The sequence below is a fragment of the Bidens hawaiensis genome, unplaced genomic scaffold (genome assembly GCF_021521415.1).
Source record: "Bidens hawaiensis isolate Kalapana, Puna unplaced genomic scaffold, B.hawaiensis_p1.1 tig00002181_1, whole genome shotgun sequence".
NCBI lineage: Eukaryota > Viridiplantae > Streptophyta > Magnoliopsida > Asterales > Asteraceae > Bidens > Bidens hawaiensis.
This window is the reverse complement of record NW_027491116.1, coordinates 816,737-888,825: the sequence shown is the minus strand read 5'-3', so window position 1 is coordinate 888,825 and position 72,089 is coordinate 816,737. Positions and strand designations below refer to the sequence as shown.

The window sequence follows — 72,089 nt, the reverse complement described above, 5'->3', positions numbered from 1 at the left end:
CTAAACGCCAAGCGAAACCGACCATTCCTCACACAAAGTCATATGATACTAAGGGTCGGAGAACCTCTGGAGAAATCCTAGCTTGGGCGTGTCTGAAAGACCTGAACTGCGTAGCTGTCAAAAGGGAAAAGGGGGTTGAGTACTATCAACGAATCACAGACTTGAAGACTCTTCCAACTTACGATCTTAATCGTCTTAATTACCTGGACATGCTATACGCAAGCTCATCTCCATTCGCATCGTACTATCAGAGTGTATTACGAAAGGAATACAACTCAAAATGGAGATTGATTACACCGCAAAGGCCAAAGCGTTATACAAGTAAAAAGGAGATCGATCCGATCACCAACAGGCCGAAAGTCATTTTGAAGTACATGCCACCACTTACAATGAAGAAGATTCCGCTACGAAAGATGAAGCAGGACTTCTACAAATCGTTCAGGCATTGGTACTACGACGGAAGACTACATGAAGCAGTTATAGTGCTCAACGACAATGGTAATTGGAGCACAATCCGCATTTTTGATCCTATGTGGCTCACCAACTTGTCAAGGGAGGATGTTTTTACTCTATACAAGACAGAAATTCTTTATGCCCCCGACGACATGGAGCAAGCGCTAAAGTACAGAAATGTCATTAGGATCTGTTTTGCCTATGACATACATGCAGGATCTAACTGGAAGGAACAACAGAAGAAATATACACAGGGAACCAGTGATTAATTGTTATATGTTTTGTTTATTTGGTTTCTTTGTAATTCAAAGTTTTATCTTCTGGTTGTAATTGTTTTTGGAGTGATTTTAATATACTTTGGAATATTGTGCTAGATTATGCTTTACTTTCATGTTTGATAATCTACTACAACTGTGCTTAAATGTTAATCTTATATTCCATTTGACAGCATCTCATGATATGTGGAACCTATGGTAAGTCTGACGGACTGCACCATTGGATCGTGAGATAACTCCATGAAGACAGGAGTTTGGTGGATGCAATGAGGGCACCACTAGCTTTGAGAACAGAGAGGGAGAGATAACTCCAAGGGGGAGTTGCAGTCGAGCAAGAAATCTCGATTGGTTAAAACATAAATAGAACTGGCTCCAAGGGGGAGTTTGTTAGGACATGAAATGTCATATATATGTCCCCAGTTCTATCAGGGTAGGTCGGCGTGAGACTAAAGATAGTGAAACCTAGTTAACGTATTGTAAATGTCAAACGAAAACTGGTTCGATCGAACAAAAGGTTGATTCGATCGAACCAGGCTCATTCGATCGAACAAAGCTTCACTCGATCGAATGAGAGACTCATCCGATCGAATGAGTCTTCGATATATAAACGTTACTTAGGGATTTTCAAGAGAGAGAACACACATAACACACATACACAGCCGACCTGTTCCCCGGAAATCCTCTCTGCCCGTCAACCCCTTCGGTCCTTTCCTCCGCACCTGGTCGTCATATCATCCTAGGAATTGCTACCGTTTGTGTCGTTGATTACCACCGAGTCGCCGTGTTAGTAGGATTCCGCACTCTAACACGTTGCCCCCGAGAATCGTTGGGAAACCGTCTCCCGATCGGTCCTAACAAAAACAAATTTCAAGGGACTATTTTTTTCAAAAAATTTTCTACAACTAAGTAAAATAAACCCCATCCCCACACTTAGAACGAAATCGTCCTCGATTAGTACAAGGAAAAGAAATAAAATAAAGTTAAATAAAACAAAAATTAAAATATAATATACAAGAATAAAACAAAGAACGGGTTACTCCCCTGGTTTGTGTGCAGAATCTTCAATATCTGAGTAGTAACCAAAGGATCGTATAGCATTTCATTTGCGGCCGCAACCTCGGGAGAACCTGTTCTAAAACACCATCGTAGCTACCATGCGCATAATATAACCTGCAAAACTCAAACTCGCTCGCATGTAGCGGCGCATAACACGAAAAACAAAAACATAAAGAAATAAACATATTTTTGTGTTTTTGTTTTTTTATAATTATTTATTTATTTATTTATTTTTATAATAGAACACCCCTTAAATCGACCGACTCGAATGGAGATTGAGTACGAGCGGTTTCATCTTGGAACATCCTGAAATAGACAAAACAAATAAAACAGATAGCTCACACAAATAACAGAAATACAAACTCTACAACTCGGGTAGTCTCCCGAGTGATGCATCCACACGTCTACGTCTCTGAGAGCGAGTCAAGGTAGAATACCTCGACAGTCTGATCAGTCACCGGCTCGCCAATGTAGTGCTTCAGTCTATGACCGTTCACCTTAAACTTCCCGCCTTTATCTTCTATCTCAATCGTGCCATACGGGAAAACATCAGTGACCGTGAACGGTCCCGACCATCGGGATCCCAACTTTCTCGGGAATAACCTCAACCGGGAATTATACAATAAGACCAAATCCCCACACTTGAAATGCTTGTTACCCTTCAACTTTCTATCATGCAGTTCCTTCGTCCGCTCCTTATACCTGAACGACTGGGCGTAGGCGTGATCTCTCAGCTCCTCTAACTCGTGAAACTGGTGGAACCAAGTGGCCTCCACGGCGGACATATTAAGATTGACCCTCTTTAGGCCCACGATGCACGGTGCTCTAACTCAACAGGCAGGTGGCAGGCCTTCCCATAAATCATCTGAAACGGTGTGGAACTGGTCAGAGTTTTGTAGGCTGTACGGAAGGCCCACAACGCATCATCCAACTTGTCGGACCAATCCCGACGATTCGAACCAACCATTTTCTCAAGAATACGTTTGATCCCCCGGTTACTCACTTCTACCTGCCCACTAGTCTGTGGGTGGTAGGCGGTTGCAAGCCGATGGGTGACCCCATAGCGTCGCAACACCTTCTCCATCTGCGCATTGCAGAAGTGAGTACCTGTATCACTGATCAATGCCTTCGGGACACCAAAACGACCAAAAAGGCTCTTGAGAAAATGGAGTACAACTCGGGCATTATTAGTGGGTAAGGCCTTGGCCTCAACCCACTTCGAGACATAATCAACAACCACAAGTATGTACTTGTTCCCACGCAAAGATGGAAACGGTCCCATGAAATTAATGCCCCATACATCAAAAACCTCACAAACCTGAATAGAATTTTGGGGCATTTCATTTCGGGACGAGATGTTGCCGACACGCTGGCAACGATCACAACTCCTCACAAACGCGCGCACATCCTTAAAAATCAAAGGCCAATAAAAACCGCAATCAAATACCTTCTTCGTTGTCAAACTCGCACCGCGATGATCTCTTGTCGGTCCAACATGGCAATGGCTCGGAATCTGCCATCCCTCCTTAACGTCAACACACCTCCTGATCAACTGGTCAGCACCTATACGAAAGAGATACGGGTCGTCCCACAGGTAAAACTTAACATCAGCAAAGAATTTCTTCTTTTGCTGGTAAGATATCTTCGGGTAGTACCCGTCCGCAAGATAGTTCGCAAAGTCGGTGAACCATGGAAAACCCTCATCCTGAGCCGAAACAAAGATGAGACTCTCTGTCGGAAAGTGGTCATTAATCCTGACCCCCGGCTCTCCTAACTCAGCTCCCTCAAGACACGAAAGATGATCGGCCGCCGCATTCTCGGCCCCCTTTTTATCACGGATTTCAATATAAAACTCTTGAAGCAAAAGGATCCATCGGATAAGGCGTGGCTTAGCATCCTGTTTGCTAAAGAGATAACGATAGCAGAATGATCCGTGTACACAATCGTCTTGGACAGAACAAGATAGGACCTGAATTTATCGAATGCGAACACCAAAGTTAAAAGCTCTTTCTCGGTGGTGGTGTAACTCTCCTGTGCACCATTCAGGGTCCGGCTAGCATAGTAAATCAGATGGAAGTGTTTATCCTTCCGCTGTCCAAGAACCGCTCCGACTACGAAGTCGCTCGCGTCACACATCAACTCAAAGTGAAGCGACCAGTCGGGAGCAATCATGATCGGGGCGTTAACAAGTTTGTCTTTTAAAAGATCAAATGCCTCGATACATTGCTCAGAAAACAAAAATGGGGCATCCTTCTCCAGAAGTTTGGTCATGGGTCTCGCGATCTTAGAAAAATCTTTAATGAACTGGCAATAGAACCCAGTGTGACCCAGAAAAATCCGGATGGATCTCACAGAAGTGGGCGGAGGAAGATTAGAAATGGTCTCGACCTTCGCACGGTCGACCTCTATCCCCGCACTCGAAATACGATGCCCCAAAACGATGCCCTCGCGTACCATGAAGTAACACTTCTCCCAGTTAAGGACTAGGTTGGTGTCAACGCATTGGGACAACATCCTCTCAAGGTTGGAGAGACACTGATCGAAAGAGCTCCCAAACACATAAAAATCATCCATGAACACCTCCATGGAGTCCTCGATCATGTCATGAAATATAGCCACCATGCACCTCTGAAATGTGGCTGGAGCGTTACACAGTCCAAACGGCATACGTCTATAGGCAAACGTGACGTATGGGCAGGTAAACGTGGTTTTCTCCTGGTCATCGGGAGCAATAGGAATCTGAAAGTACCCGGAGAAACCATCCAAGAAGCAGTAATACTGCTGACCTGCCAAACGCTTCAGCATCTGATCATTGAAGGGTAAAGGAAAATGGTCTTTCCTCGTGGCATCATTCAGTCTGCGGTAATCAATGCAGACTCTCCAACCAGTCACAGTCCTAGTGGGAATGAGTTCGTTCCTGTCATTGGTGACGACAGTCATGCCACCCTTTTTTGGAACCACTTGGACTGGACTAACCCACGAACTATCAGAAATGGGGAAAATGATCCCCGCATCAAGGAGTTTGATAATCTCCTTCTTCACGACCTCCTGCATGATTAAGCCGCCGCTGCGGCTGAACGACAACCCTAAAATTATCCTCCATGAGGATTTTATGCGTGCAAAACGAAGGGTTGATACCCTTAATGTCGATAATCTTCCATGCAATGGCCTCCTTGTGCTCTCGTAGCACCCTCAACAATCTCTCTCTCTCGACCTCCGTCAAAGCAGATGCAATAATAACCGGCAACCTCCTCTCCTCGTCCAAAAACGCGTACTCCAGATAGGCAGGCAAATCCTTAAGCTCTAAGGAAGGAGGGGGCTCTCGACAGAAGGTCGGTCCATCGGATCGTCTCGTACGATCCCAGCAGACACCTCAGACTCAGGGGGTATGTAACTCGGTGTCATCTTCCGTTGACTGATTGGTCATAGCAACCATCTCAATCTTCGGAATGTCCCTATCAAGAATCTGAGTGTCGGAGGCAGATCCTCCACAGATCTCGCTGAAAAACTCCCCAACATGCTCCATGATGGTATCGATAAAGTATAAGGAGGCATCAGCAGACTTGGGGTGTTTAAGTGACTGTCGAACGTCAAAGGTGACGTTCTCATCCCCAACTCTCAAAATCAACTTACCCTCGCAGACATCGATCAACGCCTGTGCAGTGGCAAGGAATGGTCGGCCAAGAATAAGCGGTACACTATCATCGTCGTTCATGTCCAGAATGACAAAGTCCACCGGGAAGATGAACTTGTCGACACGAACAAGCATGTTCTCAACCACCCCTCGAGGGTATTTCATAGAACGATCAGCAAGCTGGATACTCATCCTGGTAGGCCTCTGTTCGCCTAAACCCAGCTTGCGATACACGGAAAACGGCATGAGATTAATGCTGGCACCAAGATCAGCCAGCGCATGAATAACCGTATCATCACTCAAGATGCAAGGAATTGTGAAACTCCCTGGATCGGCCATCTTCTATGGTAACTTCCTCTATAAGACATCAGAACAGCTATCACTCAAAGGGATGGAAGCTACCTCAGCTAACTTCTCCTTATTCGAGAGAATATTCTTAAGGAACGTCGCGTGTTTAGGCATCTGAGTCAGTGCCTCAAGGAATGGAATATTAAGGTGAAGCTGCTTCAAAAGATCAAGAAATTTAGAATTCTGCTCCTCATCTCTATCTCTGTGGAGTCTCCCGGGGTATGGTACTCTAGGTTTGTAGACTCTCGGTGGCTCGATCGGTAGCTGCTGTCTCTCGGCCTGTGCTGAACTCCCTGGGCTGCTCCTCTGATGCACCTGGGCTGCCGGAGACTCCATCTGAATCTCCTCATCCACTTGCTCCTCTACAACTACTGCATGCTCCTCGACAACTCTCACTCTCGACCTCTCCTGAATCACGGGCTCATCTCGTGCCCCTTCACCGCTCCTCGTCGTCACAGCCTTTGTGAATCCCTTCGGGTTCTACTAGGTGTTACACGGTAGCGTACCCTACGGCCTCTCGTTCAACCAACTTGCTATCTCTACAATCTGCCGCTTGAGACTCTAAATTGACGCTCCCTGATTCCTCATGAACTGCTTGTGCTCGCGAAACTTCTCCTGGGTCTCCTTACGTCGGGAATCTGTAAGCCCCCCTAGGGCGTCGCCGATCGATACGAGATCCGCACGAGGTCTAGCAGTGCGGAATCCTCCTAGACTCGTTTAATGGTGTAGAAGACGAAGAACACAATTACACACAAACACATACACGAACAAACACACGAATGGGATAAACACATCTGCAGATCTTTTATATCATAACCAAACCATGTTACAAAACGAACAAAAACAAAGACACGGCCGACCCGAGGTGAGCTCTACCTCGGGCCGTCCCACACGACTCTGCCTCTCTGTTTCTCTCTAGCTACTTGAACTGAACACACAATACTCTAATTTTCTGGATACTCAAACCTAAACAAGACACATATATATATAGACAAAACAACTTCGCAGGCTTGGGCTTGGGCCAGTAGGCGAAGTTGTTATAACTTCGCCTATGGCGAAGTTGTTCTAACTTCGCCTATGGCAGAAGTTGTTACAACTTCGCCTATGGCGAAGTTGTTAGAACTTCGCCTATGGTGAAGTTGTTCTAACTTCGTACTTCGTTTCCGCTGATCAGAATTGCATAGCGACGGTCACAAAATGCACCAACAGACTCCCCTTTGACCGTTGCTCTCAATTCTAACAAACACAAAAGATCATCTGTTACAAAACATGCACCAACAGACTCCCTCTTAACTGATGATCTTCTGTTTGCTCTTCAACCAGCCGTGTCTGAAACTGTCTTGTAGCTTCACAAATCTACCAATCACCCAGCGTCTTCCATATTAGATCTCCCCTTCAGTGTAAGCTTCTCCGACTATATAGATTGAGGTCTTTGAAATGCATGCATCCCCGTGCCTAATTGATCATCTCAACCAATCACGTGAGTCCTTCTGACTTCACCAACACGTGAAGTTCTTCTAACTTCACCAACACGTGAAGTTGGGCTCCCTCCACAACTTCACCAACACGTCGGCATACGATAAGGTTTAATCTTCAACTACTCAACATCAAGTGATCAATTTCATCACAAAACCACCTTGACAGAATCTAACACACATGACCATTAATTAATCCGAAGCATCTTCAATCACCAGGGATAACGATCAAGAACATAAACACTTTAATTCCTGATTAAATCCAACTTGTTTCAGAATTTTCACTTTAATAAATAAGCATCACGTTTCAGGATCCAATTCTCGAACGCCTTGAAAATAACATAAATAATATGCTCTGACCGCAATCCAGTAATGATGAAAACCTTCAGTTCAATTTGACTTTCTTCAGTTGGTCAACCTCGAACAACAACTATTTCATTGCCCACAAACACCCAAATATGTGTCAATATCCAGTTTCAATCAATATCCTATTCACAACCTCAACTCCATATCCAGAGTTGACACGTATTTGTTCACACGTAAGACCAAGAGATAACAAGTTTCACTCGTTGACGGAACAACGTCTTCGGTCTCACAATAATTGTGTACACCTGGCCATACAGACGAAAACTCCAAACAATTTTTTATTTTTTTTTATTTTTTTTTAATTTTTTTTTTAACTTCGCCTAAAGTCAACTTCGCCTAAAAGTCAACTTCGCCCCTCCTTAACTTCGCATGTCCATAACTTCGCCTGTCCATAACTTCGCCTAAACCCTAAAATTTAAGCGACAACTTCGCCTGAACCCCATAACTTCGCCTGCGGTGGCTGTTCGGCCAAAAACGCATCAGAAACGTGCCAGAAACACCAAAACGCAGATCTCGAACCATAGCATAAGAGCCTAAGGCTCTGATACCACTTGTAAGTCCCCCTAGGGCGTCGCCGATCGATACGAGATCCGCACGAGGTCTAGCAGTGCGGAATCCTCCTAGACTCGTTTAATGGTGTAGAAGACGAAGAACACAATTACACACAAACACATACACGAACAAACACACGAATGGGATAAACACATCTGCAGATCTTTTATATCATAACCAAACCATGTTACAAAACGAACAAAAACACAGACACGGCCGACCCGAGGTGAGCTCTACCACGGGCCGTCCCACACGACTCTGCCTCTCTGTTTCTCTCTAGCTACTTGAACTGAACACACAATACTCTAATTTTCTGGATACTCAAACCTAAACAAGACACATATATATATAGACAAAACAACTTCGCAGGCTTGGGCTTGGGCCAGTAGGCGAAGTTGTTATAACTTCGCCTATGGCGAAGTTGTTCTAACTTCGCCTATGGCAGAAGTTGTTACAACTTCGCCTATGGCAAAGTTGTTAGAACTTCGCCTATGGTGAAGTTGTTCTAACTTCGTACTTCGTTTCCGCTGATCAGAATTGCATAGCGACGGTCACAAAATGCACCAACAGACTCCCCTTTGACCGTTGCTCTCAATTCTAACAAACACAAAAGATCATCTGTTACAAAACATGCACCAACAGAATCCTCTCGTGTTATAAGCCGTGACAACATCTGCGTCTGCTGCGCCATCATCTCCTCCAAAGTGGACTTCTTCTCCCCACTGCTCGCTCCCTCTCCGGCATTCTGGAAAAGACTCTGACGCTGCTAAAAACCGGACTGATTCCCGCTCCTCCAGTTCGAATTCTGATTGCCTCTCCATCCCGAGTTATAAGAATTGAAAGAATTTTTATTTTGGTTTGGATTTCCTATAAAGTCTACGGCCTCCTCCTGCGAACTGACTGGGCACTGAACGGTATCATGCCCTTCTCTGCATATCTCGCATAACCTGCTCTTCGTCTGCAAGTCCTTCACAATCTGCGCTAACGCCTCCACCTGTGCCGTGAGTGCGGTGGTCGTGTCCACCGAATGCATGCCGCGTGAAATAGAATCGACGGTCTTACCACCCTTGGCGGGGGGTCGCTGGTATCCACTCATAGCTAACCCGTTAAACAAAGCGATGCACTCATCCGGGTCCTTCGTCGTCAGCAAATTTCCTCCCGCCGCCGTGTCAAGCATGTTTTGCGTCACGTACGTCACTCCATTGTAGAACTTCTCAACAACCGCCCAATCTTGCAAGCCGTGGTTCGGGTACAACACTAAAAGATTTTTAAAACGCTCCCATGCCTCGTAGAAACTCTCGGTGTCCTCCATCTGAAATGAATGAATCTGGTTACGCAAACGAGCGGCTTTAGCCGGAGGATCGTATTTCTCAAGAAATAGGGTCTGTATGGCAGCCCAAGTAGCTATGGAGCCCTGTGGGAGGGACTCGAGCCACAGACTCGCTTTATCGATGAGCGAGAACGGAAAAACGCGGAGTTTCACGGCATCTTCGGATACCCCGATAAGATGGAAATGTCGCAGATACTCGCGATACGAGTGATATGATGATGCGGGTTTTCGTGAAGTAACCCGTGGAACTGAGCAGAATGAGAAATGGTGTTCAGAATATTCGAAGGAATCTGCCAGTTCGCGTTAACTCCAATGGCGGGTGGTGCGATGCTGGATCTCGCGCCAGCATTGGCCGGTCGGGCCCGGTCTGCAACTGTCCTCCTCGGTGGTGGATTGTCGCCCATGATCCTATCCCTATCATTGGATTCAACAGATGAAGAAGTGGAAGATGGTGAAACGGCGCGACGTCTCTCACGAAACTCTCTCTCTGGCTCGGGAAATGCTTCCGTGTCGGGTGGTCCTTGAGATCGAGTCTGTCGCATAAAACTATAATTAGAAATAAATTTAACTAAACTATAAGCAAAACAAACAAAAATAATTACAAGTAGCACACAAGGTAAGTCCTAACTCGAGTCGCTCTCAAAACGCCTAAAACCGTGTACCCAGCAACGAGGCCAAAAACTTGATGTGCATCGGATATGTCTAAAAGAATGACCCTCACAACTAAGCTTTAATTATAAAAAGAAAATCCTAAAACCACACACAACTGGCAAGTGTACTGATCGCAAGTAGTATAGACCTAGGAAGTCCGAGTATCGAACACGTGGACACGTAAGACGCTAACGATCACTAACCCTAGATAAGACCTACCTAAGAATAATATTTAATTGATTTTTGATTTCTTTTAACTTAATTGAACTAACTAGACTGACTGACAAAAGTTACCTAAACTAGAAAACTTAACGACAAACTAACTGTGTTAACTTCGGATGGAGAAAAAAGTCTACCTAGGTTTGAATCAAACTGTAGGCCTAACAAGCTAATGGATTGAATGACTTCAAGACACCGGTCCCTAAAGATGACACGACTAAGGATCGCTCGGGCTCACTGGATCACCTCTCGGTCTCACTCAATAAACCTAAACTACTCAAAATCGCCTAAAACGACCAAACCGGGAAACAATTGTTAACGTGTTCTAATGTTGACTCACCTCTCGGTCTCACCAACACTCGACCCTAATGGCAATGAATACTACACAACCAAGGATAGAGGAGCAATTCAACTTAAACCAAAATAGATCAACTAGTCGCTCAAAACACCTAAACCTGACAAGAAACGAACTCGCTCTCTCGCAATCCTTATTCTAGCATGCAAAGGCAACGAGACAACCCTAACTTCTTATCACCTCTCGGTCTCTAAGAAGGTGCCTAACCACTTTACTTTAACCTCAAATTCATGCAACAAAACCCTACGGTTGTACCTACCGCAAACACACCCTAAACACAAAGTCTAGAATCAAACAATGCACCGATCAATCAACACAAAACTAATTAACCGACACACGGGGTTCAAGCAATGAATGACCAAAATTTCCAGACCTTAAACACAACCTATTTCATGTCTAAATCAAACTTTATAACAACAATATACGTCTATCAATCAAACAATCCAACAAGCTCATCAAACACTAACAATTATCATCATTCTTAGGTAGAACCGACAAGATTAGCCTCTAATCATATTTGGACAGCAGCAAACACTCAATAAAATCATCATATAACTCATACCAATCATCTTAAAATTCATTCAACAATCAATAACAATCATAAACACTTCAATCTTTAACACAATTGCAAAACTATGTAATCAATTGAACAAGAAATAAAGATGATGAACAATGTGAAAGATGAAAGGATATGGATGATTATGGGCTGCTCCCGGCTGATGTAAACTGATGGAGAATGATCCCGAGCCTTGATTCTTGTGTCTTCTTCCTTCCCTAGCCGTCTCCACCTTGGAACCCTAGCTTTTCTTTTATTTTTTCTTGGCTGCTGGTCCGATCGCAGGTTCTAGGGCTGCTTAGAGTTTTTTTTTATTTTTTATATCTTCATATTTTTGTAAGACTTGGGCTTTTCCAACATGTAATGGGCCGGGCTTTGAGTTTTACTTGAAAACGTATGCGTAAAAAGCTCGTAAACTGCTCGAAAAGTCCGGTTTCTTTCTTTCTTTCACCCCAAACCTACAAGATGAATAAGATTATGTAAAACCTATATAAAACAAGTAACAACACATAAAATATAATATAATACGTAGATAAAAGGTGCGGAAAACACGTGTGTTTTACAACACATCAATATTGTAAATGAAATAATTAATAAGTAAATGGTACGAGTGGCACAGCGGTGTAGCGAGGTAAAGCCCTTGATTCTTAGAGGATCTCCTATAAAAAACCTCAGGAGGGAAAAAACTATCGCACTGCCTCAATTATATTAAGTAAAATTGGTGATTACAAATGTTGGAAGTTGCTATGATCGCTGCTCTAGTTACAAGTGAGTGTGTTCGGGTGTGTGTTCGTGTCTTTTATGCGATCTAGACGACTCCTATTTATAGTTACATGAGTCAATACTGTCAATTACAAGCAATAATGAGCATTAATTGTCCTGACGAGGGTCCTGGAGCAGTTACATATTTGCATATCTTTATCATTAAATGGTGGCTATAATTGCTCCAACGTCCTAATCTTCAATGTTTGACCGGGTCTTCAATTAGGAATTAATTATTGAACGTTACTTGCAAGACCATGTAAAATGTGAAAGGATAATGACGGTTAATAACGTTAAATTACAAAGGATACTGCCATCTGTCTGAGATCCTGATGCACAGCGAGGATCCTTATGATGATCCTGCCTGTCAGGATCCTGATGCGTTGCAAAGATCCTGGAACCATTACAGAATATCATATCTTCATTAATAACTTGTTGTAATAACCCTAAAGTCCTAATATTCATTGATTAAGCGATTCCTCAACATGAAATGAATTGCTAGCTGTTTCTTGCATGATATTCGCTCAATCATCAAGGCGAGTCTTCGGGTAACGGCGCCGAGTCTTTAGCCTTTCCTTGAATCGCCATTAAAAGACTTGTTTCTTGATTTAATTTGATCAATTATGATTAACCCTACAAAAGTAAATAAACATATAGAGTAATATTATCAATGCTAATAATATTTAAATGCTAAATCGTTTTAGGATACCTAGCTTTGTTTAGGATCTTGGTGCATCATGAAAATCCTTGAGGCACCATCGTAAAGATCCTTAAGCTGACTTTGAATTCCGGATCCTTGAAATTTTTCCCACAACACTATGAAGATGAATTTAAAAAAGTTAAGCTTATTGGAGTAGGGGTCGAGCCCAAAAATGGAAGTGTGGATCTTGTAAAGTGTATGGTGGGTTGTAAATCTTGTGGTATTGCGTCTGTGTTTCTTGGGGTTCTTGGTGGGAAAGAATATGGCTCATGCTAGTGGGCGGGATATTATAAATGAAATATTTCAAAAATGGCTTTCGAGATGTAAGGCTAAGATGTTGTCTATATGGGGTAGAGCAACTTTACTTTCATCTGTGTTAGGCTTTTTAGGCACATTAATTATGTCTCTTTTTCTTATGTCAAGTCTTAATAAAAAGATATTGGAATATGTAAGATTGACCTTTTTTTTTGGTGTGGGTGCACGTAAAGATTGAAGAATTCAGTTGGTGAAATAGAAACGGGTGCTGCTTTTTATACACTAAGCTTCAACACCCACTCTATATTCTTTTATTATGAACCCGCTCTCCCACCTTTTCTTTCTTTCTTTCTTTTTTTTACATTGCACCAAATAATTCTTTGATCATGATTCAGTTCTTTCTTTTTTTCAATTTTTTCTTTCTTTCAAAATTTATTGCTTTTTGCAATTTATTTTTGTATTTATTTTTGACTTTTATTTTTTAAATGAAATTTTATGTAGTAAATCTAAAAAGGCGTATGTGTACGTAGATCATTAATATTAATAACATATAAAAGAAATCACATTTTATACAAATAATAACGTTGGTAACTTGAAACAAAACAAAACTTGTGGTCCATGTAGTGCAAAAACTAAGCTTAACACATCATAAATGACTGGTTGAATTTGGCCACCTAGAAGATAGTGAGAGAACGAAGACAATTCAATGTGATTCGTTTATAGTTGCAACAATAAATGCAATTAATGATGTAAACCATTTTTATGGATTTTATTGAAACCTGTTAAAAATCATGATTTAATTTGGGTTAAGGTGACGATGCGTATAGAGGTAGTGGAGCGAGGAATCGTATTATTAATGAATATTTGAATATATTATTCTTATTTTTACTTTTAGAAAAAGGCTGGGGAATGTTGTTTCTACCTTGTTTCGGAAGGAATTTTGGTTAGGAGACCAACTCTAAAGATAAATTTACTCGTTCGATCACGTTAGAGAAGGATAAAATTGTCGTATTAGTAGTTGTCGGGTAAATGGCTTGTGGACATGGTAGTGACGTCATCAAACTAGGCAAGGGGTAGAAGAAGCATAGTTTGAGGAAGTATGCCATAGTGGTATTCAAAATGTTACTTTAAATGACGATTTAGATGAGTGGAGGTGGGAGTTGGGTATGGAAACTGAGCTCTTGGTTAAGTTGGTTTGGAACTTTGTATACTTATGTGTTCTTCCGTAGAATATCACTTCGACCAGGTGGAGTCAGTGGATGCTTAAAAAAAGTAAACATTCTGATTTAGAGAGTGCTTTTGGATCGAATTAGATTAAATCTTTCTATTTGTAGTTTTGAAATCACTTGAATTTTTTGCTCGGTTTGTTCGAAGCATCCTGAAAATACCATCACATCATGGGGATGTGTGAGGTAGATGTGGGTATTTGGAAGAAGGTGGCGACTTGCTCGAGCTGAACCTTCCTTCGTTGATGATGCCCTCATAGATGGCCAATTATATAGATTATACTACTTTTAGTAAGGATGGTGGAAGCTATCATTATGACAATTTGGTGGGTGCTTTGGAGGTATATGAATGATATGATTTTTGGTCCCAAGTCAATGAAATGAGAGCCGGTCTTTGATGATATTGCTAATTACTTTTATATGGTATCGTAGTAGGAACTCTAAAACTAAAATTAGGTGTAGTTGATTGGCTAAGAAAACCGTTATTAGTGACGTTGGTTGGCTAAAAAATAGGTATAGTTGCTAATTACTTTTATATGTTGCTTTCTTTGTTCCCCTTTAGCTACTTGCTAATGGGTGCTTTATAAATATCCTTTGTTTCCTCAAAAAAATCTCTATGTATAGGCGTGTTAGTGTATCTATGTGTATATGTATCTGCATCATGTATGTGTAATAATAATTATTATTACTATTCACAATAACTTTCTTAACAATCTTACTAATCTATTAAGCAACACAATGCTTTCACATATCATTCTAGGTTATCCACCTAGATGCCATGTTTACATGTTTTCTTTCATATTAATGCCAAATCACCACATTCATATTATATAAACCTTAACATTATACATATTGGTTTAATAAAATGTTTATGATTACATCGAAATAGAAGGCAAGTGGGCAACAAGCTGCGCCGCTACCCCTTTTTGAATTTCAAAACTCAATCTTTTAAAAACTACATTTGCAGATCTTGGAGTCATAACATTACTATGCATGACCCGTTGGACACGGGTAAGTAACTCTACAACTTCAGGCGCGAGGAAACCAAAAGTGTCAAAAGCAAAAGGAATAAAAACGTGTTGGTTGTTAAGACGCGCCTTCTCATGTTTGGTCACTTTGCCTGAAGCAGCCTTCAAAGCAACTTTACCGGCTATGAAACCAGTACTCCCAAAGCCCACCAGAGGGCAAACTCCTATCAAATCCACACAAGCATGTTTTCCTCCTATCCATCCAAACACCTAAATGTCAGCCAGTTGAAGAGATGATTTTCCCTCTGACGGGTCAGTCAGGAAATTCACAGGTGCTTCTTTCTTAACATTACAAACCCTAGTATGCATTTTTATTTCGCTCTACCTCTCTTGCGGTTTACACAATAGGCAATTGTGTGGACCTTCTCTTCCATATTTCCGGTAAGTATTTACCATATGCTAATTGTCGATTCTCATGTACTATTCATTAATATCATTTTCATTTCATTTTCTTCACACTTTGTTGTTTGTATTGTTTTAAATTGTAATCTAATTTTTATATAATCTATGCAGGCTTTGATGTTCGGTTTAATTGTAAATATATTAACGTGTTAACATAATCGTTTTTATCGTTTAGTTTAGGAGCTTTGGTACTTCATACGTGTTTATTGTGTTTCAGGTCACGGGTACTTAACGCGCTTAATTTGGACCTGTACGAGCACGGAATGAAGACCCGGGATGTCCAGCATGTGAATCGAGACATTAATATGGACTTGCTGAGTGAAGAGGCCCATCGCATAGCGCGATGGGTATTGAAGGTGGGGCATCGCGCTACGCGATGCCCTATAATTTAACCAGATGTTGACTTTGGTCCATCGCGTAGCGCGATGGACCAGGGGAGGAGACCATCGCGTTACGCGATGGTACCCATAATCGTGAAAGTTAGGGTTTTGAGTTTATATTCGTTTTGACGACCCTAGACGTCATGATACACTATCCAGACGATTTTTAGAGTAGCAAGGAGGAGAACCATTGATTCCAATCATCTCAAGACCCTGTACATGATCCTATCCATCATAACCGAAGCCCGAGAGATGCCGAGACGCGGCTAGATCCTTTGAGTCATACCCGGGATGTATAGTTTGTAATCTTTCAGTTGTTTTCTCATGTACTAGAACGATTGATTGTAATTATGTTGATGTTAATCTATGAGTATTGATGTCTAGTATTATTGTGCACAACGTCAGTTTAGGTTTATTTCGATCGGAACGATTAATGTGCCAGTTGCTATGATAATTGCTTATAGGATTGTTTGACCTGTTAATTGTGAGAAAGCATACGTTTGCCATTAGTTGAGTCAAACTGGCAGGGACCGTTTGATAACCAGTGCCGTGTGTTAGCGAGCCTGGATGCCTAAGGTTTGACCGGTTAGTATGTCTGTAGTTGACACAAGATAGTTTATCTGTTAAGTGCATGAGTTTGCTGTTAGGTTGCTTAATTGGATTCCCGGGTGTGATTTGATTTGTCTGATTGATTGAATACTTGATTACTTGTTTGATTATTATAAAACTCAAATTCAGTTGCTAGTGTGATCAGCACTTTGATAGAATTCACTTCATAATGTTAGGAATCGATTTCACTGCACACTGACCACATACTCCTCGTGGTGGGACACCCATCCTAACTAGTTTAAGGTGATTAGGACACTGATTTAATAGTTTTTGACTAGATAGCGATAGTCTAGCATCAGGTTCTACATCAAATTCCAAGATTCAATGGGCATATTAAAGTTTATAAGATATACGAAAATATGGTTGAAGTTTCTGAGATATACGAAAATACGATTGATTTATGTCGTTATCGGAATTATTCTGTTAATTATTCCGGTTACATCAATTGTTAATTCTTACTAAATTGATTTTTAATAATTATTTATATTTAACATTAGTTGATCTTTAATAATTTCAGTTTCTTGCGGCCCAACTTGGTAAATTAGCTAATTGCCTGGAAGGAGTGTTTGATGGGAAATAGGTTAGATTGTGTTTGTTTTGGTCATTACGAATGTATCTTAGTTATTAAGTTATGATTATTTATTTTTTTATGTAACTTACATAATTCATGTAAATTAAATCATTTTTATATGATCAATCTTTATTTTGTCTGTGTTAACATGTGTTAATCTTATCTTTAAAATCTTGGCAATAATTTCGTCATAATTAAAAAAATTAACAGCATATTGTTTAATTAGTAAACTAAAAAAAATGGATTTTTTTTGAATTCTGATTTATAAAAAAATATATAATACAATTGGTTATGGAAAATACACGGTTCCCATTTTCTTATATTTGACCATTTTTAAATTATTTACTTATGCCTAAATGTCAAAATAAACCATCTTATCTTTTAAAATATAAATACGGAATTTGGCCCTTAATTTAGTTTTAATCATAACATATGCATAACCTATTAAATACGGAATTTGACCAATTTAAAAGATTTTTATAGTTTCCAATCTCAACAAACTTTACATTTTATTTATTTTACCAACTTATAATTATTTTACTTTTAACGATAATAAGTTGTGAATAAAATACGGATTATTTTCTTTGACCAATTTAATAAGTTGTGTATTAGTTATTTCAAATTTATATTTAAAACTAAAATCTTAAATATTCACTACAATTGCTTCATTTGTGCTTAATATTAATCATCTTTAATTTTAATGATACATTCCAATTGTTTAATTGACCATTTAAAATTTTTAATTATTTCTAACTATCAATTCTAAAATAAACACCCCATATTAATATTTCAAAAAAAAAAAATCCAAAAAATGGATACTTTTATGTACTACCATTTTAAAACTTGGATCCCTAAACTTACTCACTAAACCCTTGTTTTAATATATTTAACTACAGAGTTATTAAATCTATCCAATACAAAAGTTAAATTAAAAATTCCTTTATAATAATATGTGCATTTATTTATTTCTGTTTTTATATAATACTGTTAATTTATTCTTAATATTCATAACTTTTTTTCGGAATTATCTATAGATTGTAATAAGCAAGGTAGTGATTATGCTTAATATTCATAGCATATTTAAACCCATTTTTTAAATACGGAATTTGATCATTTTTTAATCATGAATAGATGTCAAAATTAAGTCTAAAATAAACCCCCTATTTTAATGTTTCAAAAATAAAAAACGTTTCCATAGTTTTTAGAGGTTTTCTAATTAACAAATTGAAGAACCTGATTGCGTATGACAAAAAAATGATTTTAATGATCAGTTTCTTGCATTTTTTAATTGATTTTAATGATTTGATTGATTGTATATTAATTGTAAATGGTTGAATACTTGTATTATTGATTCAGTAAATGCAAAAAGGTGGATTTCGTTAGTACTCAAATCCAATGTGACAATCAGGTATTAGTTTTACATTTTTACACATTTTTTAATCAAATACAAGTTGAAATTAATCAAGTAATTACATTAGAAGTACCTATTTAATAAAAAAAAATATATTTGTGTGTTAAAATAAGGTGGGACAGGTGTTAATAATTGTTAGGGCACGGATTTTCAGTATCCTCAGCAAATATTATATTCAGAACGAATCCAGGATGCGGTATCCTCCAAGGTAACTGGTATCCTAATTACATTATATAACTAACACGATATTTGCTACTTTCCATGTTTACCAGGTCAAAGACCGTTGCTTGATCTCCCGAGGACTCGCACTTACTGTTATTAGAGCATGGCAACTAAGGAAACACGCTATCTAACGGAATTAACAGCTAATTGATTTAGTCTAAAAGCTTCCTTAAATATAGGACTTCTTGTTAGTTTTATTTTTGTATAAATAGAGCTCTATACGGATCATAACACACACACTCTAGCACTCGAGAACTTATTAGTACTCGCATTCTCTGTAATCACAATCAAGTTTGAGCTCCACAATTGTAAACACCTTTATTATTAATAAACCGGTGGTGATAGTTTTCACCGCCCGGGGTTTTTTGCTTGTTATCCTAAGGATAACGGGTTTTTTCTCGCAACAAATCCTCGTGTTCAAGCACTTTTACGTTCATTTCATACAAGCACCAAGTCCCGATTACTAATTTGGTTACGAAATAATTGTTGTTAATTTTTAACCAAAACAATTTGGCGCCCACCGTGGGGCTAACGGTGCTTTAATCCATTAAATCCGCTTATTTCATTCACCTTCACTTTCTTTACAATGGCCTTACAACAAAAAACCAGTTCAGTCTTTGCTCCGGTGGTCACTACTGCTTCAACTGTCAACCCAGGACCTCCACCACTGCCAAAGAAAAATACTCAACCCAGAGGAGAACTTCCACCATTCGCGGGATCCTCTACACGGGTAGACCTAGTTATTTCTAACAATGATATTTTTTCTTTGATGAAACAGGTCAAAACTCACATGAAGCAGCAAGAGAAGACCAACTCAAGGCTATTCAAGGAGATTGAAGGGATCAAAAAGAAACTAGGGCAGGAGGCCACTCCAATCATGCCCAGGGCCCTTGACTTTGATTCTCCAGGATCATATATCCTTCAGAATCCAGGATCCTTGGGGACACAATCAGCAAGGATTCCATCGCAGCAGCAATCAGGATACTGGGGAGCTTTTCCTTCGGTATCCTCGGAGTTACCCGGACCAACGAGGCCAGGGTCCATCAACATGCAGCCTCGCTCAACCATGCCAGCCGGCATATTCTCATCAGGATCCCCTATGGTATCCTCGGAAGTGCATGTTGGAGATGACATCCCTATGCAGGCACCATCTTATCCTAGGGATACCATCAATGGAGGAATTTACCACCCAAGCTCAGGATACCAGAGACCTAACCAGAATCTCGGTAACAGTTTACTTAATTCTAATTTATACACTAATCATGGATCTGTGAAGGATAGGGGGATATCCCTCGATATAGCCAGGGAATTGCAGAAAATGAAGGATATGATTTCCAGTATCCCAGGGATAATCCATCCCATAGCTGAGTTCTGGTAGGTAGTCATAGATTATCTAGGTTCACTTGGCCCATATGCGACGTGGAGATCCCCAGGAAATTCCAGACGCCCAACATGAAACTTTTTGACGGCACTACGAATCCTGAGGAGCATGTAGCTCAATACAGGGAAAGGATGGAGGTCAACCCTATCCCTGCTGAAATCAAAGAAGCTTGTCTATGTAAAGGGTTTGGTTCAACACTAACAGGGCCGGCCCTTAAATGGTTATTAAGTATTCCTTCCAATACTATCACTTCCTTTGCTCATTTAATTAACTTATTTAACAATCAATTTTCTTGTAGTAGATCTTTTGAGAAAAGGACAGGTGATTTATATAGGATTGTTCAGCATAACAATGAATCCTTAAGGGATTACATAATCAGGTTTAGCAGGGAAGCTTTGGAAATTCCCAACCTTGACATGGAAACTGCTGTTGAAGCCTTCAAAATGGGACTTAGGAAGGATTCTCCTTTCTATGACGACCTCGTCATGACTCCATGCAGGAATCTTGATGAAGACAGAAACAGGGCATTAAGATACATTCGGCTGGAGGATGACAAGAAGGCTCATGGAGGTTTGGTTATCCCGAAGTATGAGTCTACCAACAGGAAGTCTGACTCCTCCCAAAAGTTCTTTAGGCTGAAGCCTTATTCCAAGCAGGATAATCCCAAGATCAACGCTGTGGAAGAAGACGAAGATGACGAAGAGTATCCTAAAATATCCGAATATTGCTTTAACCTTGATATTGGTGGTGTGATTTGTGCCATACAGGATTTAGGTGACAAGGCTAGATGGCCTAAAAAGAATGAGAGGCCCGGATCAAACAAAGACAAGTCAAAATGGTGTGCATTCCATGAAGACTTTGGCCATCGCACTGACGATTGTATAGCACTTCGGAAGGAGATAGGATACCTTCTCAGTAAAGGACATCTGAAAGAACTATTTGGAAGAAATAAGAACAAAAGTCAGGATCCTGTCAAGATACCTGAAAGGGCACCTTCTCCATCACCCGAAGCTAAGGTGGTATCCTTTATCTCGGGAGGATCTGACATCTGCGGAACCTCATATTCAGCAGCTAAGAAGCGTTCTAAAGAAACGAAGATGGACAACGGAGAAAGACCTCTCCGTACTTCCACATTGACATCTCAAAAAATCATATCCTTCGATGAGGAGGATAGATGTGATCTTGTGGATCCCAACCATGATGGTTTGGTAATTACTTTGTGTATAGCTAACTGTTTTGTGCGCATGATACTTGTTGATGGAGGAAGTTCTGTAAACATTATCCAGATGGATGCCTTGAAGAAAATGGATATCCCGGAAACGGAAATTATCCCAAAATCCTCAGTCCTTGTAGGATTCAGTGGCAAGACTAAGAACACCTTGGGAGAAATCAAACTTCCAATATATATTGAAGGTAGAGGTGCACAAATCGGTTTTTTTAAAAAAACCGGTTCGGTTATTAACCGGACCGGTTTTTTTTGGCCCGGAAAAAAACCGGTTCGGTTAATAACCGGACCGGTTAATAACCGGTTTTTGTATGTCAAAACCCTAACCGGTCTAACCGGTTAGGACCGGTTTATAAACCGGTTAGAACCGGTTAATAAACCAGTTTTTTAATAACCGGTTTTTTGGTTAACCGGTTTTTTTTTATTTTTTATTTTTTTTAAATAACCATTATTTTTTCACAGTATAAACAAACCGGTAACTACAAGGCAAACCGGTAACTACAAGGCAAAACGGACTGACCGAAGCCATTCTTTGCTTTCGTTGTTAGGGTTCTTTGCTTGGAAGATTAAAAACACATAACTTTCATTTATAGTTTTTACATTAAAAATACAAACATTAAATCGTTATCGCATATTCGTAACTCAAAAATACAAACATTAAAGAATGCTTAGACACGATTACATGAACAACTTGCTGTTTCTTACTCATTATTTGCCTCCATGTTTGCTGTTTCTTTAACTAATTTTCTTCGCTACCCGATCCCGAGCTATTCCTTAGGTAATCATCGTACGCGGCTTCTTCATCGGTCATTGGTTGAGTGTGTCCTTGATTGACTTCGTCTTCATACAAGCCCGCCTCATACTCCATTTCCCCCTCGAGTGAGCGTTGATGTTGTGCCCTATCTAAAGAGTCCAAGTAATCCTTGTAGCAAATCGACATCTCTATAGCTGGTGGAGTGAGTCGAGTCCTCCTAATCGATATAACCCTGCCAGAAACAGAAAAAGCAGACTCCGAAGCTACCGTGGAAGCTTGGACCGTTAGTAAATCTTTGGCCATGGCGGCGAGGATCGGAAACTCATCCTCCTTACCTCTCCACCAAGCCAGCAAATCAAGACTTCTAAATTCATCCGGAGTCATGTGTTTCACAAAGTTGGTACCACCATACCTTCCAAGTTCACTGCTTGGGGTGTTTACCTTTTGACGTTTACCGGCGTCTTCCCAAATCATGTAGTACATCCCCATTTCAAGGTCGGTTTGGGATTGGGATTGGGCAACAGCTCTTAACGAGTCATGAATTTGGGAAGACGACCCGTATTTTGTAAGGTAAACATCATACATGTTTGACAAGGTGGTGTTGAAAGTATTCTTTAAAGTTTGGCTATAATAGGGGTTTTGATCGTCGTTTAACTCTAGCTCATCACAAATTTTTTCTATTAAAGCTTCAACACCACCAACATTGATGCAAGGGTTTAACGCAGCAGCACATGTCAAAACAGCGGGTAGTTCTTGAAAATATTTTCTAAATTTTTCTTTCATTTTTACACCCATATCAAAATAAGGTGCACCCCTACAATGAAGTTCACTCAACTTTGTGCACATGACATCAATTTTTGGTAAAGCAATGGGGCTAGTTGGATAGTAAACCCCGGATAAACTAGTTGTGCAAGATTTAAAAATTTGAAGGACCTCCGTAACGATCTCAATCAATAACCAGTTTCTAGGATCGTACGGTGCACATTTACCCCTACTTGACAAAATTTGATGAAACGCAATTAATGATTCTTTTTGTTGGATGGCTTTCTCAAACATATCACAAGTCGAGTTCCATCTTGTTGGACAATCCCAATTTGGCCCCAACCATTGACAATTAGCTTCTACACAAAATTTTTTGTATCTTGAAAATGTTTTATTGTTGCTAAAAACATCTCGTAACATTCTTTTAAAATTGTTTCTTTGCGTTTCGATCACGTTTAACCCATCTTGCACGGCCAAGTTGATAATATGTGCAATGCATCGGCTATGAAAAAACGCTCCATCACAAATAGGTTTATACTTTAATTTTAAATGGCCAACCGCGGCCGTATTGTTGGACGCGTTATCAAACGAAATTGAAAAGATTTTATGTTCAATCTTGTATTGTCGAATGACTTTATCCAAGAGTTTATAAATATTTCTACCCGTGTGCGGGTAATCAAACAATTGAAACGCAACGGTTCGTTTCATCATTTGCCACGACTCGGGGTCAACCCAATGAGCCGTCACACAAATGTATGAGTCCGGCGAACCATGAGGTACCGACCACACATCCGTTGTTAAGTTTACACCAGTTTGTAAGTTTGAAAAGTATGAAATTAGTTCGGATTTAGCGTTTTTCCATGCTTTAAGACAATCTATTCTAAGGGTCGAACGACTTACGTGTTGGTAGCGTGGTTGAACATACTTTTGCATCATCTCCGTGAATTGAGGGTTGTCGAAGTGGTTGAAAGGAAGTGTTTGTTGAATCACAAAGTTTGAAAACTTTTGACGTACCGCTTCAAGGTCGTACGTAAACATCGCTCATTGATTCGTCATCTCCGGCTGTGAACTACTTCCCGATTCGTCCTTCAATGCCTTGCAAAAGGGCCTTTGTACATGCGTTTTTAAAGTGGAGTTTGCATCTTTGCCATAAAACTTCAAACAATGTTTGCATCGAGCTTTTTGGCTACCGTTAGACATTTCGCATAGGTCGAAATGTTGCCAAACATCTTGGTTTCGTTTCGTGGGGATGACCCGAACGACCGTTTCTCCCGTGTTCGAGGCACCCATGTTGACGGATGAAGCAGCACTTTGGGAGGCCATGATAATCGACTACGAAATAAGAGCGTATGGAGTGGTAATGTGGTATAATTGAGCGTGAGATAACAAAATAATCGCGTATGAAATAAACGTTTAGAGCGTATGGAGTTGTATAATCGAGTGTGATCTAACCAATACCCAACCTAAACTATATATAGATGTTTGTGGGGGTAAAATGGTAAAAAAAAAAAAAAACAGTAAAAAAAAACGGCCATATAGCCGTTATTCAACGGTCAAAAAAAAAAAAAACCGGTTTTTAACCGGTTAACCGGTTATGGAGAAACCGGTTAACCGGTTTTTCCTCAACGGTAAAAAACCGGTTTTTTTTTTAACCGGTTAACCGGTTTTTCCATAACCGGTTATTAAATAAACCGGTTTTTTCTTTAACCGGTTTGTTAACCGGTTTTGGATCTAAAACTCGTAACCGAAATACGAACCGGCGGTTTGTAAACCGGTCAAACCGGTTTTTAAAAAACCGGTTTTCTTAAAAACCGGTTTCCGGTTTAAACCGGCAAACCGGTTCCCTAACCGGTTTTTTTGACCATCTCTAATTGAAGGAACCAACTCCCTACAAAAGTTTTGCGTTATTGACTCACTATCTTGTTGTAATATGATATTAGGCAGGCCCTGGATCCACAGCATGAAAGCAGTACCCTCAACTTACCATCAATGTATGAAACTCCCAAGTCCTCGGGGAGTTATCAAAATCGAAAGCGATCAGCAGGATGCCAAGGAATGCTATGCTTCATCAATGAAATGGACTACGAAGCCTACTCAAGCATAGCAATTACAGAAACAACCAGGGAAGGTCCTGCAGACTAGAGACCAAGAAGTGAAGGAAGTATTCCTGGATCCTCAGGATACCGAGATCAAAGTACTATTAGGATCAGGTATGCCTGAGGATATCGAACAAGAACTGATATCCTTCCTAAAGAAGAGAGCCTCCACCTTCGCCTGGAAACATGAAGATATGACAAGTATCTCTAAATCCATAATAACTCATAAACTTGGTATAGATAAATCTTTCAGGCCAGTACATCAAAAACGAAGAAAGTTTTCTCCTGAGAGAAACGTTATCATACAAGAGGAAGTGCAGAAGCTGCTCAAGACCAAAATGATAAAGGAGGTCCATTATCCTAGATGGTTGGCCAATCTAGTTGTGGTCCAGAAGAAGAATGAAAAGTGGAGAGTGTGCGTGGACTTCACAGACCTGAATAAGGCCTGCCCAAAAGATCCATTTCCACTCCCACACATCGACTCAATGGTGGATGCAACCGCTGGCCATGAACTGCTAACCTTCATGGATGCATCCTCAGGATTTCTGCAAATTCAAATGGAACCTTCAGACCAGGAAGACACGGCCTTCATGACTCCTATAGGTATATACTGTTATACTGCAATGCCTTTTGGACTTAAAAATGCAGGTGCAACATACCAAAGGCGCGTCAACATGATGTTCAAAGACCAACTGGGGGACACGATGGAAGTCTACATAGATGACATGGTTGTAAAATCAAAAAAGGCCAAGGATCATCTCAAAGACTTGGAAACAGCATTTGATATCCTGGATGAATACAACATGAAGTTGAATCCAGCCAAGTGTCACTTTGGGGTCAAAGCAGGAAAATTCTTGGGATACATGGTCACCAAGAGAGGAATAGAAGCAAGCCCAGAGCAGATCAAGGCTATCCTGGATATCAAATCACCAAGAAATGTCAAAGATGTCCAAAGGTTGACTGGAAGAATAGCTGCTCTCAACAGATTCATCTAGAGATCTTCAAAGAAGTGTAAAGACTTCTATGATATCCTGAGAAAGAATCAAATGCTCGAATGGGGAGAGAAGCAAGAAAGGGCATTGATATCCCTGAAGGAATACTTATCCTCAGCACCACTCCTAATGAAGCCAGTTGATGGTGAGCCATTATCCCTGTACCTAGCCATTTCTGGGAGTGCAATCAGTGCCGTCTTGGTCAAGGATCATGAAGGTCAACAACATCCAATATATTATGTAAGTAAAAGTCTACTAGATGCTGAATCCAGGTATTGTTATCTTGAAAAGTTAATTTTAGCACTTATAATGGCTTCAACTAAACTAAGACATTACTTTGAAACTCATGCTATACATGTAAAAACTAACTATCCTATTAAAGCTGTTTTGAGAAAACCAGAAATGTCAGGTAGGATGGCAAAGTGGGCTGTGAATCTTAGTGCATACGAAATCTTGTATGAACCAAGGACAGCCATAAAATCTCAAGCACTTGCCGACTTTGTGGCTGATTTTAGCCAGGATATACTTGAGGAAGTGAAAAAGGAAGTTCAACAACTGGAGATCAAGAAATGTTGGACTTTGCATACCGATGGTTCCTCCAACATAAGAGGAACAGGTCTAGGTATCCTGCTAAAATCACCACAGGGGGACATAATACCTCTATCTATATCTTGCGAATTTCAGACTACTAATAATGAGGCTGAATATGAAGCCTTAATAGCTGGTTTGCAGTTAGCTAAGAATATGAAGGTCAGGTATCTTCAAGTTTATGTTGATTCTTTGTTATTAGCTAACCATTTTAATGGCTCTTATGCAGTGAATGTAGAAAACTTAGTAAAATATTTAGAAATAGTTAAGAAATTAGCTATGTGTTTCGAAACATTTGATATAGTACAGGTACCAAGGGAAGAGAACACTGAAGCAGATGCCTTAGCAAATTTAGCATCAGCTCTTAAGATACCAAATGATGTCAAGATACCTATCGTGCATATCTTGACTCCAGCAACGAAGGAGAACCAAGAAGTCCTGGAGACTTCAATTCCTGAAGATAATCCAATATCCTGGACCCATCCCATAATGCGGTATCTTCAGGATAACGAGATTCCAGAAGGAGAAAATCCAAGAGCTTTTCGAATGAAGGTAACCCAGTATATTATCCTAAATAATACTTTGTATAGAAAATCACTTGCAAGTCCTTACTTGAGATGCTTGGAATATCAAGAAGCACAAGATGTTCTCAAGGATATACATGAAAGTGATTGTGGAAACCACACTAGGGGCAGGGCCTTAGTATCCAATATATTGAGGACAGGTTACTTCTGGCCGACGATGAAGAGAGATGCAATGGATTTCTCCAAGAAGTGTGACGCTTGTCAAAGACACAGCAACATCTTGCATCAACCAGCTGAACCATTATATCCTATCATATCCCCGTGGCCGTTTATGAAATGAGGAATGGATATTGTGGGAAAGCTGCCCAAGGCTCCTGGTGGAAAAGTCTTTATGCTGGCCATGACAGATTACTTCTCCAAGTGGATCGAAGCAGAGGCATTTGTTCAAGTTAAAGAAAAAGATGTGATCTCGTTCATCAAACGCAACATCTTAACAAGATTCAGTATCCCAGCAGAGATTGTTTGTGACAATGGATCACAGTTCATCGAGAGAAGAACGAACAACTTTTGTGAAAGTTGGGGAATCAAAATGGTGACTTCAAATCCAGTACATCATCAAGCTAATGGTCAAGCAGAATCCAATAACAAGATCATCATCAACAATCTGAAGAAGAAATTGGGGTCCAAGAAGGGAAAATGGGTTGAAGAACTACCATTTGTTCTTTGGGCCGATAGAACCACTTCAAAAGTTGCAACGGGACAAACACCTTTCTCCTTGGTGTTTGGGGCTGAAGCTGTTATCCCAACAGAGATGGTGATCCCCACAGCAAGAACCAGCATCCTGGATACTGAGTCCAACAACAAACATCTTACCGAAGATCTGGATACCATTGATGAACTCAGAGATCTCACCAGGATAAGAAGGCAGCATACCAACAAAGAATAGCCAAGTCCTACAACAAGAATATCAGAATTCGAAGATTCCTAGTAGGAGATATGGTGTTAAGAAAATCATTTCAGAATACCACTAAACCAGCAGATGGAAAGCTAGCTCCAAAGTGGGAAGGTCCTTACCTGATTGATTCAGAGGCAGGAAAAGGGGCCTACAGGTTAATCACTATGGAAGGTGTTCCTATACCAAGAGCTTGGAATGCTATCCACCTCAAGGCGTATTTTTGTTAGTATACTTAACTAGTATGATAGTATCCTTAAGATGAAGGTATGTTCCCTTATATATTCTTACATTTTTAACTTTATTATCTCTAAATCAAGTTTACTGACGTAAGCATCGGAGGGGTGTTAGCCAGGCTAACACCCACCCCACATCAAGAGCTTAGTGTTTTGCAGTTATCCTAAGGATACGTTATCTCGACAACAGTCAGAGGCTGATTACCTCCCAAAGGTTTAAAGGTCTTCACCTTTCCATCGAACGCCTGGAGCGCACGAATACGATATCCCGGATATCTCAAAAGGTTTAAACGTCTTCACCTTTCTAACGCCGCCTGGAGCGCACGATGATTCGGGTATAGTTCGAGGCAGGCGGACCAGACCAGCTGGTAATCCGTTTGTTGTTGGCTATATACCGAATCCTTAAGATAAGTAGTAGACGTGTCACACATATGGTTTATAAGATTTTCATGTTATCTAAGGTTTATAACACCTTCGTGTTATCTAAAGTCTTGGCATTATCATGCCCATGAGTTTGGGACTTTCCCCAGTTTTATCTCAAGTTTAGACATTTTTATGTCTCTATAGTAGTGGCCTAGTCTCCAGTGAAAAGGCTTTATCACCAGTTAATGGGCTTTATCGACATAATTATCTCACTTTCTTTTGATAGATCGATAAATCTAAGAAGATTACTAAGTTGTTTTTAACCTAGTAAAATCTCAGAAGCTCGATACTTAGAAAAATCAACGATTGGGGACATCCCATGTAAGCCTATCAAATTTATAAATAATCTCCACAAAGGTACTCTTTACACTTACTTTTATTACACAATTTATATTTCAAGTTATGATCTTTTGGTTTGATTGTGATAAATCACACAAGGCATAAGGATATATTGTCCTTAAGATATATTATTTCATAATTCCTAATAAGTCTTTTGATTATGTCTTCTAAAATCTTGAAAGTATTTCAAAACAAAGCCTTAAAGATATAATTTCTGGAAATATAAATATTCGAGAAGCGTATTTTTCAGGATACATTATCCTCGAAGCAAATTATTTCAAAAAAGTGAAGACATATAATATTCCAACTAAAACTTACAAGTTTCTGAACACAATGTTTAAAGCCAAAAGATTATGTTATTACTAACCATAAGTGCATGAAATTAAAAAGGCAACACCCGGGTTTCGTCTTGAAAAGCCAAGATCCCTCCATCGGAAAAATGCCAGATGTCCAAAAGTCAAGATAACATGGGCTTCGTCTTGAAAAGTCAAGATCCCTCCACCCATGTATCCTAATATACTAAGCATATTATTGTTCAAAAAAGAAAAGTAAATTGTTCAACGACCATTAGAACCCAACACAAACACATAAAAATTGGGCTCAAGCTTTTTCTTTACCGCCATCACTGCCCAATTGCACCTCATCACCAACCGCCTTCACCGCTCCCTTGATCGCCAGATCCACTGCCTCCTCCGTAACCTTCTCTACTCCGCTCGGACCTGCCTCCTCCACCATTTCCACATTCAGCTCAGCCAAGACCCTCTCCCAACCAGCTACATCCCAAAAGGGAGTGTCCAGACCAGCTTCCTTTGCTTCCTTAGCCATCCTGAGCCGGGATTGAAACACGGAAACAACAACAGACTTTTCCGCCCCCTCCATAGCCTCGTAAACCTTTACCAAGCCTTCAGCCTCTTGATGGACCAGCTCCTTCTTGGCCAGTGACAGCTCCAGTTTCACATCGTCCAGCTCTTTGGTATTCTTATTAAGAAGACTGGTCTTTGTGACCCCTAGCTTCATTAGTTGGGAGATACGAGTGTGGGCTTCATCGAGTTCAAGGCTCATGGCAGCGAACCGGGAGGAAAGATACTCAAGGCCCTACAAGGATAAAGAATCCTCAATATAAATTATCTTCAAAATATAAGAGATCGTGACAAAGTGAAAAAAATACCTGCTGAGTCTTATTCACGGCATCATGGAAATCAACTTCATGCACGGGAATGGATTCACTGGTCTCTTGACTCTTCCACTTTTTAGAGCCCTTTGAGCGGTAGCCTTCAGGTCGAGGGATAGGACTGGGGACATGTTCCTTCTTGATGGTGCTTCAGGTTGATACCATGCTGTCAATATCTTCAAGAGCAAAAGCAGAAGCAGACTTGCCTACAAATACACAGGTTAGTATCTCTGATCCTTAAAAATCATACTAACATCTCGAATGTTTCTTACCAGACATAATGGAACTCGAGGACGGAGATGGTTTTTGAAAGCTTGACTGAAGAGAAAACGTTCTCTCTTCCTCGTCAATAAGAAAGAATGAGGCAAGCTTATCCTCGGTTTCTCTGGTGGGAGGAGCGATCTCAAAGAGCTTCAAAGCTGCAAAAAACCAAAGAATATCTATCAGTTACAAAGATGTCAGCACATATTTTCAAGATACAGTATCCTAATTTTAGAAACCCAGAGATACAGAAGGGTTTGGGCTGTGGAAGAGGATCTCTCTTAACAAAGAAAAATTGTCTCTTCCACTGATCATTATTCTGGGTGTTTTTAAAAACCAAAGGAGATTGACCAGATTTAATTTTAAGGAGATATATTGAAGACCCATGGTTGCGAAGGTCATACACCAAAGCAAGCTCCGAAAGAGTAAGATCTAGGGCTGTAAGTCCCGAATCTGGATCACTATAATATGATATCAAGTATCTTGATGTTAGTGCGGAATCCTAACACTAGATGATTCAAGACAATAAGCAAGAACACGTAAAACACACGATGGAATGCTTCAAAACACACGTTATTATTAACGTCGGGTGCTTAAGCACTATGCTTACATTACAATACTCGTTCTACCAACAACACAGTGAACGACTAATCTCTCTCTCTCTCAGAACGCCAACCGTGAAAACCCTATACAATATGATCTATATATAGGGTAACAAAACAACTAGCCCAATAAAATCCCAAAGCCCACCGAGATCCATAAGGATCTCGGTTTACATCCACAAGCACACTAACACGGCATACAATAATATAACTAAGTACAAACCACAAAATATAAACCCAACAATCTCCCTCTTGGTTTGTAGCTTTGTCCTTTAGTCGTACTCCATAATATCAACATCGGCATCCTTTAGACCACCTGCCCAATAACCAGTTCTGATAATGGAAGCTACCATTCTGGTGTATTCCTTTGCAGCCGTTTCAAAAATTGGATCAGCAATGATTTGAAATCCGCTGAGGGTCTTGATATGTCACACCCCGACTAGGTAGTTGCGGAAGCGTAATACGGGAATGTAACAGATAACACTGGTATCAACAACATTGTTTATAAAGAAATTCATAAACTAATTTACATCATAATACATGGGTTGGTACTAAGTTTACAAACTAGATGAGAAAAACACATAACCGGTTTACGAGCTTCTTATACAGTATTATATCAGCGTCTATTCACAGCTATTCAACTTTCTTCCTAACACCAAGCATGTAAGCAAATCATTCCACTTTTGCTTTACCTGAAAAGCATGTTAAAACGGGTCAACTACGTCTAGTTGGTGAGTTTCAAGTTTCACGAGTATCAATGAAATCAGTTCACGAGTTCGTAAAGTTTACAGTGTGTATGTATATATGTCTGTGTATGATGCATTATACTAAGCCACAAGTGAAACCGAAACGAGCTATACTACATGGCCTCTCCTGCCCATGCACTCCTGTTGGCATTTAACAGCCATTTTGCCCCATGTATGTACTATGTCTAACACCACATAGCAGTATGTAAATATATAATGACAATGTGCAACTGGTTTTACATATGTTCCGGCTTACCCCACCGGCTCTGTCACAGTTGGGTTTGTCAAACCGATAGTACTATCCACACGTCACCGGCACGAAGTTAATCACTTGTGTTTGTGGGGACTTGTCAAGTGTTAGTACTTAGATAATCCACATCATCACACGTTTTCAAATATATCAGTTTATGTAAACATGCTTTTCACCCCAAAAGTTCGTAAAACAGTTTAGAAAGTGGGGGTCGTGAAACTCACCTTATCGTAGTTCGCACAGAAATTACGTATCAGTAAGTCAAATGCCTCGTTTATAGCCTGATTCCTATTAACGGTATCGTATCGTTAATACTAGTACAGTGTTCAAGCTAAGTCGGGCTGTATAGATAATCTGGGTATAGCTGTTAGGCCCAGAACATGACCATAGTCTTAGATTGTGACGTTGTATGCTATGAAATGTTTAAAACTGGATTTGGCTCAGTTTCACCGTTTTCCGAGCCTAGCTCAGTTGATCGTTTATACGTTTCGGGATTAGGTAAGATCACATAAACTTAAGTAAATATATTGATTGATAAAATGATTCGATTTATGAAAGAATTTTAAGGTTTCGGTGTCTGGTTTGATCGCAGGGTTCGTTTCCGTTTTCACACGGGTTTGATTATACAAAACGCGCACAATCCACCCGAATTGTCCGGAATTCTCGTAAAAAGTTCGTTTTTATTAATATCATTCAAAAATATGATATTTGGCCACTTTTGACATTTTGACATACCAGTCAGTCCGTTAAACACAAAACTGCCGGTTTCGTTAAAACAATTATAATTTAAATCTTTGATTAATCATAACTAAATATGTGCTTATATATAAATTATGTAATTTTTGTAAAAATACATTAAAACATGGAGAATTTTATAAAAATATTTTCAGAAATTTTATGATTAATTATTTATTTATAAAAATTCATTTAATAGGTTATAATCGTGTAATAAATGGCCCGTTTATATCAAACGACCTCCGAAAAATCTGATAATTTTTACCAATGACCTCAATGTTATTACATAGCCCCTGCAAAATTTCCAGAACCTAACTCTTTTGACACAATGCCTTTTTGTGCGTTTTTCGGCTGTTCAAATTCGGTTAAGCCATGATTGTACAAACCATACTTAGACATTTCCAATGATTCCCAAACTTTACCAGTGATCTTACCATCACATATTAAACTCCAAAACCAACTTTCATAATTTTTCAATATGTTTAGCTATTTTTCCCAAATAAACGCTCATAAACGGGAATAAATTCACCAAATATTCTCCGTTTATCGAAAAATTACCAAATTTTAACAGGGACTCATTTATATGATCCCTAATGTCCCTGCAAGTTTTCACAAGCTAACAACAAGCACGTCACAATCTAACACTAAACAGCCCCTAAACGAGTGTTACGGGTTTACCTTGTCGGTTTTCGATGAATTTTGCTAGCTTAAACGATTCTCCGGGTCTCGGGTTGCAAACTCAGTATATCTACATATCATATAACATCAAACCAAGCATAAATCATCCATGTAACAGCCTTGATAATTAGGGTTTCGGTTTTGGGTTCAAACCGAACTTTCTAACCGTAAAAACGTTGTATTCATGTTCTAATCCGCGTTTTTGACCAAAAAAGTATATGTTCCTGGTTTGTAAACATGTTTAACATCAAAACATAATTTTACTTGATTTTTAGGGTTTTTGGATGGTTAAACATGTTTAAAACTAACTAAAACATGTTTATATGTTAATTATAAATCAAACTTGGTTAAATCTTCATAGAATTTGATCTTACCTTAGGGTTTTTGAAAGGGAGTTGAGAGAACAGGGGTAGAGCTGCTTGGACTTCAAAATTCAGTATGTTAAAATGAATAACAAGTCTTAGGGAGTAAGTTAAATAAAAAGGTGTGATGTTTGGTGGGAAAAGTGTTCCGATCGGAATTGTGTATAGGCCCATAATGGGCTGTTTTGGCCCATTAATATGATCATACAAGCCCAAACATGAAAAGCCCACTTCAAATTTAGTTCGGGTTCGGTTTTTCGCAAGAAAATTAATTCGGGTATGAGAAATAGCGTAAAAACGAGTGTTTTTCAGCTTATTTTTGTAAAATAAGAAAAACGTACTGACTCGTTGTAAAATTCCAAAATATTTTCACGGATTGCTTAGAACATGTCATATAAGTGTTTTATAAATCTTTTTCGGCTTAACGGATGCTACAATGCTTGTTTTGATATTAACGATTGCGTTTAAGCTTATAGCGTATCGATAAACGAAACCTTTTTCGTTTAAAGAGTTTTAAACGTACTGGGGCCTAAATATCAATATATTAGCCTCTATAACATATATATAACTCGTATATGACCCCTCAGTATGTATACGGGTCATAATTAGTGTCGGTCGGTTACTCGTTTAAGCACTACGAATTAACCGATTTATCGTTTACTTGTTACGTAACGAATATAGTGTACCTCGTTTTGTCATGAATGTCACATTCTCCCCCCGTTAAGAAATTTCGTCCTCGAAATTTAATGTGTCATCGGTTTTCTTTTTAGGGAACAGGTGTGGGTATTTCTTTCGGAATTCGTCCTTTCGTTCCCAAGTATATTCGGGTCCTTGTTTTGAATTCCACCGAACTTTTACCAATGAAATTTTGTTGTGTCGTAACTGTTTGGTTTTCCCGTCTACAATTTCTACCGGTTCCTCTACGAAGTTGAGCTTTTCATTGATCTGAACATCTTCCAGTGGTACTATTGTCGTTTCATCAGTCAAACACTTTTTCAAATTCGATACATGAAACACGTCGTGAATAGTGCTCAGTTCTAAGGGTAGCTTTAATCGGTAAGCTACGGGACCAATTTTTGCGACAATCTCAAAAGGTCCGATGTATCTCGGGGCTAGTTTACCAGTCTTTCCAAATCTTATAACACCTTTCCATGGCGATACTTTTAAAAATACCTTATCACCTATTTCAAAAGATAACGGTTTTCTGCGAACATCGGCATAACTCTTTTGTCGGTCACGGGCAGCTTTCAATTTTTGTTTAACTTGGTGAATCTTATCGGTGGTTTCCTGAATTAAATCGGATCTTGAAATTTGAGTATCACCCACTTCGGTCCAACATAGTGGTGATCTACATTTTCGCCCGTATAGAGCTTCATAAGGTGCTGCTTGTATACTACTGTGATAACTGTTATTGTAAGAGAATTCAATGAGCGGGAGGTGTTGATCCCAATTCCCTTTGAAGTCCAGTACACAAGCACGAAGTAAATCTTCTAAGGTTTGGATGGTTCGTTCGGATTGACCATCGGTTTGGGGATGGTAAGCTGTACTTAGGTCGATTCGGGTTCCCAAGGCTTCTTGTACTGCTTGCCAGAAATGTGAGGTAAAGTGACTATCTCGATCGGAAATAATCGAAAGAGGTACTCCGTGTCGAGATACTATTTCATCAATGTAAATTTGAGCAAGTTTTTCGGTGGTGTAGTTGTTACGGATGGGAATAAAGTGTGCGGATTTGGTTAATCGGTCCACAATTACCCAAATTGCGTTGTGTCCTCTAGAGGTTTTAGGAAGGTGTGTCACAAAGTCCATGGTAATTTGTTCCCATTTCCATTGTGGGATTTCGGGTTGTTGTAACATTCCCGAAGGTTTTTGATATTCCGCCTTTACCCTTGCACATGTTGCACATTTACTTACATACACGGCTATATCCTTTTTCATACCAGGCCACCAGTAAAATTCTTTAACATCCTTATACATCTTATCAGTACCTGGATGAATAGAATATTTGGATTTGTGTGCTTCATCAAGAATCAACTTTCGGAGTTTATGAAGTGTTGGAATCCAGACCCGGTTTTTGTAATAATATACTTCATCAATTTTCTTCTCAAAATTCCTTTCATTTCCATGTAGTTCTTCTTTTTCTAGCTGCTCTGCCTTCAAGGCCTTATCTTGTGCAACGCGAACTTGTTCGGTTAGGCTACTTTGAACAATCATTCCGAGTGCTCGTACCCTTAATGGTCTGATTCTGTCTTTTCGGCTTAAAGCATCAGCTACTACGTTAGCCTTACCCGGATGGTATTTAATCTCACAGTCATAATCATTTAACAGTTCTACCCATCTCCTTTGTCTCATGTTTAGCTCTTTCTGATCGAATATGTGTTGTAGGCTTTTGTGATCAGTATAGATGGTACATTTAGTGCCATACAAGTAATGTCTCCAAATCTTCAATGCAAAGATAACTGCTCCCAATTCCAAATCATGGGTCGTATAATTCTTTTCATGTACTTTTAATTGTCGGGAAGCATATGCTATTACTTTCTTTCTTTGCATCAGTACGCATCCTAAACCTTTACGAGATGCGTCACAATATACCACCAATTCATCAGTTCCATCTGGAAGGCTTAATATTGGAGCCTCACATAACTTCTGTTTTAACGTTTGGAAGGCCATTTCTTGTTCTTCTCCCCATTCATATGCTCGATCTTTTTGAGTTAGGAGGGTTAGAGGTTGTGCAATACTTGAAAAGTTTTCAATGAATCTTCTATAATACCCGGCTAGTCCTAAGAATTGACGAATTTCTTTTGGTGACTTAGGCACTTGCCAATTCTTAATGGCCTCAATTTTACTTGGGTCTACTTGGATTCCTTGATGATTCACAATGTGTCCCAAAAACTGTACTTCTTGTAGCCAAAACTCACATTTGGACAACTTTGCGTATAACTTCTCTTGCCTCAATAATTTTAAGATTTCCCGCAAATGTTGTTCGTGTTCCTCCTTACTTCTCGAATATATCAAAATGTCATCGATAAACACTATCACGAACTTGTCAAGGTACGGTTTGCAAATTCGGTTCATGAGGTCCATAAACACTGCAGGTGCATTTGTCAACCCAAACGGCATAACCAAAAATTCATAGTGACCATACCGAGTTCGGAAAGCTGTTTTTGGTACGTCTTCTTCCTGAATTCTTACTTGATGATAACCAGATCTAAGATCAATTTTTGAAAAATACTTCGCACCTTGGAGTTGATCAAACAGGTCATCAATTCGAGGTAAGGGGTATCTATTCTTTATAGTCACTTTATTCAATTCTCGATAATCAATACACATTCGAAAACTCCCATCTTTCTTCTTTACAAACAACACTGGTGCTCCCCACGGTGAGTAACTAGGGCGAATAAAACCCCTGTCCAGTAATTCTTGTAACTGGTTGGACAGTTCTTGCATTTTAGAAGGCGCAAGTCTATAAGGTGCCTTAGCAATGGGTGCTGCTCCCGGTATCAAATCAATACGGAATTCAACTTGTCGGGTCGGTGGTAAACCAGGCAACTCATCGGGGAATACATTTGAATACTCGTGTACCACTGGGATGTCTTCCATTCGTTTTTCCTCGGGTTCCTTAACTGTTACGCTCGCCAAGTATAAAGTACAACCTTGGCGTAAATATCTCAATGCCATAAGTTGAGATATGAGGGGCAGTACCGTACCAGATTTCTCACCTTGAACAATCATAGCTTCATCATTCGAAAGAGATATCCTAACGGTCTTATCCTTACAGAAAATTTCAGCTTTATACTTAGATAGCCAGTCCATACCGACTATAACATCGAAACTTCCCAATTCCACTGGGAGTAAATCAATAAGGAATGGGTGGTCGTTTAGGATAAGGGAACAGTCTCGGACTATTCGGTTAACAAGTATAGACTTACCGTTAGCGAGTTCTATAGTATATGGTTTTGTTAGTTCACTAACCGGCATATTTTCTAAAGGTAAGAAATTAACAGATACGAAACTTCTATCGGCGCCCGTATCAAACAGAACTGAAGCATATTGACCCGAAACTAAGAATGTACCTGTCACCACATTCGGATCATGACGCGCTTCACCCGGTCCTAAAACAAACGCGCGTCCCTTAGCTGCGTTGGAGGTTGATGCTTGTGCTTGGTTCTGCCCTCTCACTGCACCCGGGTTCAAATTGGGGCAGTATCTCCGAAAGTGTTCCGTACTGCCACATTCATAGCAGGCACGGAGGTTCGTGGTAGGTGGGGTTTGTTGGTTGAGTTGTGGGCGAGTTGGTTGAGGTCGAGGGAGTTGAGTTGATTGCAGTGGACGGTTAACAGTGTTGGTGGGGGTTCTACAGTTGGGGGCATAGTGTCCTGTTCTTCCACACTTTTGACAAACGATCGGTTTGCAATCGCCCACATGATGAAAGTTACATCTTCTGCACTTCGGTAACGTCCCTTTATAGGTCTCTTGTTTAACATTAGAACTGGTCATGGCATAACTTCGGGTATTCGGACGAGCCCGTTTGTTCTGAGGGTTTCCTTGCATTCTTGTCCCATAATCAGTTCGTTTTAAACTTGTTGTTTCACCTGGCATCCTTATCACTCCACTTCTTATCAGATCAAAAGTAACGACACCCGTTTGAGATACAGCACTTTCTAATGTCGGGTGGGCAACTGAATTCACTATACTTCTCACAGCAGGGGTCAGTCCCCAGATATAACGTTCAATTCGTTTCGCTTCCGGTGTAACTAACCACGGAACTAAGCGGGACAGTTCGTTAAAATGATTCGTGTATCCCACATGGTCTGCTCCTTTCATTTCCAGATTCCATAACTCGTGTTCCAACCTCTGAATCTCACTTTTAGGACAAAAATGCTCTAGCATGAGGGTTTTTAATTCAGTCCATGACATACGATTAATAGCATCTTGTCCCCTTATTTGGACTACCGTGTTCTACCACATCAGCGCTTGGTCTAGAAACATACTGGTAGCATATTTGACCACGCGGTTCGGTGGACACTCACTGATATTAATTACTGATTCGGTCTTTTCTATCCATTTGACCAGTCCGCTAGGTCCTTCAATACCCTTAAACTCAATCGGTTTACATGATGTAAATTGTTTGTATGAGTACTCCTGACGCGGGGGTTCTCGGTTATTATTATTATCGGTATTGGCCCGAGTATTATCATTATTAGTTGTGTTAACAACCGGTACAGGGTTCGGGATATTATCAGGGTGCACAACAGGTTCTGGGTTCCCAGTGACATTCATAGTTGGGAGAGTGTTATTATTATTTATGACATTATCAGTATTCACCGGGGTAGTAACACCCGGGGCTACATTAGTGTCCGGCGGAGGTATATTAACAGTGGCCGTGGTAGTGCTCGTAGGTTGATTAACAGTATTGTTAGCACGTATGCCTGCAGTGACTTGTGTTACAATTGTTGGTATCACTGCTTGTAGTTGACGAGCAATCATTGCGGCCACTTCCGCCTCAGACAAAGGGTTTATTTTCTTCGGGGCCATTCTATAGAATAATCAATTATATAATAATCAATATCGTTTCACTATGATCAACACAACTTTACGATATTACACCTTCACAACACATAACTATGCCAAAGAAAACACGTTTGTATTAATTATAATCATTACTGTACATATGCATCCAAAATTAGCGCATAGGCTTAACCTGGTATAGGCCAGCGCTTGTATATGCGTATCAAAATTTGTCACTAAGTGACATGTAGACTTAACCCGATAAGGGCCAGTGCTTGAAATAGTACTAAACCACAAACAACTCCCAAGTCAGCCCAACATGCTGTAACAAAATGCTGCTTGGGATATCAAAAGACTATATACATAAGACTAGACTATTATGTCCTATCCATTCTTGGTAACATGAAGCCACAACCAAACAACAGCAGCCACTAGGGCCGCATTAACTGCTAAGCATACCCCCAGTAGTATCATCGCTCGATCCTGACGCCCGTGGCTGTGAGCACTGGATCTTTGCACAATTCTGATTTCTTGCTGCATATACCGCATGTGATCTTGCATATCATGTCTATGCAGGTTTAGGTTATTTATAGAATGTGAGTGGTCTACAAGCTGATCAGTCGCTAAACCAAACCATGCTGAATCAGAATGACGAGGTGGCTCGGGTATCGGGGCGGGTAAACCCCAAGTAGGAATAGGTATCTCAGTGACCTGGACACGTGATGTTTCTCCCCTATGGTACGTAGATCGAGGTGGGAGAGAAGTGTGCTCAGGTGGACGCACTGAAATGCGAGCGGTCTGACGGTTTCTAATAGTGGGTGGGGGTACTGGTGTATGCTGTACAGGTGGAGTAGAGGATCTGGGTGCTCTAACAGGTGAACGATAAGCACTAGTAGCTCCCTGTCCTGCAGCATTCCTAGGGGATTCCCTAGGGGGGTAGGTGTCACAACGGTAACCCGATAAGTCGGGTTGATCTGGGGGTACTTCGCGTGGAATTACCGCAACTGCACCTTCTTCTATTTCCTCTGGTTCCTCCTCCGTTTCCTCTTCCGGATCCTCCTCCTCCTCCTCAGGCCTTGTTGGTAGGGTATTAGGTAAACGATCAGTAGTTCTTGACATATTCCTGCACAATGGTTAGTAATAAGAATAATATCCTTCTATATTAATCATAGTAAGATACGTGCAGGTATTTATACACATAAGCACAAATAATCGTTTATATACACAAATATTTATCTATTATTATATTTTATACACATATGTTGCTGTTTTTACCTATTCGATTGTTTATCGACATCTTCTCGAATTTCCTCGTACAAACAAGTCCGTTATTACGTTCCGGACCATAATAACCCACTTGTCCATTCGCGTTCATCACGAGAATCATTCGTGTATATTATTTAATATTATTTTATTCCCAGAGTTAATCGAGCCTACGGTTATCTTAGGGTATCCTAAGGGACATCCTAATTCTTTATAACCAATGGCTCTGATACCAACTTCTGTCACACCCCGACTAGGTTGTTGCGGAAGCGTAATACGGGAATGTAACAGATAACACTGGTATCAACAACATTGTTTATAAAGAAATTCATAAACTAATTTACATCATAATACATGGGTTGGTACTAAGTTTACAAACTAGATGAGAAAAACACATAACCGGTTTACGAGCTTCTTATACAGTATTATATCAGCGTCTATTCACAGCTATTCAACTTTCTTCCTAACACCAAGCATGTAAGCAAATCATTCCACTTTTGCTTTACCTGAAAAGCATGTTAAAACGGGTCAACTACGTCTAGTTGGTGAGTTTCAAGTTTCACGAGTATCAATGAAATCAGTTCACGAGTTCGTAAAGTTTACAGTGTGTATGTATATATGTCTGTGTATGATGCATTATACTAAGCCACAAGTGAAACCGAAACGAGCTATACTGCATGGCCTCTCCTGCCCATGCACTCCTGTTGGCATTTAACAGCCATTTTGCCCCATGTATGTACTATGTCTAACACCACATAGCAGTATGTAAATATATAATGACAATGTGCAACTGGTTTTACATATGTTCCGGCTTACCCCACCGGCTCTGTCACAGTTGGGTTTGTCAAACCGATAGTACTATCCACACGTCACCGGCACGAAGTTAATCACTTGTGTTTGTGGGGACTTGTCAAGTGTTAGTACTTAGATAATCCACATCATCACACGTTTTCAAATATATCAGTTTATGTAAACATGCTTTTCACCCCAAAAGTTCGTAAAACAGTTTAGAAAGTGGGGGTCATGAAACTCACCTTATCGTAGTTCGCACAGAAATTACGTATCAGTAAGTCAAATGCCTCGTTTATAGCCTGATTCCTATTAACGGTATCGTATCGTTAATACTAGTACAGTGTTCAAGCTAAGTCGGGCTGTATAGATAATCTGGGTATAGCTGTTAGGCCCAGAACATGACCATAGTCTTAGATTGTGACGTTGTATGCTATGAAATGTTTAAAACTGGATTTGGCTCAGTTTCACCGTTTTCCGAGCCTAGCTCAGTTGATCGTTTATACGTTTCGGGATTAGGTAAGATCACATAAACTTAAGTAAATATATTGATTGATAAAATGATTCGATTTATGAAAGAATTTTAAGGTTTCGGTGTCTGGTTTGATCGCAGGGTTCGTTTCCGTTTTCACACGGGTTTGATTATACAAAACGCGCACAATCCACCCGAATTGTCCGGAATTCTCGTAAAAAGTTCGTTTTTATTAATATCATTCAAAAATATGATATTTGGCCACTTTTGACATTTTGACATACCAGTCAGTCCGTTAAACACAAAACTGCCGGTTTCGTTAAAACAATTATAATTTAAATCTTTGATTAATCATAACTAAATATGTGCTTATATATAAATTATGTAAATTTTTGTAAAAATACATTAAAACATGGAGAATTTTATAAAAATATTTTCAGAAATTTTATGATTAATTATTTATTTATAAAAATTCATTTAATAGGTTATAATCGTGTAATAAATGGCCCGTTTATATCAAACGACCTCCGAAAAATCTGATAATTTTTACCAATGACCTCAATGTTATTACATAGCCCCTGCAAAATTTCCAGAACCTAACTCTTTTGACACAATGCCTTTTTGTGCGTTTTTCGACTGTTCAAATTCGGTTAAGCCATGATTGTACAAACCATACTTAGACATTTCCAATGATTCCCAAACTTTACCAGTGATCTTACCATCACATATTAAACTCCAAAACCAAGTTTCATAATTTTTCAATATGTTTAGCTATTTTTCCCAAATAAACGCTCATAAACGGGAATAAATTCACCAAATATTCTCCGTTTATCGAAAAATTACCAAATTTGAACAGGGACTCATTTATATGATCCCTAATGTCCCTGCAAGTTTTCACAAGCTAACAACAAGCATGTCACAACCTAACACTAAACAGCCCCTAAACGAGTGTTACGGGTTTACCTTGTCGGTTTTCGATGAATTTTGCTAGCTTAAACGATTCTCCGGGTCTCGGGTTGCAAACTCAGTATATCTACATATCATATAACATCAAACCAAGCATAAATCATCCATGTAACAGCCTTGATAATTAGGGTTTCGGTTTTGGGTTCAAACCGAACTTTCTAACCGTAAAAACGTTGTATTCATGTTCTAATCCGCGTTTTTGACCAAAAAAGTATATGTTCCTGGTTTGTAAACATGTTTAACATCAAAACATAATTTTACTTGATTTTTAGGGTTTTTGGATGGTTAAACATGTTTAAAACTAACTAAAACATGTTTATATGTTAATTATATAAATCAAACTTGGTTAAATCTTCATAGAATTTGATCTTACCTTAGGGTTTTTGAAAGGGAGTTGAGAGAACAGGGGTAGAGCTGCTTGGACTTCAAAATTCAGTATGTTAAAATGAATAACAAGTCTTAGGGAGTAAGTTAAATAAAAAGGTGTGATGTTTGGTGGGAAAAGTGTTCCGATCGGAATTGGTATAGGCCCATAATGGGCTGTTTTGGCCCATTAATATGATCATACAAGCCCAAACATGAAAAGCCCACTTCAAATTTAGTTCGGGTTCGGTTTTTCGCAAGAAAATTAATTCGGGTATGAGAAATAGCGTAAAAACGAGTGTTTTTCAGCTTATTTTTGTAAAATAAGAAAAACGTACTGACTCGTTGTAAAATTCCAAAATATTTTCACGGATTGCTTAGAACATGTCATATAAGTGTTTTATAAATCTTTTTCGGCTTAACGGATGCTACAATACTTGTTTTGATATTAACGATTGCGTTTAAGCTTATAGCGTATCGATAAACGAAACCTTTTTCGTTTAAAGAGTTTTAAACGTACTGGGGCCTAAATATCAATATGTTAGCCTCTATAACATATATATAACTCGTATATGACCCCTCAGTATGTATACGGGTCATAATTAGTGTCGGTCGGTTACTCGTTTAAGCACTACGAATTAACCGATTTATCGTTTACTTGTTACGTAATGAATATAGTGTACCTCGTTTTGTCATGAATGTCACATGATATCACATTCTCCAAGCTTGAGCAAATCCTTTGGATCAACAAATCTGTATTGCCCCTTACCCTTCTGTAAACGTATGAAGACGATAGCAGTCATACTGTTGAACATCCAGAATCTCATATTCTCTAAATTTCCATCAGGTACAGGAATATGAGTAGCCTTCTTTGTTGCAGGCCACATCACGTTTACCATGGTTTTTCCTGTCTTTGGATCCTTTACACCTTTAGCTTTCTTCAAGAATGATTCGGTAGTTGTCATCATCGGAAAGCCTCTATCCACTTGGTTCTTGAGTAAGTTCCAGAAATCAATTCCTCTTTTATCATTAGTTGGATTGTGGAATGGTGCATTTATGAGGTCACTGAGATCCACCTTTGTCCAAGATCCAAAATCTTTCATCTTCTTGTAGTACTCGGTGTTCCCAGACCTTCGTTTAACCCACCACATATTTCTTTCAGCATCAAATCCCCAAGACATTCCCCCAGAACGATCACCATATTTATCTAAAATACCCTTTTCAAAAGTAACAACAAATCTATCAGGATGATCGGAGGATTCAACATTCTGATTTGAATTCTTCATAATCATAATCTTCTTTTGGAGTTGTTCCAACTTCTCATCTATCATTGGAGGTGCAGACATGTATTGTTTCAATGTCTCGGATTCATCTATGTTTTCAACAGGACGACCACCAGAACTGCCACCTTGATCTACATTTGGAGTCTTTGAAGTTACATCAGCACCGCTCTTGAATTCATCTCCAAATTTCTAAACAAGTTTTTGTTGGAGGTCTAGACATGTAGCAGTTAATTCTCCCATACCAGACTTAAGCTCTTTAATCTTGGAATCTTTATCAGTGTTACTAGCCTTAAGTTCTTGAATACGTACGTCTTTGACAACTGAGTCTTGTTCGAGCTCAAAGACTCGACGTTGCAAAGCTTGGACGTCTACTGGTTCAGCTTCCAGTAAGAACCTCTTTCCCTTATTCTGAAAAAATTGTTCCTTAATAGCAAGAATATGGGCAATCTTCTCAGAGGCACTGGAGCTTGATTGGCCCTGATTGGTGGGGTCGGATGATCCAGATGGAATATCAGTATGTGGAGTATCGGCCTCAAAGTCAAACACTTGAACTATATCATCAAATATCTGTTCCTGGGTTTGAGGCTCAGCAGTTGATGGACTTGAATCAACATGAGTTTCAGGAACTGCTGACTCTTGTTGTTGTTGTTGTTGTTGCAGGTTCATTAATCAGAACGCCTGATCTTGGATCTTTCTTTCTTATTTTTCGAGGAACTAGATCAGTGTCTGATTTTTCTGGTACATCTTCATCTTGATTTTCAGTATCTGTTTGAGGATGCTTCAAAGCAGTTGACTGAAGTAAATCTTTAAACTTCTCAAAATCTAGTAACTGTTCAGCAGACGGAGTAGTCTCCGTTTCACGGTGTTCGGACTCCAACTGTTGTATAGGAGTCTCCTCATCTTCATCATCAGAAACAATCTCAAAAGCAGTAGTATGCCTCTGAACTGGCGCCACATGCTCTTCAGCAACCTGAGCTGTCACTGGTACAGTCTCTGTTTCAGCAAAGCGGCCAAACTTAACTAGCTCATGAAGGCCTTGATAGACGACCTTTGCCCCTTTTCTTGATTGCTTCATCAACCCAAAGGTATTGGGTCCCATCGACTTCATAGCCAGTGTCTCAACAGATCTGACAAGGTCAGTATGTGAATCAAAGATCATCTGTAGAAACCGAGGATACATAAGAAACATCTCTTTCTTCTTTCCCTTTAAATTGATCAACATCTCATCGAAAACGAACTTGGAATAGTTGTAATTCCAATCCATGATCAGAGCAACAGTGGCCGACATCTGCGTATGGCTAATCTCATCGGAACCCCTTTTTCGTCCCGACACACACGTAAAGAATGTGTGTATCAGAAATCTCCAGTACGGGTGGAATAACTTCTTGATTGTAAGAGGGTAGGATCCCTCGTAGCCCATTCTTGTAAGGATCTCAGAAACAGCTACAGTCGAGTACTCTGTTGGGTAATTAGATTGATCCCCAAACAAAAGCACTTCACGTATAATTTCCTCTGTGATGACGACTGGCTTCTTTTGCACTTTGGAGTCAATACACACAACTCCACCTGGTCCTCACTGGTTAATCGAAGCATTGTTCCAGAAGTCCGTGATCATTTTCTTGCAAATGATAGGATTTTCTCGTAAGGCGTGAGAAATCCTGCAATTGAGGCCAACGATCATGGACTTGAACTCCTTGTGTGATGGAGGAGGATCAACCAAATATCCAGCTATATTGTGAGTATCAACGAACTTTAGAGGAGCTTGATCAACCATTACTGCAACAAACAAGTCAAGTTAGTAAATGTTTATGTAACTTGAGTGACAATCATAAGTTTATGGGCACAATCATTAATATCTTAAACATTTAGAACCAATTGTGATATAAACATATTATATGGACCATAAGTGAAAAATAATAACAATATTATAATGAATTTCGGTCCAGGAATGTGTTTTCTGTCCACACAGGTGGATTTCGGTCAAATATTTAAGATCTCGGTCAAGGTAAGATGTTCTCTGTCCAAATCAACCTAGAACAAGAGTTTTCGGTCAAAGGAGTGAGATCTCGATCAACAAAAGTCAACCGAGAACTCTTGGTTTGACCAAAGGTTTTCGGCCAAACCACCATAGAGACGGAAGACCCCTTGAATTCAGCCTAGAAATCCGTGTTATCTCCTTCAAACAACCAATAACTCCAGTCTACCATGGAACCTTCAATAAACACTTAAGACCACCACAATGGTCTCAATCAAATCTAACAATCAACACGATACGAGTTCAGCAATGAACAAAGGTCCGGACAATCATTGACATCTCATCTCAAACAAGCCTACTAGGATTATCACAGTGGTATCATGCTACATCCTCCATAGATCTCTTACCTGTAATCGAACACAAAGAAACTAAAACACGATCAGTCTTGATTAGGATGCCAAAATATTAGGGTTTTCGGCCAGAGAGATAAAAGTTGAAAATGAATTTGAAATAATGGCAATAATGAAATCCAAAACCCTCTTATATTTCCAATTTAATGGGCCGAGAACCCAGATGGGTCCAGTCAATCGCGTCCTGATTACAAACTTTGGCCCAAAAACTGAGTTATGAGATAACCAGTTACAAATCCCAATTTGAACGCATGTTTCGAGGAGAGTAGTTTCAAGATGAAAATAAGGTTTAAGGAAAATAATACTAAACAAAACAAAAAAACAAAAAAAAACAACAACAACACAAAACACAAGTCTTCTAGATATTTATCTAATTTGGGATCAAATTTCAGTTTTGCAAAAACGCCACTTTTTGAGAAAAAATCCGAACATGGAATCATATTGTTTAAGGTGTTGTCACTAGGATTCATGTTCAACATTATTATGACACAGAGAGACAGGCTAATAGCAGGTATACTGAACTTAACATGACTATCATTGTATCAGTGATATGAATTAGGTTCAGTTCAGCATAAAGCTTAGATAGACATCACTCATGGACCTGTGATGCCTCCTATCTCTTCTCAAAGCGTATTTGGCTTTCCCCAGATCACCCCAATTTGACTCCAATCCCCTAGTGCTTGATCAAAAGTTTATGGACAAAAAAAATTTTAGGCTTTAAGGTTGAACGTTGGACTTACAAGCCGTCCGGACTTACAGGCCTTTCATTTAGAGTGTTTAGGACTTACTTGAGTGCCCCACCCTTGTAGTTCTAGTAAGGCCCTTTAAGCCTTTTTTATTTAAAAAAAAAACTAATTTGTTTAAGAAGTATATATACAGATAATAACACATTTTTTTTAAATACTAAACAAAGCAGTACAATATTTTTGGTGATCAAGACACTAACGGGCTCGTGTATGACTGAGTAATTGCTTTTCTGCCTATCCTTGGGAGAGATGTATATGAAAGCATGCACATTTCTTCAAAATGACTCTCCACAGTAAGTTTAGCAATTTTAGTTTATATCACTTCAACTTTTACGCATCATGGAAAGTTACCATACAAATCAGTGACTGTTCTAGGGCCTTTTAAGCTTAATAACTTCACCCGCTCGACACACAAAAACAATTTATCTATCATTTTCCAAAGGTTGGATCAATTTTCATTTGAAAATAATTTTAAGCTTCATCAAGCTATTGACTGAATAATCATATCATTTCTTAGAAGACACACATGTTAAGAACTCAGTCACCCCGGTCACTCTTTAGCTTTCAGGTAAATGGCTATCCCGTATGACCACAAGTGGTTAACAGGACCAAGCACATATGAGAATACGTGTCCCTCCAAATTGGAATTACCGACATAATTTTATGTGAAAGAATTCAAAACATAAAACACATCACAATCGCCCCGAATGCTTTCAGTCTTTAGATAAATGGCTATCCTATGAATCTACGAGTAGATTACCGGACCAAACATATACAAGTATATGTCCTTCAAACTTGAGCAGTCGACATAATTTTAAGCGAGAGTGAATATAAACAAACACATATTTTTTTTACTTTTTAATTTTTCTATAAAACGATAAAAACAAACACACACTATTTTTTTGACTTTTTCCTTTTTCTCCCCCTAAATTTGTACAGAAATTATGACACGAAGAAAAATTTATGTACACAATTTAAACCTCAAAAATATTCAGTCATCAAAACGCAACATCTTAAGAAATCCCACAAGCACATTAAATCTGGCTATTTCGACCGGTTTTGTAAATAGTTCCGCCACATTATTATCAGTGTGGACCTGTTCAAGATGAATCAGTTTCCGGTCGTAACAGTCACGAATAAAATGGACTTTGATGTCAATATGCTTGGTTTTGGAGTGTTGAACGGGATTTTTAACAATTGCAATAGCAGCATCATTATCACAAAAAATGGGAGTGTTAAGAATTTCCAAACCGTAGTCCAGCAATTGATGTTGCATCCAAATAATCTGTGAACAGCAAGCTGACGCAGCAACATACTCCGCCTCGGCAGTCGAAGTAGACACTGTTTGTTGTTTCTTGCACTGCCATGAAATGAGACGATCTCCTAAAAACTGGCAGCCGGCAGATGTGGATTTCCGTCAATGTCATCTCCACCATAATTGCAATCAGCAAAAGCATAAAGATCAAATTCTGAGTTTTTGGGATACCAAAGACCTAACTTCGGTTGTCCCTTCAGATATCTAAAAATGTGTTTAACGGTATTTAAATGAGAGAGTTTAGGATTAGCCTGGAAACGAGCACATTGACAGACTGCAAACATGATGTCGGGACGACTGGCGGTGAGATACATCAGAGACCCGATCATCGATCGATAGTACGTTTGATCTACAGGACTCCTTTAGGATCAGACGACAAAAGAGGCCTTTCTGCCATTGGAGTGGCAGCACTCTTGGAATCTTGAAATTCAAATTTTTTAAGCATATCTTCAACGTACTTTCCTTGATGCAGCAAAATTCCCGACGAGCTCTGACGAACCTGCAATCCTAGAAATGTTGTCATCTCACCCAAAGAGCTCATCTCAAATCTCTTCTTCATAACCTCTTCAAATTTTGAACACAGCTCAACACTGGTAAACCCGAAGATAATATCATCCACATAAATCTGAACCAGAATCAAATCTTTCCCGACGGTTTTAAGGAACAGAGTTTGATCAATGGTCCCCCTTGTATAGCCATGACCCAGAAAATATGCCGTCAACGTAGCATACCACGCCCGAGGAGCTTGGTGAAGATCGTACAATGCTTTATCCAATTTGTAGACATGATTAGGATTCTTAGAATCCACAAACCCCGGTGGCTGGTCCACGTAAATCTCTTCTTTAACTTCGCCATACAAAAACGCGGTCTTAACATCCATCTGATATACCGTGAAACCCATGAAAGACGCATAAGCCAGAAAAATCCGAATGGCTTCGAGTCTAGCTATGGGAGCATAGACTTCAATGTAGTCTAACCCTTCGACCTGACGAAAACCAACAACTAACCGTGCCTTGTTTCTAACAATAACTCCCGTGTCATCTTGCTTGTTTTGGAAAATCCATCTCATATCTAATGCTTTCTTTCCCTCTGGTAGTTCAACTAACATCCACACTTTCAATTTATCGAACTGATTCAACTCTTAGTGCATGGCATCCACCTAACTTGGTTCTAGAAGAGCCATTTCCACCGACTTCGGCTCAATCTGAGAGATGAAACAAGAAAACAAACAACTGTTTATGTGTCCTGTCTGAATTCTGGTGGACACACCTGTCTCAAGAGGGCCGATAACATTCTCAATAGGATGATTTCGTTGAGTTCTTGTCGGAATCGGCTGTTCGGGAACATCTCCAGTAGGGGATAAGTTTGATAAATTTTCATCAACTTCAGTGAGGGGATTCTTCCATCCAGAAGCCGCCGTACTGTGTGAGTACGAAGTGCTGGCAACGTATTCATTTGGAATGATATCGGGAAACAAGGTGCTCCCGAAGATTTGACGAATAGGACTCCCCCCCCCCCCCCTCAACTGTTGAAGCATTTTCTGAAGAGTTTGGAGAATACACAGCTCCCGTAACTTCTTTCGGCTGACTAACGGACGCGGGTGGGTTGTCATCAAGTGGTTCTGTGACATCATCATCCAGAAGAGGAGAGATGTGAGATACTGCATATGGGTCTTCTTTCTCAGTATCTGCTGTAGCAACACCTGAAGTTTTTGTGTTGATGACTGGAAGCACATTGAACGGTTTGAAGAGTTCATTATAATCGAATAACCAGTCCGGACCAACACGAGCATCAGTCTCGTTTTCTTCCAACCAACGAACATCATAGGATTCTAGAATCTGTTTAGTTGACTTATTGTAGACTCTGTAGGCAGTGTGACCAGCATACCCAACAAAATAACAATCAACAGCTTTGGCCCCAAACTTCGAAGTAGACTCGAGATTCAGTAGAGTACACGGACAACCAAAGGCTCTGAAGTGTGCAACAGTAGGCTTATGACCATATACGATCTCATATGGAGTTTTCATTTGTGATTTGTTAATTATCACCCGATTCTGAACATAACAGGCCGTGTTGATAGCTTCTGCCCAGAAGAATAATGGCAGTTTAAAATCACATAGCATGGTCCTTGCCGCCTCGATAAGAGTCTTGTTTCTCCTTTCAGCCACACCATTCTGCTATGGTGTCCGAACTGAACTGTATTGACAGAGCACCCCCCTTTCTGAGCAAAAATAATTCAATGATGCATTCTTGAATGCCGTACCATTGTCACAACGAATTCCTTTTAGTTTCAGATTCAGCTGATTTTCCATAATCATCACAAATCTCTTGATCAGTTCTGTAGTTTCACTCTTATTTGACAAGAAAAACACCCAAGTGAACCGTGAGTGGTCATCATTAATAACGAGACAGTAAGAGCTACGAGAAAGACTCAAAACATGAACCGGACTAAAAAGGTCCATATGCAATAGTTGAAAAACTGATGAAATGGTAACGATCAATTTTGGCTTATGAGTTTTTCGATGATGTTTACCCAAAGCACAAGCCATACATTTTTCAATAGTAATAAAATCTTTAACGGGTAATCCACGTACCAAATCATTTTTAGCAAGACGATTCAGATTTTTTCATATTAGCATGACCTAGACGACTATGCCAAAGTATGGCATTATGTTCAGACACCTTTCAAAACAAACAGGTTATTTCACCAGCAACATTTTTGTTCATGTCGATCACGTAAGCATTATCTTTTCTTTGTGATCAAACAAGAATCCAGTCTTCTGGTATAATGATACCAGGTTTCAAAATCAAGCACTCTTTCTTAGTAAAATGAGTTGAAAACCCTTTATCACAGATTTGTGACACACTCAACAAACTGTGCTTCAGTCTGGAACAAACTTAACATTTTCGAATTTTAGAACACCGTTACTTACAGTACCCTTCTGCGTGATCTTCCAATTTTCTCCACTCGCAAAGAACACATACCCACCATTAAAAATTTGAATGTCGTGTAGCTGGGAAATGTCTCATGTCATGTGCCTGGAACAGCCACTATCAACATACCAAGGTCTGATGATATTCCTCCATAGCTGCTCCTGCACAAAGTGCGGGATTAATTTGACTTTGGCACCCAGTCCATAGTAACACTAGGTACACCTGACTCGTCTACACTCATTACAGGCTGCCATGACATATCTTCTTGATTATCTAAAATGGAAGAAGAAACCTTCTTTACCGGAGACTTAGGCATCCACTTATGTTTACCATTGTAAGATTTACTGTTGTTTGTACGAATAGATGGTTCAGTCTATGGTTTGCGTGTAGAGGGAACAGACGAATTTGTTCTCCCGACAGGCCGTGATTTAGAAATTGAGTTAGTTTTTTAAGTCGAATCATGGTTTCTATCACTTCTACTAAACATGTTAGGCTTGGTCTGATAAGGACGAAACCTACCAGATTTGTTCTTGTTCCAATAACCGTCAGAGGGATTTGCCTTATGATGCCCGAATTTTCGTCGATAGGTATCACGAGGCATATTCCTCTGATAAAATCCATAGTAAGGAACATATGGACGATGTGGACAGTTTCTAGCAATATGATCAGGAATCCCACAATTATAAAAAGTTTGACGTTTTTATAAAAATCATTGTGGTGAACCTTTTGTCTTAACCTATTGTGTAGGTTAGGTCGCTTAGCTTGATGTTTACCATTAGACCTGTTGTTCGGTTCGACACCCTTTTGTTCATTTGAGCATCCCTCTTTAATGAACTTGGGTGGTGGGTAGTTTTTAGCAAATGTTTTATTTTTAATTTTCTTATTAAAAACCACATCATCATATTTAATAGTTTTAACCGAATTAACCACACAATTGTCTTTGCTCTTAAAACCAAAGCCCACACAAACAGTCGAACTAGCAGAATTCAAAACAAGCAGTTTTAAAGAAATATCAGAATTAATGTCTTTATTAAACGAAACACAAGAGTCATCATCCTTATCAGTTCATTCCTCAACAGTTACTTTCTCTGCACATGAAGCAAACACGTTAGAATCGATCACTCCTGAAGTGGATACATTTGTATTCACAGGAACAGACTTGTCATTCTTATCTTGTTTACCGTACTTCATGCCATGTACCTTTTCTTCCTGTTCTTCGGTGACAGGAAGTCGAACATAGTTGTCATTGTAAAGTGGGGGTACCCGATTATATCCTATGCCCTCACCTTCGTTTTCCTTCCACCATAACTGATTATCAATCATTAAACTAACTACTTTACTGGAACCCTTGAATTTTTTGAAATCAAGTTCAGCTCTTTCAAATTTAGCATTTAAATTCAAAATCTCTATTTTGGAGGCTTCCAGTTTAGCGGTTAATTCAGCAATTTCCTGCTTGGCATTTAAGTGGTGTCAACACTTTATGCTGAATTCATATTTAAGCTTAGAAAAATCCTTTTGATTTGCTTCTATTTTATCTAAGAAAGCTTTTTCATTTTTCTTAAGTTTAAAATTTTCAGATTTCACTCTTTCCATGTCTCTAATCAAGTTATTATTGTGGAGTTTATATAAATTAATTTTATCAACACACTCTTGAGAACATGGTTGAAATCTTACCTCAGATAAGCTGGGAGGAGTGAAGGCCATGAATGCGAATTGAAGTTCCTTGATTTGCTCCTCAGCAGCATTTTCTTCTTTAGTGTCTTCAACATGAGCATAATTAGCAGTCTGATTGCTAATGTTGAGAGCAGCCATCTGATCAGCCCAAGAAAATTGTTGAGCAACCAAACCCCTTTCAGCATTTCCCGAACTACCCCCAACTTCTTCTCTAGCGTTTCCCACTGGAACCAGCGCCCTTTCCATGTTTCCTTCCTTTGCTGGGTTGGTACATTCACGAGAAAAGTGACCCGGCTCGTGACAGTTGTAGCACCTCAGAGTGTCCTTGTTAAAACCCACCTTCTGATTATTCGGCATATTCCAATTATTCCTTCCCGTTCTCTTCGTGAATTTCTTAGCCCGTAACACTGCCATGGCGATCTGCCAAGAGATATCCATTTCTTCAACATCACCTGGATGGATTTGATCAAGCTCAGCAGCAACAACAGGTTGAACCAAATCTCCATCTAGGAATGCATTGTAGCAGTTCATGAATCCCACCATTAAAGCTATGTTCTCTTGAGTTTCCTTTGGGATAGAGGGAAACCTGACTGGGAGCAACACCAGATGATTGAGGTTGAACATTAGCAGTAGGAGATTGAGCAGGTTTAGTGAAGAAGACTGGAGCTGGTTGTGGTGAGATGGAAGATGATTGACTCTGAGTGGATTTAAACATTTGGAAGTTGCTTTGAGGTTGAAATTGCGGTTGTCCCTGAGTAGTCTTGAACATTGAGAAGTTGTCTTGTGATATAAGTGCATTATTGGAAGCAACGTTGTACCCAGCTGCACTGTAGGAGTTTGCGTGATTTATAGCACGTTGCTTGTCATCCATGTCACATGCCTTATTGGTAGCCATCATCTCGGATATAGACTTCCTGTTGAGATCTTTTGTCTTCTTGATAACGGCAACATTCATATCCCAACTTTTAGGCAGTGAGTTCACCAGCTTGTTGTTTATTTCAGAAGTTGCCAGATAGATGCTTGCAAATCTCATCTCAGTCACAAGAGCTATGAACCTTTAAAGTTGAGTTTCCAACGACTCTCCCAAAACATGATTAAACATATTGAATTTTTGTCGCAGCAGGTCTTGGCGACTTCTCTTCATGTCTTCGTTTCATTCATACACCTCAATTAACGCCTCCCACAACTCCTTAGCAGATTGAAGTTCTCTAAAACCCAAAGCAATCTCAGGTGAGAGTGCCATAGTTAAGGTTGAGAGCGCCTTTTCATCCTCTTCAATCTTAGCAAGATCATCATCATCGTACATAGCAATAGGCTTCACAACAACTTCAGTTGAGTTCTCACGTTGATATGTGATGATTTGGAGTCCCCTAACTATGCTTCTCCAGATTTTTGCATCTTTCATCCTGACATACTTCTCGAATCGAAATTTCCACTAGCTGAACCCCTCACGAGACAGTAGACGAGGCACACGAGTGGTGGTCCCCATTATGGAATCCAGTTCTTGATGGAGTGAAGCATTGGATGACCCATTATTATTAGTTAATTGATCCATTTTAGTTTTAATCAGTCCAAAACAAATCTTAAGTCCAGAAAACTCTAAAGTCCAATACACAAAGCCCAAATCAAATTGATCAGATCCAACTACGTTCACAGTATGCGTTGACCAAGAACCAAAGATGACCGAGAACCCTTAAATCTAACCGAAAACGATCAAATTTCAGAAGAAAACTTGAACAAATTGCCGAAAACCCTCAAAACTAACCAAGAACCGATCTCTCTGGCCGAAAACTAGAGATTCAGTTGGATTTTGAGTATAACAAACTCCCGAGTTTAGTGGGATTTGATTTGTTTCCAAAACAAAATCAATCTTTCACCAAAAGCAATCCTTTCTCTTCTCCGATCAACAGTTCGCCGGAAATACAACCAAACCACCAAACACTTAGATCTTGAATCCGTTGATATCACAATAACGAGCCTGAATAGGTCAAAGGCTCTGATACCAATTGTAAGTCCCGAATCTGGATCACTACAATATGATATCAAGAATCTTGATGTTAGTGCGGAATCCTAACACAAGATGATTCAAGACAATAAGCAAGAACACGTAAAACACACGACTGAATGCTTCAAAACACACATTATTATTAACGTCGGGTGCTTAAGCACTATGCTTACAATACTCGTTCTACCAACAACACAGTGAACGACTAATCTCTCTCTCTCAGAATGCCAACCGCGAAAACCCTATACAATATGATCTATATATAGGGTAAAAAAAACAACTAGCCCAATAAAAGCCCAAATCCCATCGAGATCCATAAGGATCTCGGTTTACATCCACAAGCACACTAACACGACATACAATAATATAACTAAGTACAAACCACAAAATATAGACCCAACAAGGGCATGGTCAGCAATTAACCTCTCCAAAACGAACAAGGTCCTCCAAACCATGGGCATGGTTTGAGCATAACTAAGACCCGTTTTGTAAAAGAACTCGGTGGTGAAGGCAGAAAATGTGTAAGAAAAACCGATTTTAAACGGCCAAAACAGGAAGCAAATACAGGTTTTAGAAACAAAATCAGAAGATAATGCAGCATCAAAAGGTCGGAAAACAGTTCCAGCAGGAAAACAACCCCGAGATCGAAGGTTCGCGATATCGGTGTTTCCAAAAGTACATATCTCGTTTGCAGGACTAGCGAGGAGATTCTGAGACACAAAATCCTCAATAACGGAAGAAGAAAGCTTTGGACTCATGATTTCGCAAAGATACAGAAGAAAGAAAAGAGAGAAGTTACCTGGATAAAAGAGAAGATGGATGGAAATGTTATTTATCCAAGTAATTATAAGGCCGGCTTAGGGTTTACCTAAATGGCGGATGAGTGACATGTGCATCAACAATCTACCACGCATGCGAAGATTTAAAATTCAAAATTCAAAAATTTTACAGCTGTAGTGCATATCTACAGCCGTTAAAATTTGGGGACAATTGTTAGGGCACGGATTTTCAGTATCCTCAGCAAAGATTATATTCAGAACGAATCCAGGATGCGGTATCCTCCAAGATAACTGGTATCCTAATTACATTATATAACTAACACGATATTTGCTACTTTCCATGTTTACCAGGTCAAAGACCGTTGCTTGATCTCCTGATAACTCGCACTTACTTTTGTCTCGAGTTATGTGCAACAAATCCCAAGTGTGGGGAGGTTTTGGTGAAGTGCAAGTCATGGAAGCATTTGGTTAATTTCACGTCAATCCAGGTACGCATAGCAAATTCCGACTTCGAAAACATATTCAGGGTGATGTCGGGATGTCGAAAAGTGACCGGGTCGGAAAATGCCCGACCCCAAATCGGTAAAAACTTTCTGTTCACTGGGGACCATCGCGTAGCGCGATGGCCCTGGACAGCTCACCATCGCGCTATGCGATGGTGGCTGAGACATTCCTGACGTCTGACGTCATCGCGTAGCACGACCCTTACCCCCATGATCCATCACGCTACGCGATGGGCCATGGATATCTGAAAAAAATTAAATAAATTAAATAAATAATTAATAATATATATATATATATATATATATATATATATATATCACCACATCCCACCACCGTCTTCCCACATCTTATGATGTTTGTCTGTTGTGTATGATTTGTATATATGTTTGTGTTGCTTTTGGAACTTTGTGGGTGTGTTCACTATAAACCCTCACGAGACCACACTCGTCCACCCGGGCTATCGGGGGGTTTAAAGGGATTGTTGCATACGCTAAATGCAACCGTGATTCCTACAAAAGTGAGTTAGGTCTTTTATTATTTTTAATTGGTTAACAAAATGTTTTATGAAACTAAATAACTCGGCTCGGTAATGTTTTTATAATATAATAATTTTAACTCTCGAAAGACCTAAATCGTTATACTTGTGAGTTGTTGCTTATACATGTCTCGAGATTTGTGCAGATTTGGTTAGTCGGTATTGGTCGGAGATGGAGACGTGTGTAACGAGTGTGTTGAGAGTTATGGGCCGAGTTTAGCATTGCATTGTCGTGATTATCTGGTGATTTCAGTTTCATAAACTATTTTGTTGTTTTTATTTTGGTTTTTAAAAATGTAATTGTATATTTTGCTTAAGCCCATACATTTGTGTCCCCGAGTTTTTAAGTTGTTTAACTATCAGTTCAACCCCGTCCCCAAATGATTATTAATTGTTTTATTAATTTAACATTGAGGACAATGTCAACCTCAAGTGTGGAGATGGGGGAAAATTGAAAATTTTAGCCCGATTGTACCTCGAACAGTATTCAGAAACTTAAGTTATTAACTGTCACTTATTGCTATTAATGCCAAGTTAGAGGTTTTTGGTCATGGTTGGTTTTTCAGCTTCTCGATAGTTTTCCTGAAAAATGTTTTTTTTTTAAATGAGAAGTTGAAAATGGAATTGTTTAGGCGGGGATAACGAGTCAAGGGGACGGGTATACATGGTTCATATCGGCAGCCTTTATTTCCAGACATACTATGAGATTAGCCCCTATACTTAATACACATATTATATAATAGATAGAAAACATGTCTTGTCATTTATTGAGGGAAACCAGTATGTTTTAAAAAATTAGAACTTGCTTGTCACATGCTTTTTGAGACATTAATATCACCACCTGTATGGAGATTAGGACTTTAGAAAACCCGTTCCATCCATATTTCCTCACTAAATAAATTCCTTACCCGACATTATCCCATAGGAGCCCGTTTGGACCTTATCCTTTTTCGTTTGCTAAACTGAACATAACACACCATTTCAGCCTTGGCCTTTATTTTATTTTAACACGTGTGATGAAATCCATTTCGTTATCGAGTTGTATATATATCGAGTTGTATTTAGTCAGACGAGTTGTAAAGCTGTAAAGTTCAGAGTTGTAATTATCAGTTATTTTGATGTAAAAAAAATGAAAAATAAACAAAAAGGCAAAAAGAAGTTATCAGTTTAGTATTTCAGTTGCATTTAGCAGTTGAGTATGTAAATAGCAGCTGATTGTGTAATTTGTTGTTTGTATTCGTGAGTCTGTATATTGGTTTTTTTAACTGGGTTTCATCCACCTGAGTCACTAAATAAGCCTGATCCACACCCATACCTAAGCCTCAGCAAAACCTTAGTCCAAGTCTTTATACAACCGGTGGTTAATGGGTGGAGATAAGACTGACTTGCAAGCATATTAAGTTGTAACTCATATTAGATACCTAAGCCTCAGCAAAACCTTCAATACCCATCGCGCTACACGATGGGCCTCTTCACTCAGCAGAGACATATACTGGCACATCTTTTGCTAGTCCAGATATTAAACTGAGAGGAGTGTTGATAGTGTGACGGGTGTGACCATGTATGCTCTAACCGGAAACAAAGTACACTTGTCTGGGCGATTCTAGGGTTTTATTGTAGCATTAACTTTATTTGTGGGTTTTCAATCTAGAAAGTGTCAGTTTGGGAAACTGGGTATGACCTTAAACCTTACTAGTATTAATGGTGATAATTGGTTGACCTATGATGGCGGTTAATGTTAACTTTAGAGTTTTGCTTGAGGGCAAGAAAAAGATAAGTGTGGGGATGTGATGTTCGGTTTAATTGTAAATATATTAACGTGTTAATATAATCGTTTTAATCGTTTAGTTTAGGAGCTTTGGTACTTCATACGTGTTTATTGTGTTTCAGGTCACGGGTACTTAACGCGCTTAATTTGGACCTGTACGAGCACGGAATGAAGACCCGGGATGTCCAGCATGTGAATCGAGACATTAATATGGGCTTGCTGAGTGAAGAGGCCCATCGTGTCGCGCGATGGGTATTGAAGGTGGGGCATCACGCTACACGATGCCCTGTAATTTAACCAGGCATTGACTTTGGTCCATCGCGTAGCGCAATGGACCAGGGGAGGAGACCATCGCGTTACGCGATGGTACCCATAATCGTGAAAGTTAGGGTTTTGAGTTTATATTCGTTTTGACGACCCTAGACGTCATGATACACTATCCAGACGATTTTTAGAGTAGCAAGGAGGAGAACCATTGATTCCAATCATCTCAAGGCCCTGTACATGATCCTATCCATCATAACCGAAGCCCGAGAGATGCCGAGACGCGGCTAGATCCTTTGAGTCATACCCGGGATGTATAGTTTGTAATCTTTCAGTTGTTTTCTCATGTACTAGAACGATTGATTGTAATTATGTTGATGTTAATCTATGAGTATTGATGTCTAGTATTATTGTGCACAACGTCAGTTTAGGTTTATTTCGATCAGAACGATTAATGTGCCAGTTGCTATGATAATTGCTTATAGGATTGTTTGACCTGTTAATTGTGAGAAAGCATACGTTTGCCATTAGTTGAGTCAAACTGGCAGGGACCGTTTGATAACCAGTGCCGTGTGTTAGCGAGCCTGGATGCCTAAGGTTTGACCGGTTAGTATGTCTGTAGTTGACACAAGATAGTTTATCTGTTAAGTGCATGAGTTTGCTGTTAGGTTGCTTAATTGGATTCCCGGGTGTGATTTGATTTGTCTGATTGATTGAATACTTGATTACTTGTTTGATTATTATAAAACTCAAATTCAGTTGCTAGTGTGATCAGCACTTTGATAGAATTCACTTCATAATGTTAGGAATCGATTTCACTGCACACTGACCACATACTCCTCGTGGTGGGACACCCATCCTAACTAGTTTAAGGTGAATAGGACACTGATTTAATAGTTTTTGACTAGATAGCGATAGTCTAGCATCAGGCTCTACATCAAATTCCAAGATTCAATGGGCATATTAAAGTTTATAAGATATACGAAAATATGGTTGAAGTTTCTGAGATATACGAAAATACGATTGATTTATGTCGTTATCGGAATTATTCTGTTAATTATTCCGGTTACATCAATTGTTAATTCTTACTAAATTGATTTTTAATAATTATTTATATTTAACATTAGTTGATCTTTAATAATTTCAGTTTCTTGCGGCCCAACTTGGTAAATTAGCTAATTGCCTGGAAGGAGTGTTTGATGGGAAATAGGTTAGATTGTGTTTGTTTTGGTCATTACGAATGTATCTTAGTTATTAAGTTATGATTATTTATTTTTTATGTAACTTACATAATTCATGTAAATTAAATCATTTTTATATGATCAATCTTTATTTTGTCTGTGTTAACATGTGTTAATCTTATCTTGAAAATCTTGGCAATAATTTCATCATAATTAAAAAAATTAACAGCATATTGGTTAATTAGTAAACTAAAAAAAATGGATTTTTTTTGAATTCTGATTTATAAAAAAATATATAATACAATTGGTTATGGAAAATACACGGTTCCCATTTTCTTATATTTGACCATTTTTAAATTATTTACTTATGCCTAAATGTCAAAATAAACCATCTTATCTTTTAAAATATAAATACGGAATTTGGCCCTTAATTTAGTTTTTATCATAACATATGCATAACCTATTAAATACGGAATTTGACCAATTTAAAAGATTTTTATAGTTTCCAATCTCAACAAACTTTACATTTTATTTATTTTACCAACTTATAATTATTTTACTTTTAACGATACTAAAACTTTAATAAGTTGTGAATAAAATACGGATTATTTTCTTTGACCAATTTAATAAGTTGTGTATTAGTTATTTCAAATTTATATTTAAAACTAAAATCTTAAATATTCACTACAATTGCTTCATTTGTGCTTAATATTAATCATCTTTAATTTTAATGACACATTCCAATTGTTTAATTGACCATTTAAAATTTTTAATTATTTCTAACTGTCAATTCTAAAATAAACAGCCCATATTAATATTTCAAAAAAAATCCAAAAAATGGATACTTTTATGTACTAACATTTTAAAACTTGGATCCCTAAACTTACTCACTAAACCTTTGTTTTAATATATTTAACTACAGAGTTATTAAATGTATCCAATACAAAAGTTAAATTAAAAATTCCTTTATAATAATATGTGCATTTATTTATTTCTGTTTTTATATAATACTGTTAATTTATTCTTAATATTCATAACTTTTTTTCGGAATTATCTATAGATTGTAATAAGCAAGGTAGTGATTATGCTTAATATTCATAGCATATTTAAACCCATTTTTTAAATACGGAATTTGATCATTTTTTAATCATGAATAGATGTCAAAATTAAGTCTAAAATAAACCCCCTATTTTAATGTTTCAAAAATAAAAAACGTTTTCATAATTTTTGGAGGTTTTCTAATTAACAAATTGAAGAACCTGATTGTGTATGACAAAAAAATGATTTTAATGATCAGTTTCATGCATTTTTTAATTGATTTTAATGATTTGATTGATTGTATATTAATTGTAAATGGTTGAATACTTGTATTATTGATTCAGTAAATGCAAAAAGGTGGATTTCGTTAGTACTCAAATCCAATGTGACAATCAGGTATTAGTTTTACATTTTTACACATTTTTTAATCAAATACAAGTTGAAATTAATCAAGTAATTACATTAGAAGTACCTATTTAATAAAAAAAATATATTTGTGTGTTAAAATAAGGTGGGACAGGTGTTAATAATTGTTAGGGCACGGATTTTCAGTATCCTCATCAAATATTATATTCAGAACGAATTCAGGATGCGGTATCCTCCAAGGTAACTGGTATCCTAATTTCATTATATAACTAACACGATATTTGCTACTTTCCATGTTTACCAGGTCAAAGACCGTTGCTTGATCTCCCGATGACTCGCACTTACTGTTATTAGAGCATGGCAACTAAGGAAACACGCTATCTAACGGAATTAACAGCTAATTGATTTAGTCTAAAAGCTTCCTTAAATATAGGACATCTTGTTAGTTTTATTTTTGTATAAATAGAGCTATATACGGATCATAACACACACACTCTCGAGAACTTACTAGTATCCGCATTCTCTGTAATCACGATCAAGTTTGAGCTCCACAATTGTAAACACCTTTATTATTAATAAACCGGTGGTGATAGTGTTCACCACCCGGGGTTTTTTGCTTGTTATCCTAAGGATAACGGGTTTTTTTCTCGCAACAAATCCTCGTGTTCAAGCACTTTTACGTTCATTTCATACAAGCACCAAGTCCTGACTACTAATTTGGTTACAAAATAATTGTTGTTAATTTTTTACCAAAACAATTATCTTTTAACAGTTGGAGATAATTAGTTTCTTCTGATATCATGGTACCAACTAGGGGTGTTCACGGTTCGGTTCGAAACCGTGAAACCGCCAAACCGGTCGTCGGTTTGGTTTCACGGTTGGTTTTCATTCTTAACTTTCGGTTGGTTGGTTTGAAAATTTTCAAACCGTAGCGAACGGTTTGGTTTACGGTTTGAACCGAAAACCAACCGTATAAAACCGGACCGGACCGGACCGTATGATTTAATATATATATTTTAAAATTTTTTATAATATATATGTGTATATAATTATATAACAATACATATATATATATATAACTTTGTATTATATGTGTGCATATTAATATACATTCCTATTGGTAATCTTCACAGTGAATATAAAAGGTGGGCTAAGCCTAAATTGAAAATGCAAAATTTTGATTTTTTTTTATGAGAACCTAATATTTAGTTGTTTGTTAAATTTTGTACATTATTAATAAAATATCATAAATTATATTGGATTTTGTATAAAACCTAAACAAGTCTAAACTGTGAAACCAAACCGGAACCAAACCGTTACAAACGGTTCGGTTTGGTTCGGTTTAAGAGTTTAACGGTTTGGTTTTGTTTTACGAAAATCACAACCGTTACTAACGGTTTGGTTTACGGTTTGACCTAAAAACTGTGAAAACCGAACCGTGAACACCCTAGTACCAAATTGCAAACAAGAATGGACAAAAAGATATGACCATGGTGTAATGGTCAATGTCTGTTTGGGTCACTTCTTTATACTACTGAAGTTTCTCACCAGAATGCTTAAGGTATGAACAATGTTACCGTTGGATCATAATTTTTGGTTAGTTATTTACGAAGCCTTTTGTTTTCATGTTAGAAGGCTTTTCAAGAAATTAATTATTATAATGTGTATTTAGTCACTTTATTCGTACAACACATATTATTTACAATCAGTATTATTGTTACAGAAAGAGAATAATATTTCTTCAAATCTCATATGTAAATAAAATTAAAATTTAATATGAACTTTATTAAGTTGACTAAAAATTATGTGTAGTAATTTATTATTTTTAACAAAATTATATTTTGTATATATGTAAATTCGTTAGGGTATCAGTTTTGATCTTTATTCTTTTTTTTCCCCTCTTTGTTAGGGTATTAGTTTATTTTGTTTTTAACTAAGAAATGCTGTATACATTTTCACCTTACATAAGTAAAAGAAATACAAATGGCTGGAGCCATGAACACATGAAGGATAATAAAATGAAATAAACAAGACTAAATACAATGAAGGAAAATAAGAGGGGTTGAGATCTTGACATAATTAATGAATCTACCTCTACCTATCTACCTCTACGTTATATTATTAAAGCAACACATTCTTTACACATGTCATTCAACTAGACCCTCCACATAGATGCAAGTGTATAACTTTTCATTTAATGAATGATAAAACGAAAAATTTGTTGTTGATGAGAATTGAACTCACTACCTTAATTTTAAAATATTTGTGGCTTACCAACTCAACTAGGATGAATTGATGTTAAGATTCTCTTTTTCTTAATTGTTATAGATTCGCAACCTTCCATTTTGATTTCTTTTAATACACAAATACAAAATATTCTTACTAATAAATGTATTTTAGAAAAAAATTATTTATATCTTATAAATACATAAGATATGTTATTCTGTATATTATTAAATTTAACTTTTTTGTTTATTTTTTAACCACCCGTGTATCACATGGGCTATATCCTAGTTGGATATATAGGAGAGTTCTTGGAAAAGAGAAAAACACTACCAAAATAAGGTACTGCAACTATCTATAGAAATAAGAGGGAATTTTTCAAATTAGCATATAAGTGATTAATTTGGAGTCACATATTGAAAATGCAACAAAATTAAAGTTACAATTTTCTAATGTGACATGAGAAGTTTTGTGTTTAGTGTCCGTTTACAAAAAGTTTTAGTGTCCGTTTACAAAAAGTTTCATCGCTGCTTGTAATTGTTTGGCTTATTTCGGTTTCACAAACCCTATTAAAAGCAACTAGTTACATTAGAATATGAGAAGTTGTGTTTAGAGCTCTTAGGTTTGGTCATGTATTTTCCATTGTATGTTAAGCTTGTCATTTGGCTGTCTACGGTTTTAATCAAGCTTCATTGGTTTTGTTAACAAAACACAAGTGAAATGAAATAAATAACCTTTGTTGTTTATCTTCCTTATTAATCTTAATTAATTACTTTAAGATATATTCAGAAAAAAAATGGTACGTTTAGATGAATTCACGTTTAGCTAAATGAAATCATGTGTTCGATCTGAAACTGGCCTGGGACCTGGCAAATTTCGTGTTAGGGTCTTGGTAATGTTACGAATACAACTACAAATGTATACAAGGAAGTATTAAAAGAGTTTTGAATTGTATATTTAAGTTAACAATGTAATTTTAATTTAATGTTATATGGAATTTTGTTTCCATTTATTACTATGTATTAATTATAGGGGTAAGATTAAAATACAAAGTACAACAAAAATGAGAAGAATTAGAGTGTTTTGTAACAAGCCTACTAGCAAGAAGATGAGAAAAGAATTAGGAAGAGAATAAGAGTTTATTATTAATTGGTCTGTTGTGACAACTGCCCAATCCGACCCGACCCAGGTACCCGTTTTCGAATCCGATTCTTTTTATGATTTAAAATTTGATTATTAATCTTTGTAATTTAACATTAAATAAATTATATATTTTTATATTACTTACTAATAATAATAATTTCTTTTCCGCCGATCCGTCCCTTTCTTCCTTCTCTCCGCCGTCCCGCCTCCCTTTTTCTCTCTTGTCGCCGTCCCGCCCCTCTGCTTAACCCTTAAGCCTTGAAACCCTTTTTCTCTTAACTCTTTGCTTGTCCTTTGGTTCTTCCCGCCTAAGGATGTCTGCGCAGCTCCACGCGCCAGACTCCTTACAAGGAAGCCTGCGCGAAGACCAACTGTTCCTGCGATATGCGAGGCGAACTGTTCCCGCAGCGCGCTAAGAATGGTAGTTCTTCCCGCGGCGCGCGAAGGATTATAGTTCTTCCCGCGGCGCGCTAAGAATTGTAGTTCTTCCCGCGATGCGCTAAGGATTGTAGTTCTTCCCGCGGCGCGCTAAGGATTATAGTTCTTCCCGCGACGCGCTAAGAATTGTAGTTCTTCCCGCGACGCGCTAAGGATTGTAGTTCTTCCCGCGGCGCGCTAAGGATTGTTCTCTGTCTGCCTTCGCCCTCGCGCGCGCTCGAGCCTTCTCGCGCTAGACCTTAAGTCTTTTTTTCTGTTTTAGTCAGCCTGTATGCTTTTGAAATATCTTATCTTTTGTTTGAGCACTGTAGGTCAGTTCCGACATCTGTCCGAAAAGCCACTTTCGGCGCAGCATGCGCACCAATCCTATTGGTTGACAGAAAAAGTGACTGACATGATCTTTTGAAATCTTCTTTTGCATGTCTTGAACAGTGCTTTATCTGACACCTCCCATGCTTTGATCTGTTACCTGTCAGCTTTTCCCCCATCCCCTGCAACTGCCGGCATATCTTTTGATATCTTTTGCTTTTGGATTCTTGTGCTTTTAGATATCTTTTGCTTGATTTGATAAGATCTTTTCCCCTTTTCAAGGGATTGTGTTCCCTTGGGTTTTCCTATAAATTAAGCTAATTTCTTAACACTTCACACACTACACTTAAACACTCCCCAATCTCCCTCCCTTTTGCTCTCTGGCGTAGTTCCTCAGCAGCGCCTCCAACTCTTCTCCTTGCATCCGTCTTCTCTTCTGTTCTGCCCAGATTCTCGGTAAATAAATATATATATATTGTTCTAATTTGTTTAACTAACATTAATCGATAATTACTGCATATACTCAAGACATAAAAACCAATCGTTAAACCAATAAACTTTTATTTATAGGTTAACTTGTGCTTGTTTAAAAGTTGGTTCTTGCACTATCTTTCTTCGCGCCGTTTACAAGTGAGTAATCTCGTACTTAATCCCCTTTTATTTTTAACGTTTTGGGATGTTCATGTGTTCGTACAACTTGAGTCTTAAACTTGTTTATGAAATTTATGTGCGCAAAACCCCATGTGTTATGGACGTTTACTTGGCTGTTTATTTGTATGTGTGAATCATTAACCGCTTTGTTCGGCCTATTCCGAAGTTTTCATGGATCCATTAGATGAACACGGGAGACCTATCATTTACGGTTTTCTTGTTTTGTTTACACATGCACGTATGATTATTCGTTTTTGTGCTCGATTGGGAGCACGGATTGAACTATGAGCTATGATCTATTTAGGCTTGATCACAATCTGATTACACCCTATGTTAAACCCCAGTTAAGCACATGTTGCACGCAGTGTTTGTTATTATCTATTTATATCTATTAAACTTGATTTCTCACCGACACGCAAGTGTTGACGTTTTATTTTAACACATGTTCAGGTTTGCTGTAGCTGCTTTTGGGAATCTCAAGGACACGTAGGATGTTTTCTTTTTCTTTGGACCTAGATTAAAATGTAACAAGACAAATTATGTTATTTTATTTTATGATATGATTTATGTACTTTACGATCTGTGTTCTGCGCGTGCGCAATGAAAATGTATTTATTAAATATTGACACCCAAATAGTGTCACGAGTAATGAAACAATACGTGGCGCCCCGATGTATAATCCGCCATCGGTCGGGGTGTTAAAGATTGGTATCAAAGCTCCGTGACTTTAGGATAGGTGGTTAGACGTAACGACCTAGAATACCTAAGAGTCCCTCCTCGCGCATGAGAAATATCTCATGTTTGCGCGCTAATTGTTAATTACTCGATATTTATAAAATATGCTTGCGCATACGCAGCACATGATTTCATGTTTTATTCGCGATCTTTCGATTTTTTTTAAATTTCAATTTATTTCTTACATATTCGTTTGTTGTTGGGATTTAGCATTGAAAATCCGAAAAGTCATGGTGATACATGAATAGTTGATTTTCAATCCCCATTAACTTTATGTTTTAAATTGAAGATTTGAAAAGTCATGGTGATACATGAATTGTCAATCTCCAATATTCATTTACTCGATATTTTAAATTGAGAATTCGGAAAGTCATGGTGATGCATGAATTGTCGATTTTCAATTCGAATTCATTACCTGTATTAAGTTTGCATTTAAATTCATATTTTACTTCAAAATTTGATAGCATTTAACTCCGCGAAACAAGCTTTACGACGATATACTTTGCGCTAAAACGATTTCCCATACCAAGATATTAACAAAAACTAAAACTTTTATAGAATGCCTCCGCTATCAGCTCGTTATCAGAGGAGAGAGGCCGCGCGCAGACGTAGGCAGCAACGTTCCCAGGAAATGGCCGCCGCAATAGCCCAAGCCTTAAACCAAAATAATACCAACCCCTCCGGATACAATATTAAATCCTTTAATGCGGGTAACCCTCCGAAATTCACAGGGCTTGAAAGAGCCACCGTAATGCTCCAATGGCTCGAGAAAATTGAGAACACCTTCCTCCATACCAATGCCCTCCATACCGACGAACCTTATACGCCTCAAGTGTCCTAGAATCAAGGGCGCTTACTTGGTGGAACGGAGTAGCTCACGCGCGTGGCGCAGAGGCTGCTTCTAACATGCTCTGGGAGGAATTCAAGGATCTTTTGACTCGAGAATTCTGCCCTCCCAACGAAGTAAAGCGCCTTGAGGAGGAATTTTGGAACTTGAAGCAGTACAGTGGCGAAGCGCGCGAGTACGCTACGCGCTTCCACGAACTAAGTTTGCTTGTCCCGCACCTAGTTACCCCTTCCCGCCGAGCCATCGAGAAGTTTCTTGGGGGTCTCCCCATGGAAATTCAAGATTCTGTATGGGCCAGGAACCCAGCAACCCTCTCTGACGCCATCGAGTTGGCCGCTGTGCTCAGCGACAACCATGTCAGGGCAGGAACCCTGTTCCTGCGGGGAGCCGAAAAGACCAAACTCACCAAGACTGTCCCAGAACCAACGGAAACCAAGCCAGAACCCTCGAACCGTAACAACCTCAAGCGCAGGCGCAAACCCAATCATCAAGCCTACGCGCTTACCAACCCGCTCGTTGTCCAGCAACCCGCCTACCAACCTCCAGTATACGCTCCTAACCCACTGTCAACCTACCCAACACCCCCTGTAGTCCATAACTATGCCTTAACCAATCCCGCACTCCCTGCCCCGTCAACTAAGAAACCTTACACAGGAAACCAACCCTTTTGCCCAACCTGTAGACTTCACCATCCAACTCAAGTCCCGTGTCGACAATGTAACCGATGTGGCCGTACTGGTCACACTGCTGAGAACTGTAGAATCCTTCCCGCCAACCCAATCGCGCAAACACCACCAACTTACCCGCTAAACCCACAACCAACATACCCTAATCCACGACCCAGGTCGTGCTATAACTGCGGTGACCCCAGTCATTTCTGGAACGCGTGCCCGAGACTGCAAGTACAAATTACGCAAGCTAATCCGGTAAACCAAATTTCAAACCAAGTGACGCGCGGACGAGCTTTTAATATAACCGCGCACCAAGCGCAAGCGAATAATGACGTGGTTAATGGTACATTTTTACTTAACGGACAATATGCATCTATACTTTTTGATACTGGCGCCGATAGAAGTTTTATTTCTCGCGCATTTGAACAAAAACTTGCGCGACCGCGAAAGAACTTAAACGAAAACTTTTCAGTTGAATTGGCTAATGGTGAAACTATTTTAATAAACTCCGTGATCAAAGATTGCACGCTTAAACTTAATGAACATGATTTTCTAATCGACCTCATTCCCATGCCTCTTGGAAGTTTTGATGTGATTATTGGAATGGACTGGCTCTCGCAAAATCGCGCCGAAGTAATCTGCGCCAAGAAGTTGATTCGCATTCCTCGGGAAAATGGTCAAGATCTTCATATCTACGGCGAGAAACCATCTAACGGTCTTAAACTTATGTCATGCACTGAAGCCCGAAGACTTTTGCGGAAGAAATGTGTCGCGTTCTTAGCTCATGTGGTCAAACCCGATGAAGGAAAGAAGAAACTTTCTGAAATCCCCATCGTGCGTGACTTTCCTGAAGTCTTCCCCGATGATCTTTCTGGTTTACCTCCCGCTCGGGAAGTCGAGTTCCGTGTTGATCTTGTCCCTGGTGCATCCCCCGTAGCCAAATCTCCTTATCGACTTGCACCCGCTGAAATGCAAGAATTAGCAAGTCAACTTCAAGAGTTGACCGATAAAGGATTCATTCGCCCTAGCTCTTCGCCTTGGGGTGCTCCGGTGTTGTTCGTTAAAAAGAAAGACGGATCGTTTCGCATGTGTATCGATTACCGCGAGCTGAACAAGCTCACCATTAAGAACCGGTATCCCTTACCGCGTATTGACGACCTCTTTGACCAACTCCAAGGTGCCTCTTGTTTCTCCAAAATCGATCTCCGTTCTGGCTATCACCAGTTGCGTGTCCGCGAAGAGGATATTCCCAAGACTGCCTTTCGAACCCGCTATGGTCATTTTGAATTCTTGGTCATGCCCTTCGGTTTAACCAACGCCCCCGCCGTCTTCATGGATCTAATGAACCGGGTGTGTAGATCTTTCTTGGACCGATTCGTGATCGTGTTTATCGATGACGTTCTGGTGTATTCCAAAACCAAGGCCGAGCATGAACAACATCTTCAGTTGGTGTTGCAAAAGCTTCGAACCGAACAACTCTATGCCAAACTCTCCAAGTGTGAGTTTTGGTCGGATGAAGTACAGTTTCTTGGTCATGTTGTAAACAAGATGGGTATTCATGTCGACCCATCTAAGATTGAAGCAATCAAGAACTGGATTGCACCGTCCACTCCTACCGAAATCCGTTCCTTTTTGGGCTTAGCTGGTTACTACCGGCGATTCATCTCGAACTTCTCAAAAATCGCCTTGCCTTTAACAGCATTAACGCACAAAGGCAAACCGTATATTTGGGGCTCGAAGCAAGAAGAAGCCTTTCAAACGCTCAAGCGAAAGTTGTGCGAAGCTCCTGTTCTAGCGTTACCTGAGGGTACTGACGACTTTGTCGTTTATTGTGATGCCTCCAACCAAGGTCTCGGTTGTGTACTTATGCAACGAGGCAAGGTTATCGCTTACGCGTCTAGGCAACTCAAAATTCATGAAAAGAATTATACGACTCACGACCTCGAACTTGGTGCAGTTGTATTTGCCTTAAAAATCTGGAGACACTACCTCTATGGTACTAAGTGCATCATTTACACCGACCATAAAAGCCTTCAGCACATTTTTGATCAAAAGGAACTTAACATGAGACAACGCCGATGGAACGAACTCATCAGCGATTACGATTGTGAGATCCGATATCACCCTGGAAAGGCTAATGTGGTAGCCGATGCGCTCAGCCGCAAACCCAGTCAACTCAACTGTATCATGCCGCGCACGCAGCTTCATTTCGCCCCAATCCAAAACGATCTTGGATCGCGCATTCGCGACGCGCAGCGCGCATCGATCAGCAAAGGCAACCTACGCGCCGAGTTAGCGTGTGGTGCAGAAGCGCATCTAGTCCCTAACCTGAATGGAATTCTCTGTTATCTCAATCGCATCTGGATCCCCAATGATGAGAATCTTCGCTCTGTCATACTGAGTGAAGCGCACAAAACTCGGTATTCCGTTCATCCTGGTGCTGACAAAATGTACAAAGATTTGCGCCTTTCTTATTGGTGGCCCGGTATGAAAAAGGATATTGTTGTGTTCGTAGCTAAATGCCTAACTTGTTCTAAGGTAAAAGCTGAACATCAACGCCCATCTGGTTTGCTCGAACAACCTGAAATTCCTACGTGGAAATGGGAAAGTATAGCAATGGACTTTATCACCAAGTTACCCTTGACCGCAAGCAAACATGATAGCATTTGGGTAATAGTGGATCGATTGACCAAGTCTGCCCACTTTCTGCCCATTCGTGAAACCTACCGTGTTGAACAACTTGCGCATCTATATGTCAAAGAAATTGTCTGCCGTCATGGTACTCCCTTGAGCATCATATCCGATCGCGATGGCCGTTTTATATCTCGCTTTTGGAAATCTCTCCAAACTGCGTTAGGAACTCGTTTGGACATGAGTACTGCATATCATCCTCAGACTGACGGACAGTCTGAGCGAACCATCCAAACCCTTGAGGATATGCTTCGATCTTGTGTTCTTGATTTTGGAGGTAATTGGGATTCACACCTACCTCTGATCGAGTTCTCTTATAATAACAGCTATCAT

General features: G+C 39.2%; 1 protein-coding gene across 1 annotated transcript; it reads right to left on the bottom strand.

Moving 5' to 3' along the window:
* Positions 1–34,519: 34,519 nt before the first annotated feature.
* LOC143609341 (uncharacterized) lies at positions 34,520–56,371 on the bottom strand. The gene is made up of 9 exons (XM_077084119.1): positions 56,179–56,371; positions 50,593–50,723; positions 49,732–49,880; positions 49,529–49,590; positions 45,189–45,547; positions 44,797–45,085; positions 37,423–37,812; positions 36,914–37,221; positions 34,520–35,743 (listed from the first exon to the last, which is right to left on the bottom strand). The coding sequence occupies exons 1-9, from the start codon at positions 56,369–56,371 to the stop codon at positions 34,634–34,636; spliced, it is 2,991 nt and encodes a 996-aa protein (XP_076940234.1). The 3' UTR covers positions 34,520–34,633.
* Positions 56,372–72,089: the final 15,718 nt, after the last annotated feature.

Excerpts from the sequence above, each read along its gene's own strand:
- LOC143609341 (XM_077084119.1), bottom strand. The coding sequence starts at position 56,371 with ATGAGTCCAAAGCTTTCTTCTTCCGTTATTGAGGATTTTGTGTCTCAG. Across the intron at positions 49,881-50,592 it reads ATGACAACCCACCCGCGTCC|ATGGATGTTAAGACCGCGTT; the intron begins GTTAGTCAGCCG and ends ACGGTATATCAG. Across the intron at positions 49,591-49,731 it reads CACCAAGCTCCTCGGGCGTG|TGTTGAGCTGTGTTCAAAAT; the intron begins GTATGCTACGTT and ends CGGGTTTACCAG.